The 60,948-nt window shown below is 44.9% G+C and overlaps 1 protein-coding gene across 1 annotated transcript; it reads left to right on the top strand.

Moving 5' to 3' along the window:
- The first annotated feature begins 3,259 nt into the window (after window positions 1-3,259).
- Window positions 3,260-41,466, top strand: LOC130887006 (O-acyltransferase like protein-like). The gene is made up of 15 exons (XM_057789269.1): window positions 3,260-3,407; window positions 11,789-11,928; window positions 12,679-12,757; window positions 18,213-18,354; window positions 19,574-19,782; window positions 22,342-22,521; window positions 23,257-23,359; window positions 26,700-26,801; window positions 31,739-31,904; window positions 34,044-34,123; window positions 36,130-36,243; window positions 38,057-38,189; window positions 39,348-39,534; window positions 40,800-40,942; window positions 41,231-41,466. The coding sequence occupies exons 1-15, from the start codon at window positions 3,260-3,262 to the stop codon at window positions 41,354-41,356; spliced, it is 2,052 nt and encodes a 683-aa protein (XP_057645252.1). The 3' UTR covers window positions 41,357-41,466.
- The last annotated feature ends 19,482 nt before the right edge of the window (window positions 41,467-60,948 follow it).

The raw sequence follows: 60,948 nt of genomic DNA, 5'->3' as shown, positions 1-60,948 counted from the left end.
GTTATTTTTCTCTGCAGCATCACCCTACCTGATGCTAGTTGTCTATTTGCTAACTGTCTCTCACATTCCGGATGAGCCTGCTCAGCTTTCCCACGACTCTGCTTGATTCCTAATCCCAAGTCCCATTTCGTTTCATGTCCCCACCCCAGAGCAGTAGAGACCAGCACACTTTCTCTGTCACGTTGACGTGTGCTATTGTCAGCAAAGACAGATCCTCATTTCCCCTAACCCGCTCCCAGAGGTCACGTGGCCCTTCATTTTGCACAGCCAGCTCTAGAAGGAAATGACCTTGGCATTCCGAACACGGGTCAGCTGATGGCTGCCGCTTCAGGAAATGATGAGGGCCTGTTGGCAGGAAAGGAAGGCAATATTTATTTTCCTGTCCTATTTTTGTGCCCAGTATGGTGTCTTGCATAAATCAGAGACCTAAAATATCCTTGCGAAATGACTGAGTCCCCTAAAACCTCTACTAGTCATAATTTTAACTTTTTAGGAGTTGGGAGAAACATTGGAAGGACCTTAAACCTTTAATTATCCAAAAGTGAGGTGTTGTTTGTTTGTGGAGACTGTCTCCTGTAACTAGGCTGGCCTTGAACTCCTGATCCACCTACCTTTGTCATCTCTGAGCCGGGATTCCAGGCCTGTGCCACCATGCCTGATTTATGTGATGCTGAGGATTCAGCCCAGAGCTAGGCAAGCACTCTCCCAACTCAGCGATAGCCTCAGCTTCCATCCTGATTTTGGATGAGTGTATACCAGCAACTATTTTATGAATAAATCCATAGTTCAGGGACATGCTGTTTAACCATTCATAAATATTCAAATTGGCTAAGCTTCATCTTTTGTTTGTTGTTGTTTCCTGTTCTCCACCTTTTGCTGTGGGGCACAGTACTTGACACTGAATCTAGGACATCATTTATGCATAGAAGGCAACCAGTCTACCATGACCCTAGCTCTCTGTATACTTTAAAATAAAAGAAGACAGCGGGGCGGTAGTGGTGCATGCTTTTAATCCCAGCACATGGGAGACAGAGGCAGGTGGATCTCTGTGAGTTCAAGGCCAGCCTAGTCTACAGAGAGAGTTCCAAGACAGTTTTACAGAGAAATCTTGTCTCGAAAAACCAAACAAAACCAACCAATCAACCAACCAACCAAACAAACAATGAAACAAAGTAAAAACTAGGGAGGTGGTTAGCAAGAATAAACCAGAAAACTAACTGTAATATGATGCTTATGACTGAAGAGTTTAAATGTCTGTGTGTTCTGAACTCTAACTTCATTACAAACACCTATGGGAGGCTAGTGGTTATATGACTTTTACAGATGACAAACTGAGCTAGCTTCTGATGGGCCTGGACCACAAGCTTGTGACTTGGGAGAGCGAGGAAGGTGGACAGCAATTCAAGAACTGCTTAGGCTATAGAGTGAGTTCAAGATCAGTCAGGGCAACTTGGTAAGCCCGTGTCTCAATATAAAAAGTGAAAGGAAGGCCCACTATTAGAGTGCTTTCTCAACAGGTATGCAACACTGCCAAAAAAGAATTTAAAAAATTGAGCTAGCATCTGAGAACCTTGTCAAAAAAATAACTTAAAAAAAAATTGAGCTAGCATCTGAGGGAGCTGGAAAGTAAACCTTGAACGTGCAAAGCCAGTGGGTCGTGCAGGAAGTGGCTGTTCTCGTGGGAGGGAGCCCAGGTGGGTTTCCTAGAGGAGCCAAGAGTGTCATGGAATAAGTACATACTGGACTGGGAGGGGTGATATGCTTGCCACAGTAGCATGGCAACCTGTGTCTGAGCCCTGGAGCCCATATAAGTGGAAAGGAGAGAACAGACTCCACCGAAGATGCCTGCTGATCTCCACGTGTGTTCACATGTGAGTACACACGTCTTACACATACGCGCACGCGCACACACACACACACACACAACTTTAATTTTTTTCAGGCAGGGTCTCACTATGTAGTCAGGCTGGCCTTGAACTCACAGATCCACCTGCCTCTCCCTCCCCAGTGTTGGTATTAAAAACATGGACCATGTTGTCCAGACATAAACACTATACTTTTAATTTTTTAAAAATTTTATGTACATTGGTGTTTTGCCTGCATGTATGCCTGTGAGAGGGTATCCGTCCCCTGGAACTAGAGTTACAGACAACTGTGAACCGTCATGTAGGTACTGGAAATTAAACCTGGGTTCTCAAGAAAAGCAGTCAGTTCTCCCATCTGCTGAGCCATCTCTCCAGCAATCCCCCACTTTTTTTTTTTTAAAGAATAAGTAGGAATAGATGAATACAGCTTCAGAGGAGGCTGGTGAGAAGGATTCTTTAGATAGGGTGACCCAAGAGTCCAAAGGAATCAAAAGAAGGACAGTGGAGACCATGTGTGCATGTATGTGTATACGTGTGTGTGTATCCTTCTGAGGCCAGATGTACATCTTGGAATGCTGGTACATGCTCTAAACACGTAGCTGGATGTGGAACCGAGTCTCGGCTACCCACAGATGTCCTCAGGCAGTGTAACAAGGTGTGCGGATGTGTCGTTCTTCAAGTGGGGACACAGCAGCTGCTATTTAAAGACAGCCTTCTGGAATGAGGATATTTACCTTGTGATCAACACATTTTGTTTTCTTCAGTCGCAATCAGCAACTGACATCATTTTCTTCCCCGCTGTGTGTTCTAAACCTTCGCGTGTGGTTGTGTGTGCATCTGCCTGGAGCAAGAACTCCTTCCCATGGCACTCATGTAACCCCCAGGCTGACACTGCTTTCAGGGTCCAGTAAATGCATTGAGTTGTGTGACCCTTCCCACTGACCACAGAGAAGCCCGGCTGTGCTTGACATCCAGCCAATAATTTTACAGGTGGGATTTATCATCCCTCTTGGTCAAAACCCAAATATTGCTCCTTCACGTCATCAACATGTTTTGTTTCTAAATCCAGAGAGATATACCAGGCCATCCATCCAGAGAGAAGCCGAGACTTATTCCTGTGAGCTGGATGTGTTAATCTGCATAACTAAAGGAAGCCAGGTGGCCAGCGGCGCCACTTCCACGGCACAGTATCCCTGACAATAACAAATTATATATAAACTGGTTTCCATGGTTTATCTGTCCGCTTTGCAGGTGGCTGAGGAGATGCGGTTTGTCTCTTGGCTTGTTAAGGAGCGAGGGGCATCACGTTTACCCCCCAGCACAATACAGACGAGGGCTTCATAAATATTAGGCTCTTTGTCTAAGAAAGAAGATCAGTCCTGACAGATTGAGAAATGACGGCCCTCGCTTTGCTAGCTTGCCTGCACTTTATGCTACCTTTTGTTTCTCCTGCGAGAAATATTTCTCTCAAGTGCATGCAAGACACTGACGAATTCCTTTCCGATCTGAATTCACTGAAGCCCAAAGAATACGCTCTGAGAAGTAAGTAGGTTTCCCTGTCTCTCTCCGCAGCCCAGCACAGGACAGTCTACCGAATTTGCTGGAAGCATGCTAGACTAACCCATGAGAATGTAAAAGGCACCAAGCAGGAGAGAGAAGGCAAACCTGAGAGATGGGAGGAGCTGCCACTGTAGAAGGTTGTAGAGCCAGGCTCGAGATGCTCTCTTACGGAGAGAATTGTTCCTAAATATGAGGTGCTTTGCTAATGAAATCAACAGCATTTTACTTTGCACAGCATACCTGGGTTTATTTCCTTTCTGAGACATTCGATCTGCTCCTGATAATGAGTTGCTCTCTTATTTAGTGAAACCAGCTCATCTGTTCTGTGCTGATAGAAGTAGATAGAAGGCGTGTGTTAGAAAATCACGGGCTCAGGTGAGCAGTGAGACCGCTCTTCATGTTCTTTGTCTGGCCTTCAAATCGTTGCAGCTTGGTTTCTGTGTGTTCCTCAAAATTCTATGCATACCTTTCTGCCAGAGCAGAGGATGAAGTCAAGGGTACCTTGTCTAGGAATGAGATTCATTGTTGTTGCTGATGGCAATCACGAACAAGAAAACTGTAAAAACTCCTTTTAAAGCCAGACAGGCTGACATATCTATTTCCATTTAGAATACACAGCCACTTTGTTCTGTGTTTAAAACCACTTGTATCATAATAGAGAATAAACTAGGACATTAGGATAATTCAAAATGCCATAACATTTGAAGAAATTTCTGTTTTACCTGGGGTCAGAGAGCCTGAAATTTGATGAAAGGGTGGCAAAGTATAAACCCAGTTAATTCAGTAGCTATTTTGTTTAAGTCCCGTTTTGGAATCGATGGTGTTTCATAACAATACGCAGTGATAGTGATGGGGGATGTTGCAGCCGAGCCAGGCAACTGGCCGAGGGACTTCAGAAGGTGTGAGAGCAGGCCCAGATGTCTGGTACTAAGATGGCAGGATACAGTCACCAACAGTCAGAGCCACGTGGGCACCGTGGGCCTTGCAAGTATCTCCACCCATGCGCCACCCAGGTTCTGTCTGCAGGCACCTGGAAGTTTAAAATTTTCATCTTTCTCCTTGTTAAAATAGGAGTTTCTCAGCCTAGGGAGGCAACTCAGTTATAAGGTACTTTACTTCTGATGCATCCCCAGCACCCACACAGGAAAGCTGGGTGTGGTGGTCCATGTTTGTAATTCCTGTGCTGGAGAGGCAGATGAAGGTTAGCTGGGTTGCCAGTCTACCCAGTGAGTGCTAGGCCAGTGAGAGACCTGTTCCCCAGATCAAGGTGGATGACTCTTGAGGGACAACACTAAGGTTGACCTTTGGTCGCCATCTTTATGTGCACACATCCGCCTGCATACACATGAACATACCCTCATCCCCACGCACACAAATGTGAACGGGTAGATGTCTGTCATTTTCCCGCAATGGAGAAGTGTGTCTGTCTGCAGCGGCTGTGACTTGGCACAGGTGCTTTGACGTTTGAGATTTTTGAGCGCAGAATGTGCTATTGTCTTGGTTCTCGTCACGGTTTTCCTGGTGGACATGTGGAAGGAAGAATAAAAAGAGTGAAGAGGAAGTAATAGGTGCCCTTTAGAATTTTGTAGAGGGCTTTCCCCTTTGGGGCTCTTCAAGCCCCCTTTATGGGAGGGAAGACTTACAGCTCTCTAGTTGGTGAAGGAGGAAATAGAGTCCAAAACACACAGACAGGAGTAGGCATGGGTCGTGTGGAGCCGGGTAACATGTCAGGGCCCAAGGGGATGGTCTGGCAAGAAGGCCCTTGAAATCTATGTGGCGAGGCGTGGCTATTCTAGGAAATAAGAGGAGGTGACTTAGAGAGACTCTGAGCGGGAAGGATGGGGTGAAGGGCATACTCTTTTTCTTTTTAGCAGCCTCACACACGCTAGGCAAGGGCTCACCACTCTTATCTGTGATTGCGAAGCTATCGGCTTGGCCTGTGTTGGTATAGTGGCAATCCCTGTAGCACTGCTACTCCTGTCCTTCTACCTCCACAGTCGGGTATGTCACCTTGGAGGCAGTCAGCGCGTTAGAAAGGAACCGAGCAGCTACCGCAAGTCAGGGCGTGTTTATTTTTCAATACTGAACAAACTGGAAAAAAAAAGTGACTGCTCTCTAGTGGTTGGCCTGTCACTGGATTCAGCACACAAGTTGATCAAGCCACACACAAATACATGCAGTTTTGCCATGCATTTTGTTTCAACGTTGTAGTGTTTGTTAAGGCAAATGAAACAGCCACCGATATTCATTCCGGGTTACACCTGTCGGTGAGCAGAAACCATATGGCATGGCTACAAAAGATGACAAGAAATTCATTGGAAGAAGTCTGAGAGACGTCTACATTTGGATATTATACTAAGGAGTTATGGATTTCATTTTTATTTGTAGCCTGTGGTGATTCAGATTGAATTGTGTTTCTCCAAGTTCATATATTGAAGCCCTACCCAGAACATCACAATGTCACTGCGTGTGGAGATGGGGGTCTTTAAAGAGACAACTAAGCTAAAAATGAAGCAAACAGAGCCCTAGTCCAGTGCCAGGTTAGGACATGGGCCTACTTGGAAGAAAGATGACGTGAAGATATGGAGTGTAATCTGGGCCCATCTGAACCAAGGCGATCAGCCTCAGAAGAAACCAGCTCTGCCCACGTTGCCATCCCTGATGTACCCATTTGCAGAACTAGGAGGAAAGGGACACCTGCTGGTGAAGGTGCCGTGTGGCGCCTGGCAAAGGTGTTATGTGGCATTTGTCATGGCAGCCCTTGCAAGCTCATCATGTGGCACATGTCCTTTATATCAGCATAAATTATCATATGCCTTCTCGAAAGATGTAGGCTGAATTGTGTCTTCACAAAAATATGTCTATGGTCCAAGGAGATAGCTTGGTTGGTAAAACACTTTCCTTGAAGGACCTATGTGTAGTAGTCCCTGCTTATAACCCCAGTGCTGCGGAGGCCAAGAGAGAGAGCCTTTTCGGGGGCTTCCTGCCCAGCTGGTCCTGTCTGTCTGTTGTATTCCAGGTTAATGTGAGCGCTTGTCTCAGACATGGTGAACAGTGCCTGAGGAGTGACAGCCGAGGTTGTCCTCTGGCCTTTTACCACATCCAATGCATTCCCACACACGTGTACCTGCACATACATGAACATGCATGCACACAGAGAAATACCCTTGCTCACTCCTTGACCTTTAGTTTTTGTGGCCTTATTTGAAAATGGCATCTTGGTTGTAAACAGTCAAATAACGTAACAGTCCAACGGTGAGGACCGAGCAGGTCCTGATGGAACGATCATTGTCCTTAAAAGGGGAATCTGGACACCGTAATGGCAGAGGTGCCAGCCACCGGCAGCTAACAGATGCCTGGGACAGACTCCCCAGAGCCTCTGGTGTGAGCTGCCCCTGTCCCTGCTTCAGACTTCCAGTCTCCAGGTTCAGAGAATGGATTTCTGAGCTTGAAGCTCCCCTGGGTGTGGAGACTGTCAAGACAGCTATAGAACAAGAAGACAGATGCTGAGACAGACTGCTCTGACCTCCCAAACACACTGTGCAGAATTAAATCATGTGTTTATCACCTGCAGTGGAAAAACAGAAGCCCATAGATCTCTGGAGAGGGGCCCAGGCCTATGATACAGTGGTACCATTGGCAGACATTTCTCAAAGTCCATGCCTGCCCATGTCTAATGCTGTCCACAGCGGAGGCCCTAGGTGGGAGCTGTACCACATGTATACCCCAGGACTTCTGACTTTGCTTCCATTTCAGCTCTCTAGACATAGTGGTGGGGAAAGAGGGGTAGCCAGGAGTTCCCAAGCAATCTGCAGTGCTTTTCATGCCTGGCTTCTGAGCATCTTATCCCCAAAGTATTCCCAACACAGCACTTTTTCTCTAAAGAAATTTCTGCACATCCCTGGTCCCCGCTTCAAGTATCTTAGCCCACACTGAAACAGGATACCCAGCTTCCCATTTTGACTGCATCATCTCTTTGGCTTCATCGTTTATTTCCTTGTGGCTACCGTTTTACTTTGTCTGTATGCCTCAACTCTTTCCTAGACACCAATCCCCACAGTGGACCCTTGTCAGAAGAGGCGGTTCATAGTAGACACTCCACAGGGCGACAACCAGTCTGAGTTAGGATGTGGGTATCCTTTGGGAGGAAGCCTGTTGCAATCTACCACAGTATGGGCCGTTTTGCTGTTGTGTTGTGCATGTGTGTGTGTAAGGTGTGCATGTGTGTGTGTGTAAAGTGTGGTGCTGGGGATTGAAGCTAGGGTCTTCCATCTGCTAGGCAAAAATTCTACCATTGGCTGTATGGCCCAGTCAGTCTATTTGTCTGTCCAGTGTGTGGATAGCACCCACTCAGCTGTCTGCTGGGAAAGACTTTTCTTTTGTTGCTCAGGACCAAACACTACAGAAACCAGGAAAATCGCCTGCGAGAAAGAGGATGATAAAGTCGATCCCATAGAAAGTTCTAGGTTCTGTGTCTATCAAACATCCATACAGGACTGAAGGTGTGGCTTGGTAGCAGAATGCTTATTCAGCTCACGAAAGGCTTTGGGTTCCATTTCCAGTCCTCCAAACGACCAAAAATTTGACAAGAAATAATAACACAGCATCATACTGCGGTAGGAAAGTGTGCTTCCTCTTAAGAGATATCCACATCCTAGGTGAGCGTGGAAATTCACACTGCAATCCCCACACTTGGGGACAGAGGCATGGGTCTGTAATCCCAAGTAGTTAGGGGATGGAGGCAGGAGGATGAATTCCTTAGTCGTTTAGAGAAACCTTGTTAAAAAAATAGCTCCATAGTCGAATGCATCGTCACTTGTACCAAGCCTGGGGCTTGATCCCAGAGCAGCGAGAAAACAGGAAGCTGCATTGTCATCTTCACCTGTCATCAGCACCGCAGAAGGGGACATCTGCCACTTAGCACAGCTGATTGAAACATGTTGCTTTTAATCATTTAGACACGAAAAATCAGAACAAGCCAGGCGGTGGTGCCGCACGCCTTTAATCCCAGCACTCGGGAGGCAGAGGCAGGCGGATCTCTGTGAGTTTGAGACCAGCCTGGTCTACAAGAGCTAGTTCCAGGACAGGCTCCAAAACTACAGAGAAACCCTGTCTCGAAAAACCAAAAAAAAAAAAGAAAAAGAAAAATCAGAACAAGAATAAGTGATGTACAGTATTGTGCCCTTAGTCCTGACCCATTCCTCCCTCCCTGTGATACAGCATTTTGATCTACATCGTGCCTATGTCCTGGTGTCATTTAGGTTCTTGATGGAAACTCATTAGGGTGGTGGCCAGAAAAGGGGAGTTTGTCCATGTGAACCCATAGCAAGAAAGGAACGCAATGCAATTTGGAAACCAAAGCAGCTTAACTGGAAAACCGCCAAGGCAATCAGGAGAGGAAGCAAGAACGGAAGCATCAATGAAGAACTGGGGACTCCGTGACACATGCCCTGCAGATTCTGCCCCAAGGGCATACAGCTCAAGAGTGTCCCCCATGCTGTTTCTTTCCTTACCACTCTTACACTTCCAGACCCTACACTTATGAGTAAAGAGCTTGGGGGATCCTGTGATGGGAAACATATTTTGAAAACCACTTTAGTCTATTTGTAACAAATACATCTAGTATTTTGGGTTGCAGGGAGAATCTGAAAATATTTTGTTGAAGCTGAATTTGGGCATTTTTACTAACCTTGTCAAAGTTTAATCCTATTCAGCCAACACCCACAAAGTTCTTCCTCTAAGATGCACACTGACTAACACAGGGCACAGTCTTACCCTCCTGGGAGACAGATGGGACACGGTGACGCACCTTCCGGTGTGACGCACTGAACAAGAGTCTGGATTGTTTCCTGGGAGAGATAGTCCTCTAGCTCAGACTTGAAGGATGACTCAGTTATTGCCAGCGGACTGGGAGCAGGGACAGCACAAGCTGGAAGGCCAAGAATTAGCCTGATGTATCTTTAGAATGGAGCAGAGGGAATGCTCTGGCTGTGACCGGGAGGGTGAGACCAGAGGGCAACTCAGGACATGCAGGGCCCCTTGAAGCCCTGCTCAGGAGTCTCACAGAAATCCTAGTGGCCAGAGAAGTCACACTAGGTGTACATTAGCATCTCCTGGGAGATATCCTTGTCCAAATCACCCTTGACTTCCGTTGACCTCTTCATGCCCCATTTTTCCCCCACAAATATATAAATAAAGTGTAACTAAAAAATAATCTGGAACTAGTACAAGGAAGGGGTGGGACTGTATTGCAGTGGGAAGAATGCTTCTAGCCTGCAAGAAGCTATTGAAACCTTGTTTTGTTTAAAGAGAAGGAAGGAAGGGAGAAAAGGTGAGAAGGAAGGAGGGAGCGAGGGAGGAAGGAAGGCACATTTAAGAAACTTATGTCAGCATTATGAGAAACTCCTGGGTTCTGCAGGCTATGCCTGAAGTCCTGTGGTGTGTGTGTGTGTGTATGTGTGTGTGCATATGTGCATGTGTATCTCTGTGTGTGCATGTGTTCGCTTGTCCACCCAGGAGTACAATCATCCTCCATCTTCAAAATGAAGTCAAAAGCTGCTTGCAAAATGGGGTCTCTCAGGGCAAGGCACTGCCTGGGAAAACACCATTTCCCACAGTGTGGAGTAACTTAGAATGGGGTGTAGCTTGATCTCAAGGAACAGATAAGTCACAGGGAAAGGCAAGGAAAGATGTATCAAGTGTGGCTGCACTGGGAAGAGGAACAAAGTCTTGGTCTAATTGTCTTGTTCACCATCATTGTCTCTGCTGCAGCCTCTCCAGCAAGGTGTCTGAGTTACCAGCTGTGTGAAATCTCTTTCCAGGACACCAGCTCCCTCTGGCTGCCACCGCTCCAGCTCTTTCCTCCTCCTAGCATGAGAACCCTGGGGAAAGGCTAGCTTTTTGGAGTCCCTGGTCTTAACAGTCTGGTAGCTGAAAGGAGGGGCACAGAGTCCCTTAAGATCTTAGAGGTGGGATCACTTGTCAGAAGTTTTTTTTTAAATTTAAAATTTAAAAAATTATTTTATGTGTATGGGTGTTTTGCCCGTGTGTCGCTGAACCACATGCATGCAGGGCAAGAGTAGGCCAGAAGAGGACTTCGAATGCCCTGGAGCTAGAGTTGCAGACAAGCTGCCGTGTGTGTGCAGGGAACTGAAGCTGGATGCTCTGGAACCCAGTGCTCTCAATGGTGGAGCCACCTCTCCGACTCTATGAATGTGTACCTGGTGTTTCAGCCCTTTGAGGACACTTGCAATCTTTTTGGTCGTTTATTTTTAGAGACAGAGTTTCTCTGTGTAGTCCTTGATGCCACGAAACTCCCTCTGTAGATGAGATTGGCCTCGAACTCACAGAGATCCGCCTGCCTCTGCCTTCCGAGTGCTGGGATTAAAGACAGGTGCTACCACCTCTGGGCTCAGTTACGATCTTTTGTCTTCACGGTCCTTAAAATGCTGAGGGAAGGGTCCACCTGGGGCCTGGTCACGTATCCCTCATTGTACTCCACAAAGGGAAGAGCTTTCCACTGACCACAGCACGGAAACCTCTGGGGAGTAAACACAGAGAAGAGTGCGAGTGAACTAAGCGAGTCTGTGTGCTCTATGAACTGGGACAAATGGGCTGCCAAGGAATTAAAATAAGTAGACAAACATGCCCAAAGTGATGAAAGAATATTGGCAATACAAACCTATGTGTTAAAGGTAGATGTTAAAGACAGTAAAAATACTGCCGTGGATACATAATACATGAGTAAATATTAAGATGGATAGCGGTGAAGAAAATTTGGTGAGCTAGCTCAATTTGATAGCCCTCTCAAAACAGAACAGAAAAAGATGAATAGATCTTTCTTCTGGAAAGTTTTAAAAAAATGAAAGAAAAACAAAGAGACAGGAATTCAGATGGCTACACTGGGCTGATAACAGGGACCAGACACAAAAATATAACAAAGAAAAGGAAAGAATATTTGGACAAATAAGAGCCATGCTTTTTCCAGAGCGAAAGGGGAAGAGGCTCACATAACACTGAACACGATAGGGAAAAGAAATCTGTCCCAGTGTGTCCAGACAGAGCTGAAATTAAGAACTTTAAGAGCGATAAGGAGGGGCTAAAAAGATGGTTCAGTGGTTAAGAACACTTGCTGGTCTTTCAGAGAAGCAGAATTTCTCACAACTGCCTGTAACTCCAGCTGCAGGGGCTCTGAAACCCTGGTGTGGTTTCTGCTTACACCCACACATGTAGTTATAGGTACAAGTAAGTCCCTGCTGCTGAGCTTTTCTCATGGGCTCTGGGGATTCGAACTCAAGACCTCATAATTCATTTCTTAGTGGCACAGGGAAATTAATTACGTTAACTTCTGCTTTGGAACGCAGTGTATGACTCGGTGGGGAAGCTTGGAAGCAACATTCTCAATGGCAATGTGGACAGGCTGGGATCCTACAGCGAGTGTCTTTCCACCCAGAGCCCCGAGGGGAGTTTCCGAGGCCAGTACTGCAAGCTTCACGTACTGCAGGTGAGTGGGGGAGCCCCGTGTGTTTGCTCTTGAAGGGCAAGCGTGTAAGGCACAGATCAGAATACAACTCCATCACTTGCTTTTCCTAAGTGAAAACACAAAAAGAAGACTATAAGAGGTCTCACAAGAAGCAGCAACCTTCTGCTTCTTTGAGACAAGATCTCACTATGTACAAAAGGGTGACCTGGAACTTGGAACCTAGCCCTACTTTGAAATGTTGATTCTCTAGGCCTGTGATTCGCAGTCTTCCTAATGCTGCGACCCTTTAATACAGTTCCTCCTGTTGTGGTGACCTCCCCCAACCAACCATACAATTATCTCCATTGCCTCTTCATAGCTGCCATTTTGCTACGATTATGAATTGTAACGTAAATATCTGCTGTGTGACCCCTGAGAAAGGGGTCACGACCCGACAGTTGAGAAACGCTGCTCCAGGCTACCTCCCAGAGGCTGGGGTTTTAAGCACACACATTAAATTGTTGGTTTAATGTGCCCAGCCTCTTTGGAATGAGTGACATTTGCTTGTCAGAGACAGGCAGATCCTGTGACGTCATATCTAGTCAATCTAACCGATATTGAGCTTCAGGTTCAACCCTACCTCAAAAAATAAGTTGAGAGTGATCATGGAAAGACAATCAATGCTGATATCTGACCTCCATATACACACTTGAACACACACATACACACACGAACATGCGTGTATACTGCAAGCAGTAACACTAAAGGGCATTGTGTCGTTGTGTTTCCCAGGATGGCGCAGACTACAGTGTGGGTGTGTGTGTCCCCGATTCTTGTGGTGAAGAGGATGTGACCATTCTGTCTCAGCTGGGTAAGTACAAAAAACCACCACCACCATCACCACCACCACCACCACCACCACCACCAACAACAACAACAACAAAAACAAAATAAAATACAGTCAAACTACTGTCACAGTATGAAGTTTGAACATTCTAACTGCTTAGAGTCAACAAAAGTGTCACCTTCAGGACCTTCAGAACTACACACAGAGTCTTCCTCTTGGTCAGTCAGCTTAACTAAGAATAATGGAGGGGAGAAAAGCTGGGAACAGAAGTGGTGGGGTGGAAAGGAAGGGGAAGACAGTAGCCAGCATATAATTGCTGGGTCTTGATGTGATAGAGGGAAAGTCAAATAGTCTCCCCACAGCTGCCTCAGTAGGCCTGGAGACAGGAGTGGGCGGTGTCCGGTTTCCATACTGTGAATTCTCTGCTCTGCCCGTGTGTCTGCCCACTGCTGGGTCAGGAAGGCCAGATGGAACTTGGATTGTGTGAGCTCAATAGGTTGCCGTGGATTAGCACTGAGAGCCCAGCATTTGGTCCTGGTTGTCACTTCCCAGCTGTGTGATCCCGAGCAAATCATTTAAGCTCTCAACACACCCAGCTTCAACCTCCTGTCTCTGCAGCCCGGGGCCTGACAGGCCCTGAAGTTCAGGGGCTCCAGTGCCTTACTGCCTCACAGCCACGTCTGACCTTTGGCCATGCAAAGGATTATATTTTAGCACAAGGAAATGGGTTTGATCTCTTATAAATATTTAAAAATTTTCTAAGCGAGAGCTTTAAAGCCTAAAATTTGTTTTTATCACTTTTATTAATTTTGGCCATCTAAGAAAGAACTAACGGCTCATGACAGAGTTCTCTTTCAAAGTGTCGATGGCGCAGCTATTCTTAGTAACTTCAACTTGTTCTCTAAGTTTATAATGACACTCACAGCTTTGGGTACATTATCTGTCTAGCCTAGTGTTACATGGGCTGTTTACAAGCAAACCAACAAAACCAACCAACCAACCAACCAACCAACCAACCAACCAACCAACCAACCAACATCTCATGCATCTGCAGCCCCAGCACTCTAGAAGGGAGGAGATTCATGGGTCTGAACAAGGCTACAGAGCAAGTTTGAGGATAACCTGAGTTACACAGCAAGGCATTTTTATATCAAATATAATCAAATTTGATTATATTTGATATAAAATATCAATATATATATGAGCTGGTGCCCTATCTCAGAGACCCAGTCCTTGCTCAGCATCTATGAAACCCTGGGTTCTAGCCCCAGTACTACAAATGAAATAAAACATGTTATAAATCAAAGTCAAATTTTCGTTCTTGATAGGTAAGTGATAAACATCATAAAACAAAGGCAGGTGTGTAGCTACTATGAAATTAGCATTTCAAAGGTGTAATCAAGGCCCCAAGTTTAACGAGTTGTCTCGCTTTAGGAGACTTATCAGTTACTCTCATTTTTCTTGCTAACGCTAAGCTGGCTAACCAGAGCTGACCAAAGGAAATGAAACATTGACAATCATTGCTGATGATAAAAAGATATTTTGAGACACTCATTCTTGGAGAGACATGAGGAAGATGTTTTCTGAGAAACCAGAAGAACCAGTCAGTCTGGGCTAGGGTGAGCGGAGCTGACTTGGGGTATGGGGCATGGGGCGGTGTTGGGGTAGTTAGGGTTGGCCCTCAGAGCCTCTCTCCTGCTTTGGCACAGAAGCAGGGCAGGAGATCAAGAGTGTCTTTGCCCAGGGGAACAGTTTCCCATCTGGAAAGGATGTGTATTGCTGAGATGAAACAGCAGGACCAAAAAGGCAAGCTGGGGAGAAAGGGGTTATTCAGCTTACATGTCTACATTGCTGTTCATCACTGAATGAAATCAGGACAGAAACTCAAGCAGGGCAGAGTCCCTGCTGATGCAGAGGCCATGGAGGAGTGTTGCTTACTGGCTTGCTTCCCCTGGCTTGCTGAGCCTGCTTGTTTCTTGTAGAACTCAGGGACACCAACCCAAAAGGGCCTGGGCCCTCCCCCAGAGACCGCTAGTTGAGAAGATAGCTTACAGCTGGATGCCTTGGAGGTGTTTCCTTCCCTAAGGCTTCCTCCTCTCTGATGACTCTAGCTCGTGTCAAGATGACACACAAAACCAGCCAGTACACCACCAAACTAGGCATTTGACGCAGGCAGAAATGGATCAGCGCGCACACACACAGCTGCCTGTGGAGGCCAAATAAGGATGTCAAATTCCCTGAAGCTCGACTTATAGGAAGTTGTGAACTGTCTCCTGTGATTGCTGGGAACTGAACTCCGGTCCTCTGGAAGAATAGCATTCACTTTTATTAGTGAATGTTTCTGCTCCCTTTTGACATCTTTGTTTCTTATTTCCCCTCCCACTATTCATAAAGCAGATAAATTTGGTCTTTGGCATTCATGATAGATTGGTTCCAAGACCCCCCGGAGCCTGAAATCCACAGATGCTCAAGCCTTTATATAAAATTCCAAAGTGTTTGCATAGAACTTACGCTATCCTCCTGCGCACTATTCATCATCTCTAGCTTGTCTATAACACCCAGTGTAAAGGCTGTGTTTATAGTTATCCTATATTCATACAATATGAAGGCTATGTGCAGTTATTCTACAGCCATGCTAATATAAAGGCTATGCACATAGTTATTATGTGTGATATAGTCACACTTTATCATTTAAAGGATAACGATGAAAAGCCTCTACATGTTCAGTATAGATACAATTTAAAAATACTGCCAGCCTTGGAAAGCCGATGCATGTTAAAATGCCAGCTTTGTGTTTCTTTTTCTTCATTTTTATTGAACTATATATTTTTCTCCAAAACCCTCCCTATGCCTCCCCTCCTCTTTTACCCTCTCCCAAGGTTCCAGTGCTTCCAATTTACTCGGGACATCTTGGCTTTTTCTACTTCCTATGTAGATTAGATCCATATATGTCTCTCTTAGGGTCCTCTTTGTTGTCTAGGTTCTCTGGGATTGTGAATTGTAGGCTGGTTTTCTTTGATTTATGTTTAAAAACTATTTATGAGTGAGTACATAGTAATTGTCTTTCTGGGTCTGGGTTACCTCACTCAATATGATGTTTTCTAGATCCATCCATTTGCCTACAAATTTCAAGATGTCGTTATTTTTTTCTGCTGTGTAGCACTCCATTGTATAACTGTACCACAAGTTCCTTATCCATTCTTTGGTCTAGGGGCACTTAGGTTCTGGCTATGACAAACAATGAACATAATTGAGCACATGTCCTTGTGGCACAATTGAGGATCCTTTGGATATATACTCAAAAGTGATATTGCTTGGTCTTGAGGAAGGTTGTTTCCTAATTTTCTGAGAAATCGCCACACTGACATCCAAAGGGGCTGTACCAGTTTGCACTCCCACCAGCAATGCAGAAGTGTTCCCTTTACCCCACATCCCCTCCAGCATAAGTTGTCATCAGTGTTTTTGATCTTGGCATTCTTACAGGTGTAAGATGGAATCTCATAGTTGTTTTGATTTGCATTTCTATGATTGCTAAGGATGTTGAGCATTTCCTTAAGTGTCTTGTAGCCATTTTAGACTCATTTGTTGAGAGTTCTCTGTTTAAGTCTGTACCTCATTTTTTTAAATTAGATTATTTGTTCTTTTGATGACCAATTTCTTGAGTTCTTTGTATATTTTAGAGATAAGCCCTCTGTCCGATGTGGAGTTGATGAAGATCTTTTCCCATTTTGTAGGCTGCCATTTTGTCTTGTTGACCATGTCCTTGGCTTTACAGAAGCTTTTCAGTTTCAGCTGGTCTCATTTATTAATTGTTTAAGTGTCTGTGCTACTGGGGTTATATTTAGGAAGTGGTCTCCTGTGCCAATGAGTTCAAGTGTACTTCCCACTTTCTCTTCTCTGAGGTTCAGAATGGTTCGTTATATGTTGAGGTCTTTGATCCATTTGGACTTGAGTTTTGTGCATGGTGATAGATATGGGTCTATTTTCATCCTTCTACATGTTGATATCCAGTTATACCAGCACCATTTGTTGAATATGCTTTCTTTTTTCCATTTTATATTTTTTGCTTCTTTGTCAAAAATCAGGTGTTCATAGGTGTGTGGATTAATATCCGGGTCTTTGATTTGGTTCCTGTCTGTTTTTATGCCAATACCAGGCTGTTTTTAGTACTGTACTCTGTAGTAGAGTTTAAAGTCAGGGATTGTGATGCCTCCAGAAGTTCCTTTATTGTACAGGATTGTTTTGGCTATCCTGGGTCTTTTGCTTTTCCATAAAGAAGTTGACTACCGTTTTTTGGAGGTCTGTGAAGAATTTTGTTGGGATTTTGATGGGCATCACATTGAATCTGTAGATTGCTTTTGGTAAGACTGCCATTTTTACTATGTTAATTCTGCCTACCCAAGAGCATGGGAGATCTTTCCATTTTCTGGTATCTTCTTCAATTTCTTTCTTCAAAGATTTAAATTTCTTGTCATACAGGCCTTCCACTTGTTTGGTTAAAGTTACTCCAAGAAATTTTATGTTATTTGTGGCTATTGTGAAAGATGATGCTTCTCTGATTTCTTTCTCAGCCTGTTTATCATCTGTGTACAGGAAGACTACTGATTTTTTGAGTTAATCTTGTATCCTGCTACATTACTGAAGGTGTTTATGAGTTGTAGACGTTTCTTGTTAGAATTTTTGGGATCGCTTATGTAAACTATCATATCATCAGCAAATAATGAGAGTTTGACTTCTCTTCCAATGTTTATCCCCTTGATCTCCTTTTGTTGTCTTATTGCTCTAGCTAGAACCCCGAGAACTATATTGATAGATATGGAGAGAGTGGACAACCTTGTCTTGTTCCTGATTTCAGTGGGATTGCTGTGAATTTCTCTCCATTTAGTGTGATGTTGGCTATCGACTTGCTGTATATTGCCTTTATTATGTTTAAGTTTGTTCCTTGTATCCCTGCTTTCTCCAAGACCTTTATTATGAAGCTATGTTGTATTTTGTCAAAGGCTTTTTCCGTATCTAATGAGATGATCATGTGGGGTTTTTTTCCAGTTTGTTTATATGATGGATTACATTGACAGATTTTTGTATGTTGAACCATCCCTGCATCTCTGGGATGAAGCCGACTTGATCATGGTGGATAATTCTTTTGATGTGTTCTTGGATTCGGTTTGCCAGTATTTTATTGAGTATTTTTTCATCAATGTTCGTGAGTGAGATTGGTCTGTAATCTCTTTCTTAGTAAAGTCTTTGTGTAGTTTGGTTATCAAGGTAATTGTAGATTCATAAAAAGAGTTTGGCAATGTTCCTTCTGTTTCTATTGTGTGGAACAATTTGAGGAGTATTTGTATTAGTTCTTCTTTGAAAATCTTGTAGAATTCTGCACTGAAACCATCTGGCTCTAGGCTTTTTCTGGTTGGGAGACTTTTGGTGACTATACTTGGGAAGGTCTAAAGCACTAACATGGCCTCTTCTCTCTTGATAGATATTCTAAAGTTCAGAAATACTTCATTTTTGGCACCTTCCCTCTCCCTCTTTGCAAGAAACTCTTCCTCCTCATCCTGTGAGAGCGTGGCCAGATGTGCTGCTGGGGCACTGCAGCTGGACACGTTTGCCTCTGTGTGTCTGTAAGTATGGGCATCTGGGGTACCCAGCTGGGAATGACGTCACTATCATCTCATTAACCTCTCTCACCAACTGCATTTAGTGTTGCATTTAAATCACCAAGTGATGAATGGCCAATGCTGTCTCTGCTTCCTGAGTGCTGGGATTAAAGGTGTGTGCCACCACGCTAAGTTATGTCTTTTCTTTTTTTTTTTAAGGTTTATTTATTTATTATCTATACAGTGTTCTTCCTGCATGTCTGCTGCAGGCCAGAAGAGGGCACCAGATCTCATTACAGATGGTTGTGAGCCATCATGTGGTTACTGGGAATTGAACTCAGGACCTCTGGAAGAGCAGTCAGTGCTCTTAACCTCTAAGCCATCTCTCCAGCCCCCAAGTTATGTCTTATTAAAAATCTGATGAGGAGGGTTTCTTTTCCCCCACAGATTTTCTGTTACTTCTATTTTTCTTTTGTAAGAGTTTTACCCTCTTCTCTCTCTCTCCCTCCCCTCCTCTCTCTGTATGTGTATTGCATTTTCTTGTTTTTTTAAAGTTCATCATCTTTATATGGGCTATTTATCCTTAGATATACTGCTACAAATGTTTTGCTTAGGGTTTTGTTTTTGTTTTGTCTGTTTATAATAATTTTCACTGCACCTTAGCCAAAATGCTGAGAAGTGATGCTTATGATGATTTTCAAAGTTGACAGTGAGTGAAATTCATTCATCGTTTCCTGTTATGATTTCTCCCCATTACTTTTATTCTTAGAATTTCTAAAAGATGTATTTTTTCTTAATTTTTGTGTATGTGTGTGCCTGTGTGAGATTGTGGACCATATGTGTGCAGGTGCCCATGGAAGTCTGGAGAGGGCACACAATCACCTGAAGTGGGTTACAAGAGGTTGAGAGCTACCCATTGTGTGTGTTGGGAAATCAGAATCTGGTGTTCTGTGAGAACAGTGAGCACTCTTATCCCCTAAACCACCTCTTTAGCTCCGGTTCTTAAGTATTGCCCATCTTAATTTTTATGTGTTTTTCTGTTGTTCTTCTGTTTTTGTTTTTGTTTTTGAGACAGCATGCCTCTATGTATATTAGTTAGCCGTGAACTCGGGACCCTCCTGACCCAGCCTCCAGCATGCTCGGGTTGCAGGAGTGCCTTCAAGTCCAGTTGATGAGTTTGTTTCTCCTGAGGTTGTCTTCTCTGCATCTTTGGTGTCATGTGACAGGTGTCGTCTTTCTGCAGGTTCATCACTTTGCTAGGCCTGGTCCTTCCTGTGGCTGGGACTGTTTACATGGTGGCCAGGGGCTGGGGTTTGGACCTCAGGACGTCGCCGGCCTATGGGACTTCTGCAGGTTGTGAGAGTCTGCCTTTGAGAAACATGGAGAGCAATGGGAAAAGGAGCAGGAGCCCGCAGACCAGTTGTCAAGTTGGACCCCCGAGCAGAGGAAAACGTAAGCATTTTAAACTAGGACCACCCCAGAGAAATGGCCTAGAGAAGTGTGTGGTTGGAAAATAATTCCTCCAGTTTGCATTCTAGCGAAGGCCCAGCAACTCCTAAATGTCAGCCGAGGCTGGATCACCACTGTGAACAATTCAGTCTTTGTTTACCATCAGGGTGCTAGGGCAAGGTGAAGTCACTAACAATGATGCTTTATGTCGGGTACAATTATCCAGTGTGTTTTTGTGCTGACAGAAGGCTGGGTCAGTAGAGAGTTAAGGGGTTCACTGTAAGTTATGCCCCTAGGAACCAATTCTATGACCAAGGCTATCTTTAGTACCGTAGATTCATGTGCAATTCTGAAGCAAGTGGTGCGGGTGAATGTGCAAGCAAAGCCAATCAATGTATATGAATCGGAAATAGATAACTCAACCCCAATGGAGTAAAACGATGATTTGGTTGGGGCCCACAAGGTTATGCCTTGGTGAAAAATTAATATTAGTTTCAAGGGCCATGGTAGCATATACCTTTAATCCTAAAATTTGAGAGGCAGAGGCAGAAGAATCTTCTGTGGTTTTGAAGCCAGTCAAGGGCTTCCTCCTGTGTGACTCTGAAAGAGAGAGAGAGAAAGAGAGAAAGAGAGAGAGAGAGAGAGAGAGAGAGAGAGAGAGAGAGAGAGAGAGAGAATATTAGTTTCATTTCCTTCTGTGTGTGGCTGGTAGTTCTTGAGTTTTGACCACATCAGAATCCCCTACAAGGGGTCAGATGCTAGGCACTAGTCCTGAGGACTGTGTCTCCGCAGGGTTGCTCAGAGTCTGGGGTTGAACATTTCTATCAGATTCCCTGGTGATACTGAAGCCACTGGTCCAGGCTCCCCCACACTTTGAGAGTCAATAACCACATAAACTGTTTAGCCCAGCAATGGCCTCTATCCACCCTAGTCTCTATAGTTTATAATTCTTTCTATCCCCAAATGAGCAAAACAAGACTCCAAGAGGCTGTCTCTTTTCAGAAGAGTCTATAAAGCACTGATGGTTCCATTCACTCAAAATAGAATTTAGATTGAAAAATAATACTAAAGAACACAGTGTGCTTGCTTGCCAAGGTTAGCACTGAGCCAGAGATGTTGCTTTGGAATCTTCATAAGACTCCTCAAAATTACATTTATTCTATATGTGAGGCAATGTGGCTCAGGAGGTTGGAGAATTTGGCTGAGAGCCCTGGTCCTGCCTTTCATCACAGGAATCTGGGGGAGGAGCCAGGTGACATCAGATGCTGAGCAATGCTGCTCATGGTGCTGACTGCCAAGGGATGCTTGGGGAACACAATTTCTGTGAGTGAAAAGGTGGGTGCAATGCCTGCATCAGGGAGACCATCCCAGGGAAACTGAGATTGACTGCCAGAATCTCAAGATGCCAGGAAATTCAATGTAAGACAATTGACTTAGATTGCGAACATGTGGCCGTAAGCCGTCCTTCGTCTGTGAATACATTCTAATTCAATAAGGGCATATCTGCAACGTTAGTGTTTCAGCTTTGCCCAGGAGAACATGAGTTTCTCAGGGATGGCTTGGATTTTGGAGAGTCTTGTGTCCTAATTCCATTCATTCAATTGGCTCTTGGGTTAGATTACATATAGTGTGTGTATCCATATACACACATATACATATACACTATGTATACCTAGCATCCCAGCACTTGGGAATTGGACACAGGAGGCCTGCTGTAAGTTTAAGGCCAGCTGAGCTGTATAATAAGTCTCTTGACTCAAACAACTACAACAACATCAAAAACAAAGATAACAGCCACTACCACCACAACAACCCAGGATATAAGTTAAGTAGTCAAGAGTAGCCATCCTTGTGACAAATACTGATAACTGTAAAGATGATCTTGTAAATGCTTATTACTGGGTAGTCTCTATTAAGAGTGACTTATTGGGTGGTCTCTATTCAGAGTGACTTGTAAGCATTTTCTCATCTATTATTCATGATATCTTATGATTACAAGATCTACCTCGACTCTTGGTTTCTAGCTGTGGAAGCTGGAGTGCAGAGAAGTTAATTCACTTGCCGAGGGTAACAAGGCAGACTTAGAACCAGGAGGATCTAACTTTAAGGGGCAACCTGAACTGACATACCGCCTCTTCTGTTCTAATGCTTGTACCTGACCGATGCTGGAGACAGTAGTACCAAAGCGAGAGTCCTTGGGACAGCACCAGGATGGTGTTTCAAGTGAAATGCTGGTTCTCTGGGCCCACTGCTCTTACAGATGTCTCACTTTCTCCTGACCTTGATAAAGCAGGCCTGGGGGCAGGGATTGGTCTCCCTGGTGCCTGAACTCAGGCAATACAAGGCATTCTGGAACACCACTGTCAGGTCAAGACTGGTAGGGAGAGTCAAGGTCCAAAGGACAGGCATGAGGGCCCAGAGATAGGACCGTGGAAACCTGAGTTGAGCACTCCAGGTTTTGAGCCAGAGTCAGGTCTCTGCGTAAGTTTTGGTCCACTTTAGGATGATGTGTGGATGGGTCTGGTTTTCATGAGGGCTGGTAATAACTCCATTCTTGCTCAGGGTTTCTAGGAGTCGTGGACGGAGCTCTACAGTGCTTTTCTTGGCAAAAGAACATTCCGGCCATCTGTACTCCAGAGCTGCCAGGAGGCACCTGCCAGACACTGAATGGGATCCGAGTCCTGAGTCTCCTCTGGATTGTCTCAGGACACACCAGTCAGATGACTGCTTGGCTCTCTTTGGGTATGGGGAGCTGACCGGCTTCTTCTCCAGAGCCCATGGGAAAGAGAGCCCCTTCTATGTTGGCTAGCAGTGGGCCATGGGATGGGAGCCTGATGCTGTCTCAGGAACAGTCTTCTGTTCTAGAGACACACTGAGACATGCCATGGCATGTGACCTCCTATGCCAAGTTTCCCAGGGCTGCAATCACTACCACTTCCCTAGGCAGAAATTAGGCACCCAGTGACGTTTGGTTATTGTGTGCTCCCTCTGCTTACTACGTAAGACAGGAAGTAGCTTTCCCCCATTACTGAAGACTAGGCAAGTACAACCAAATGTGGCAAATCATCGTTTCTGGACATTGCCACACTCTGATATCCCTCATCCACAATTCAATGTCCATCACTCAGTAGCAAAGGTCACCTCCTAGCAGGGGACCAAGCAGGTGGATCAGAACTAGAGGCAAGGCCATGAGGACAGTTACAGGGAGCCTTTGGGGTGATGGGCACCTGTCCTAACCCTGTGAGAGTCCCAGAGGGCTGGGGGCACCGTGGGGGCACAAAGGGAGCACACAGCCTGAGCCACAGGGCCTCAGTCACCACCGTCACTCCCGCTGTACGTTCACCGCTGACGTTGTTCTTACAGCTCTCCCAGCGCAAACAGAAGTCGCAAGTGTGCCTCCTGCTTTTTCTCACTGTGAAGTCCTCCGGTTTTCTTAGCTGAACTAAAAGACATTGTTTTTCTTCAAATTTGTTACAGATAATGTGCTGGAATGGAAAGCCACAGTGCCTGTAAACCCGCTGTACCTCTACTCTCGGAGTGGCCCCTTCTATCTCGGGGTGGATACGTTTTTCCTGATCAGGTGATGGGGTTGACATGTAGTCGCTGCTGCTGTGCTTGTTAAAGGATGTGTGGGTGTGGCGGGGAGGGATGCCAGCCTCACCTACCTGAAGAAAGGCAATTGGCATACATTAACTCACCTGGGACTTGACTGCTCTTTCTGTCTAGAGAGTGCTGTGGTCACAGCTACTCTTTGTGGTATCATCAGTTTGGTAGCTGAGTTAATGTGATGCAGAAAGTGGTCTTTTTAAAAGTCGAATTTGAAAAATATTTTTATTGCATTTTATTTATTTGTATGTGTGTGCGTGTATGTGCTTGTATGTATTATGTCAGTGTATGTGTGTCGTGACATGCTTGCTGGTCAGAGGACAGCTTGCAAGACTGAAGTTTTCGCCGGGCGGTGGTGGCGCACGCCTTTAATCCCAGAACTTGGGAGGCAGAGGCAGGCGGACCTCTGTGAGTTCGAGACCAGCCTGGTCTACAAGAGCTAGTTCCAGGACAGGCTCCAAAACCACAGAGAAACCCTGTCTCGAAAAAACCAAAAAAAACAAAAAAAAACAAAAAAAAAAACAAAAAAAAAAAGACTTAAGTTTTCTTATCACCATGTGGGTTCCGGGGTTTGAACTCGGGTCATCAGGCTTGACAGCAGGCGCATTACTCTGCTGAGATGTCTCGGTTGGCCACACAAGTCAATTTGGTTTGTTAAAATTATTCATTTTGGTGTTTCTCAAGCTCTAGAAAGTGGTGTAGATTCATACTAAAATTTCAGATTCTCACTCCAGCAAAATGTGAAGGAAAAACCATAACAAAGCAGTGTGAGGGCTCACCGAGTTACACTCTTTTAAATTATCAACCTAAAATTTCCTAATCTTTCCTAGCTTTGTAACTTTTTTTTGTTTTGTTTTTCGAGACAGAGTTTCTCTGTGGTTTTGGAGCCTGTCCTGGAACTAGCTCTTGTAGACCAGGCTGGTCTCGAACTCACAGAGATCCACCTGCCTCTGCCTCCCGAGTGCTGGGATTAAAGGCGTGCACCACCACCGCCCGGCTACTTTGTAACTTCTTTAAACTATTAAGAGTTTGGTAAATGGTACAAGAAGCCACCACACTGGTCCACACATCTTGGATTGGGGCTACTCAACCAGCAGTTTGTTCCATGGGTCTCTTGTCTTAACCTCCTGATCACTGATATTTACCCACTGATACACAGAAGGCAGGGTTCCAGTTACTCTTGAGGGGAGCTGTGGGCCACTGTTTCGAAACCCCTTCCTACCTCTTGGGCTAGCATCATACTAATCTCTGATGCGTGACTTCCCCTTCCCCAGTCCATTCAGGCCCCGGGGACTCACAGCCTGTTTCCCCTCTTTTCATCGCCTCCCCCACGCAGGCTAAGCAGTACATTCCCACACATGGAACAAGACCCAAGCTTAGCAAAGGCTGCCTGCCAGTGGGTGCCAGCCACTCTGAGAAGAAAAGATGGCCCAGATTCATCCTTTCCTGAGATTGAGAGGAGGCCAGAATCAGAATTGGCTGCCCTACTTCCAGCTCTCAATGCTTTCATTTAGATGTCTTTTACGCATTTGGTTCCTATTATAAGGAATCCAGCTTGCTGCTTTTCAAAGGAAGCCTAAGAGGCCTTACCCAACCCATCAGGATCCCTTCCAAGTAGGGCCCAATGCAGGCATCCTTGCTGTGCAACAGGAAACACATTTGCTATTCCGAGGAACTCCCATTAGGAGCAGTGGGCTAAATGCCAAAAGGTCAAGGAAGTCACAGGCCTGCTCATCACCAAACTGTAACTCAAAGTCGAACATTTGGGTGGTGAATTCACCATAAGAATATACCAGTTAAGAATTGTGTCATCTTCCTTCAATCACAGCACTTGAAAGACGGAAGCAGGAGGGTAGAGGAGAGTTCAAGGTCATGTTCGGTTATATCAGGGGTTTGAGGCCATTGGGGGCTATGTGAGACCATGTCTCAAAAATCAAAGAAACAAATCTGGAATTCTGTGCTCTTGAACAGCCTGATTGGTAATCTGAGTCTCACTTTCTCTGTTTGGGAAAATGGAATAATAATGTTTCCTTTCTCCTGGTAGGATTCAAACATCCATCAGTGTTTGTATAGAAGAAACCGGGTGTGGTTGGAGAACTGGGAGCAAGCTCATTAATGAAAGCATTTTGAAAAGGGTGCGGTGCTATAGCAGTGGGAATCCATCATAGGGCTGCAGAGACGGCTGTGTGGGAGAGTTGCTTGCTATGCAAGCCTGAGGAGCCGAGTTCAAATCCTTGTCATACACCAAAAGTCTGAGCATGACTGCATGTGCCTGTAACTCCAGCGTTGCAGGGCAGAGAAGGCAGATCCTGGGAACTCACTAATCAGCCAGTCTACCCCAAATAGTGAGTTTCTTCTCAGGGCCATGAGGGGGCTAGTGACAGAGGAAGACACTGATGTCTTCCCCTGACTTCTGGATGAGAGGCACGAGCACATGTACTTACATACTAACATGCATGAACCACACACGCAGAGAGAGGGAGAGAGATACAGAGACATAGAGAGACAGAGACAGAGAGACTCAGAGAGAGAAAGACAGACAGGAAGAGAGGAGAGAGAGCGAACACAGCATGGTAGCTATAGATATTGTTAGCCAAATATTCCTGACCTTCTATCCTCCTAGTCAGTGGTTCTGAACCTTCCTATTGCTGTGACCCTTTAATTTAGTTCCTCATGTCGTGGTGACCCCCAACCATAAAATTATTTCATTGCTACTCCATAACTATAATTTTGCTACTGTTCTGAATCGTAATGCAAATATCTGATATACAGGATATTTTATATCCTCTATCATGGGGATATGCAATCCCCATGAAAGTGTCATTCGACCCCCAAGTGGTCATAACCCACAGGTTGAGAACTCTTGCTTCAGGTGCTTGGGCCTATGGATAGGCAACATTGCTAGCTCCAATCAACAAGTTATACCTCATATTGTCACTAGCCCTTGAACCCTTATGCCAGCAGCGTTCACATGTCACTTTAGGCTAGAACATTGAGTTGTTGGGTTGAGACCCTCTACAGCTCTCTGGTTTATTGCTGTGGTCACTTGTGAGCTCTCTTTGTCCCAATAGCCCATAGTGAAGGAGGCGCCGAGTCTTGGCTGACGGGCTATGAATATGCTGTAGGAGAAAGGCAGAACCAAAGTGAAAGAAGACAAGCCAAGAAATAAAGGACCCCTGCTCTAGAACTTGGGCCACCTGGTCGCTGCAGCATCACTTAGCCTGTCCTGACTGAGACAGCAGCAACAACTCACTGATAAGCTAACTATGCCATCACCAAGTAACTCCCAAGGCTACTCTCTTTCTCTCTCTTAGTGGCTGGTTAAGTGCACGGTCGTTTCTAAAGATGCACCAAAACACAAACACGGGAATAACCCCTAAAATCATACTCAGATACTTCCTCAAACGTTTTACAAGGTAGGTTTATTTATGTAATTCTTTCAGTTCATTGTTGCTATATAATAGGTACAATGTTTAATCTTGCTTAATTTTTGAAATGAATAGTTATCTTTATTAATTATGTTTGGATTTGACTAGTTTAAAACAGTTCAGCTTCCATATGGCAAAGGTTGTGAAAAACAGGCATCTTCCACCAGCAAACATATTCTGAGATGGCTGGAAGTAGATGTCCATAGATATCCCAGCCATTTCTGTGGGAGAAGCAGTGTAGCTGCAGCCAGAGTACCTGTGTGATGCTAAAAATAGCACATGCGAGGAACAGTGTTGTGCGAGGCTTGGGTCACAGCCATGCATCTTTATTAAGCAGCGTGTGGTTGTTGAAGCAGAAGGACTTTTAATATTGGCTTAAACTACAAAGCAGTGATGGCGGTGATGTCATGAGAGAGAAAGGACACCCCTGCTCTCCAGCCCCTCCCTTTTCACACTTTCTCAGACATGGCTGTACTGAACGAGAACCCAGCTTCCTGCATTCCTATTCTAAGTCCATCTTGCTATGCTACACTGCAGGGTCAGGGTTCCCTAGAGAACCAGAACCAATAGGATGAATTGGTTTCTTTCTTTCTTTCTTTCTTTCTTTCTTTCTTTCTTTCTTTCTTTCTTTCTTTCTTCCTTTCTTCCTTCCTTTCTTTCTATCATCTATCTATCTATCTATCTATCTATCTATCTATCTATCTATCTATCTATCTATCAATCATCCATCCACCCACCCACCCACGCATCTATCTATCTATCTATCTATCTATCTATCTATCTATCTATCAATCATCTAATATATATGTATATATTATCACATTCCTAAAGAGTTTACTAAACCAGCTCTTTCTGAAATAGTAACTACAGTTATCTCACACCTAAAGAGGCTGAGAACAGGCAGTTGTTCCGTCCACAGTGGTGCCCTAATAGTCCCAAACTAGGGCCGAGAGCCTGGAGAGCCATTGCTCTTTAGTCTGTGACAGAAGTCTGGACATGTGGGTTCTGCTTTCAGTGATGGGATCTGCAGCAGCAGCAACAGGGTGAGCTAACATGGAGCAAAAGGGAAACCAACTGGGCTGAAGGCAAACACCGTTTCTTCTGGCATGTCCTTTGTGTCTGGTCTGCTGCCAGAGGGTGCCACCTACATTTGGGGTGTGCCTTCCCACATCAATTAAGGCAGTCAGGACAATTCCTGAGTTGAAGCTCCCTTACTCGAATGATTCTAGTTTGTGGCAAATTGATATTAAAACTAACCATCACCCTGTCATGAAACAGTTAAAACGATCCTCAGGGCTGGGGAAGTGGGAGTGGGCAGGAAGAGAACCTGTAATTCCACTGCTGGCCTCTGTCCTGGGTTAACCATGCACCAGCTATGTGACTGTCTTAGCCTTTCTGTACTTGGGTTTTCTTCTCTATAAAATGAAATTAGGGGCAGGGGATGTAGCTCAGCTGGTACAGTATTTGCCTCAAATGCTTGAAGACTTGGGTTCAGTGTCAAACACCACATAAATCCTATGTGATAGTTTATGAACATAGTCCCAGCACTCTGGAGAAGGAGCCCAGAGGACTGGAGGTTTAAGGTCAGCCTCATCTACATAGAGAGCTTGAGGCCAGCCTGGGCTACTTGAGACTCTAAAAACAAAAGAAAAAGAAAGAAACAAAGAAAGAAAGAAGAAACCGAGGTGGCAGCAGTGGTGAAACTCGAGTCACTTTGTAGGATTCTTGTGGCACGAGAGAACATACATGATGAACTTAGAAGGTTCATGATGAACCGGAAGCCACAGTGAGTACAAGCATCGCCACTATCCTTGCTGTTACCTGAGCGTTGTGTGCTTTTCTTTCTGTAAGTTAAGGATGAGGAGGGGCTAGGAGCAGACCAGCGCTGACTCTTTTCAGTGTGGTTTTGTGGTTTCTTCTGAGCTTTGTCAATGTAGCCCTCCTCCTGGTGAAGGGGGAAATGCAGGATTTCCGAGTCTCTCTTGGGTATGAGGTTCTGGTTAAGCTATCTGTCCTGCTTGAGGTTTTCTGGGATTATGGGGGCTTGCCACAAAGGCCAGAGGTTCAGGACATCTTAGCTTGGGGGTGAGGGAACCAGTAGTGCGGTAGGTTAACCTGGAAAGCTTGTTTTGGAACAAAACAACTTGGGAAAAGAGAGAACGTGTTTTTGTTTGTTTGTTTGTTTGTTTGTTTTTTGTTTGTTTGTTTTTCCAGGCAGAGGGAGCCAAGGATGGGGGCACAAGGGGCACTGAGTAGGAGTGGGTGATGATGATATGGCTTGTGGGCACGATGAAGTGTGGAACCCAATCTGGCCACTGGCAGTGGGAGTGGGGCCAAGGGAACGCAAAGGCAACCCGAGTGATGCCCCAGAGCAGAGGCAGTGGCCCTGTTGAGACAAAGAACTTTGGGAGAGTGGGGATTAGAGTCCGAGCGAGGAAGGGAATGACTCCAACTCGAGCCAAAGCTTTATTGAGAAATGGAGGTGGGTGGTACCAGCCACATTCTGGCCTTGACCTTTCCAAGATCCATAGGGACTGGATAGTCATGTCCTTAGCAACTGGGATGTTCTCATTTATGAGCTCAGAACTCACTGTTCCTATTCATTTAGGATTTATCCCTTCCAGAGGACAGGTGATAAGCTGGGCATGGGAGGGAACACTTGAAACCCCAGCACTCAGGAGATGAAAGTTGGCAGGTCAGGAGTTCAAGCCTTGACTATCTAGTGCATTTGAGGCCAGTCCTGGGAGCTTATCCACATGTTTGGAGGTGCTGTGGGACCCTGGGCTCTGCCTTACTTGAATGAAAACCACCCTAAATTTCTCAATGTTCTATCATCTATCTATCTATCTATCTATCTATCTATCTATCTATCTATCTATCTATCTTTGTGGTTCTGGAATCTCACCCAATATTTTGTTCATACTAAGCACTGAGCCACAATGTAGCTTAAAATATCTCTTGAAAGAGGGCTCCTGGGGCTGGGGCTGTGGTCAGTGTTACCTAAGTGACTGACTCCCCAGGGACCTAAGTAAAGTGCCTGGTAGGCATGGTAACCCATCTGTGATTCTAGCCCCAGAATTTGGAGGTAGGGGTTTCTCGGAGCAAGCTGGCTGCCTAGACTAACCATACCAGCTAGCTCTGGGGTTGATTGAGATACCTTGTCTCAATGAATAAGGTGGAAGAGTGATAAAGGATAATTCCCCTACAGTCTTGGTCTCTATATGTCCAATCACATGGATCCTGACTTGCATGTGTTCACATGCATGCGAAAACATACATATACACATGCAGGCCTCATACACACGAAAAATTGAAAACCACAAAAGAGGGCTCTGTGGGCTCATTGTGGTGCATGCCTGAAATCACAGCACAAGGAAGGCAGAGGCAGGAGGATCAAGAGTTTGAGACCATCCTGGAATACATAAAATAGAGTCTATCTGCAAAATCCAGCCAACCAAACAACAAGGGCTCTGACTTTAGCCCCACCCCCATGCCACAAGTGTGCACCCTTCCAACCATGCCTTCTCTTCCAGCTTCCCATATATGTGGCCTAAATTGCAGTCACTAGACAGTTGTCAACTGAGAAACACTACTAAAGTTCCTGATGGTTCCTAAAGAAGCAGTCAAAAAAGAAGCTAGCTTGTTAAGAAATTGCATGTTGCTAAATATTCTTGAAATGATCATATTTTGAATCTATCAGGCTAAAGAAGGAATATTAAAATTCATTGTAGTTAATTTTCCTTTTATTTTAAAAGTGTAGCATCTGGGAAATGTCCAATGAGTGTCAGATTGGCTTATTCTGTTTCTTTCGCACCCCACTGATTTGGACCGTGTATGTGATAGCTTGTAATTGGCTCTCATAAGCTCACAAGGAGTGGTACTATCAGCAGGCGTGACTGTTGGAGAGGCTATGGCCTTGTTAGAGGAAGTATGTTACTGTGGGGCCAGGCTTTGAGGTTTCCTATGCAGAGGATACTGTCCAATGTCTCAGTCAACTTTCTGTGGCCTGCATTTCAAGATGTAGCCAACACCACATCTGCCTGTGTGCCCCTGTGCTCCCTGCTGTGATGATGATGATGGGCTGAATCTCTGAAACTGTAAGCCAGCCCAATTAAAGGTTTTCCTTTTAAAGAGTTGCTGTGGTCATGGTGTCTCTTCACAGCAATAGAAACCTAACTAAGACTTTGTACATACGTATTTTTTTTTCTTTTTCTTATTTCTTTATTTGGGACAGGGTCTCATGTAGTCCAGACTGGCCTCTCTCTTACAGTATAGTTGAGGAGAATCTTGAACTTTTGATCCTGCTACCACCTCCTGACTTGTGGGATTACAAGTCATGTACTAACATAACATATCCAGTTTTTATCACCACAGGGATCAGACCTCCCCAAGGCTTTGTGCTAGAAAAGGACTCAACCAACTGAGCCACATAGCCCGTCCTGGATCCTGTTATTATTCATTAGTTTGTAGTTCTGTAAAATCCAGCTTAGAAGAATGAAAAGTTGACAGCAAAGAAGGAAGAAAGGAAGAGGAGGGAAGGAGGAAAGAGGGAAGTTTCTGTCCCATGAGGCGCATGGGAAGAAGATGAGCTGGTACCCATCTTACGGATGAGTGACTGTGAACCAGTCACCCTAACCTCTCTGGGCTATAATTTGAGATGGGGTAAAAACTATTTGACTTATCTCAAGTTTTAGGGATTCCTGGAAAGCTTCCATTTCAGTGGTGAGAGAAATGGCCTTTGCAGCCAGCAGCGGCCTTCTTGTCTTTGTACCAGCGCATGGTGGACAGTTCTGCATGTGTGGGCCTTGAGGCTGCTCACTGGTGTCAGGCGTTTCTTAAAGTATCCCTCCGGCCCTGTTGGTGCCCACGGAGGTGAGGGCAGGGCACCTTTCGGTGTCATCTTCTCTCCCATGTCTCTCCGCCAGGTTGCAGCTTCTTCATCTGTACTCAGTGTGCTTGCTGGTTGGACTCTTCTCTTTCGTCCCTTGGGGACCTGTCTGGGAAGTGCCACAGTTCCACTGGGAGAACTGTCGGCAAGTCTGGTGGACGAATCTGCTGCTGCTGAATAACTTCATGTCCGTTCAGAATGCCGTGAGTTACCAAGAGCCCATTTGCAAGGGCGTATGGGTAGACACAGGGCGTCTCAGTCACATGGTTTGGCAGGTTTCCCAAGGGTCAACCTAAGCCCTATATCCATAAGTTTGGGGGCACAGCACCAACTGATGTAGGGGTCCTTGTTATAAAGCAAGAAAGGGCTGCAGTGGTGCTAATGAGGGCGGCCTCTCTGGGTCTCAGGGCAGCTCCCCTCCCCACCAATGCTCTTGAATTGGTCCAGGTCACCAGGCCAGAAAGGACAGTTTCTTTGCCTTCACACAGAGAGCCCATGCTGGGGTGAAGCATCACAACCATGCCCCAACCCCCCTCGATCTTGGTGAACTCTAAATTTCAAACCAGTCTGGACGGAGCTGGTTCACAGCTACAAGAGCTATGCCTTCATAACCTGAATCTTCATCATTGTTCCAGTTTGCTTCCTAGTCCTGTGATAAAACACCATGACCAAAAACAACCTTGGGAAGGAACGGGTTTATTTGGCTTATAAGAGTCAGGGCACGATCTCAAGGCAGGAGCCAGAGCAGAGACGATGGAGGCTGGCTTGCTCACCATTACCTGCTCAGTCTGCTTTCTTATATAACCCAAGAACCACCTGGCTTAGGATGGCACCACCCACAGTGGGCTGGGCCCTCTCACATCAGTCACCAATCAAGAAAATGTTCTCCATGCTAGAGAGATGGCTCAGAGGTTCAGAGCACGGACTGCTCTTCCAGAGGTCCTGAGTTCAGTTCCCAATAATCACATGGTGGCTCACAACCATCTAGAATGAGATCTAGTGCCCTCTTCTGGCATGCAGGCACACATATAGGCAGAACCCTATATACATAATTTTAGAGAGAGAGAGAGAGAGAGAGCGCATGGGCTACTCTTCCAGAGGTACTGAGTTCAATTTCCAGAAACCACATGGTGGCTCACAGCCATCTATAATGGCATTTGGATACCATCTTTTAGCATGCAGGTGTGCAATATATAAAATAAATCTTAAAAAAGAGAAAATGTTCCCACAGACTTGCCTATAGGTCAATATAATGTGGGCATTTTCTCAGTTTAAATTCCTTCTTTCCTAAGATGCTGGCTTGTATCAAGTCAACAAAACAACATCAATACAATCTAACAGGACAGTAATGGACTTAGTGTGAAGGAAATTGAGGTAGCTATGACTCAGCCATGTCCTTAAGTCCTCCCATGATAGATTGGCTGGCAGGTTCCTAGTTCTTGCCCATAACAACTCATTCATGAGATGGCCAAGTCCAGCAGCTTGGACAGGGTGTCATCTGTGCTGACCTCTGGAAGATGAGGGCAAGTCTGTGATAGGGTCCCAGGAGAGAGGTGGGGCCATCTTCCTGGATGCAGACTCGCTTGGGCTATTATAGAAATCAGGGGCAAGGACAGGAGTTGCTTCTTTGAGTGGAAGCTACCGTAGATTTTTGGAAGCACAGGTGCCAAGTACCTCAAGCCTGACCATTCGTACTTCCTCCATGGCAAAGGTGTCTTTTTACCTGTAGACAAAGCTTCCCTCTATGTTGAGGAAGTTTGGGCTCCTTTGGGCCCTGGGACCCAAAGTGACAGGAAAATTTGCCTCTGGGAATTTCTTTATATGAGATAAAACATGGCAATGACTGACTTAATTTACCACAAGTGTGGAGAGTTGGTGGGTCCCTGTGGCTTTGGCCAGACATCCACGTTGGTTCTAGTGGGAACTGTTGAGTGTAAGCAAAAAAAATTGTTTTTGAAAGAACACAATTTCTCCACCTAGAGCTGGGAGTGGGAACCAGGCAAGAGAAAGAACCTCACTGGCTTTTTGGAATTCCAGTCACACCATAAGAACAGCCACCTCCTGCATTCCTGAATCATGACCCCAGTCAGTTCCCATGACTGTCCTAGGAGACAAGCTATATTGGTCTTTAGAAACAAGAGAGAAATGTGTCTGAATCTCAAGACAGTGACGAGGCTTCGTCCAAAGACCCGTGTGAGGAACAACGGAGGCTACCTAGTTCCTCTTCCCATGGCAACTGCCCCGCCCACCTGCTCAGTAGGCCAAACAACAACAGACACTCAAAGTCCTTGCTACCTGGAAAGGGAGGAGTCACGTTTACCTCTTCTTTTTCTCCCCCACAGTGCAATGGTTGGACTTGGTACCTGGCCAACGACTTCCAGTTCCACCTCATCACTCCGCTGATCTTCTTTGTCCATGGAAAGTGGGTCTGAGGTGTCCCGTCTGGGGCCCCTACGTCCCCGCATGGGTCCTTGGGCTTGGAACTCTCAGAAAGGTTCCAGTTTTGTAGAATGCAGCTTTTTCAAGTTTAGGAAATTAACTTTTCCAGAAATGGAGGCACCGTTCCCTCTCCTGCCCTCCTTCTGCATCCTCTTTCAGCCACGCATAAATCAGTGCATTTCCCCAGATTTATCACCAGTGCGTGTGAAACCCGGTGCTCAGCGTTTTCCATCCCAGCTGTTCACATAAACATACCCACATATTGACACAGCCCGCATACCTGTCAGTCTCAGGATTTATATTCCGCTTTTATGGTCGGGTATCTAGATGATGCCCGATTTTTCACGATTATAAATGACTGCCTTGGAACACTCGACTTGCTTGTAGCTATTTCCATGGGAATGTATTTCTATGTGGAGTTACCGGGTTAAAGGGTAGCAGCGATTCCTAAGTGTTTGTTACGTACTGGGAAATTACTCCCTGGGAAGAGGGAAGTAATTTACAGTGCCCTGAGCAATGTATCAATGTACTTGCTGCCCCTCAGCCGTATCTATCACCTTAATCGTGTTAGTTTTAGGAACACTTTACAGTCTCAGTAACTCACAGGGAGATTTACAGCATGCCATTTAAAAAAGAAATTTATGATTCTTTCTTGTTAAAATATGTGTTCAATTTAGGAAACATCAGGATTAAGAGAAAGGAAAATACTTACCCTGGTCCATCACTCCTGGCAAACTAGGTTCCCTGTTTAGTCTCTGGTGCTGTCTTTCTGACTTTTATCCTGCCCAGTTTTTAAAAGACAAAAGCATGCTGCTCCAATAGCTTAAAACAGTTTTACTATATTATTTTACTGATTGTAAATATTACAGTAATGTCTGCCTAACATCATTCCGTTTCCTGCATGAACTATAATTTATTTGTACCTTCTCCCATTGTTTTATACTTGGATTGTTTCCAGTTTTATGCTTTCATAAATAACTTCCCATGAATATTTTCACGACAACCATTTGTCTCCAACTCTAGTGTTCCTTCAGAATGCTTCAGAATCCTAAGTAGAATCAATGGGTCAAAGGGCATGAATGTCTAGCAGCTCTTGAGTCACAACGGGAAACTACTTTTAAAAAATGGAGATACGTGTGGTCCTCATGGTCCGCATTTCTATGCCACAGCAGATCCTGGCAGTGCCCATCTGCCCGGTTCTGTTCCGAGGAACCAGACAGAACCTCACTTAGAGCTTTTCCCTTGCTGCAGAACCCTGCAGAATGTCAGCTGTGATTCCTTTGTGTACAGCCCCAGAGTGTGCAGGAATTAATGTGGGTAGCCACCTGTGGAGCGGAACATTGGCGATAGGCTATTTTCCCTCATCCCCTCAGACAGTTCTGAGGCATATTCATAAGCTATAGAATATTCTGGAAGAACTGAGTGCTGACCTTCTCAACAGCTTACCTTGTATTGGCTCTCTCCCTGCCTTCCTGCTTCTCCCCGCCACTCCCACACTAGCCTCCCACATCCAGACATTTGTCTCAGGCTTATGCTGGCAGGGAAAGCTGGGTTCTCGTCTCTGCTCTCCCCCGCCCTTCCCCTTCCCTGGAGTGGGTGGCTGTGTCATGTCTGTGTCCCATCCTGTCTTGAACAGCTCACTTCTCTCCTAAGTCAATCACCACGAATGTCCCTATAGTGTTCTGTAGATAAGCAATGTTCCCAAGAATGGAGCCACAGTATAAGCTTCTGGGCAGGGTAGGCAAGGGTGCCATTACTATCCTTGTCTAGAAGAGAAACCCAAGTGCAAGGTCTGTCCGCAGTCTCACTGCTGGTTAGTGGTCAAGATCAGGCAGTCCAGCCGTCCAGCTTTCCCTGCTCCGTTGAAGCCCCGCCCCCGCCCCTCCTTCTCCTTTGAAAGCGTGGCCCCAGGTTTCCTGGGATCACAGCACCTCATTCACGCTGTGGTGAAGGCCCCTGAAAGACGTTTTCCCCTGCCCTCGTCTACAGAAATAAACGTGTTCTCGTCCTCCTCGGGGCCCTGCTGTTCCTGACATCTTTCTCGGCCACTGCTCTGCTCACATTGGCTTATAAACTTCCAGTGGCATCTCCGTCAGCAGCCAGGTAACACGGTTCCAGCCTGGTCGGTCCTCTCTGTCCCTTGCCTGACCTCACCAGGGCCAGACTATCCCAGGGAGGTCTGCAGAATCATCAGGTTGTTTGTCCCGTGCCCATTAACTTAGGAAAAAATGGGCTCTACACCTTTGATCTGGATGGAAGTTCCAGATTTCCCAACCTTTCAACTCAGGCTGCGTAGGTTTTCTAGAAATGTATTTGACTCAAGGAAATGCTTCTTAGAGACAGGAGCACCCCCATGTGGCTGAAATGGGGTACTCACTTAGTGTAGCAGATGTCTTGCTGGATGGAGAAACTGAACCCCATAATGAAGTTGGAGTTACCTCTTCAAGGCCATAGAGCAGCTAAGGGGTGACATAGATGTTATTTGAACCTAGGATCTAACTCCAAAAGCTCCTTTGCCTGCACAATAAACTACTTATGATCCTGCCATGTAGCTCGGTGTATTAAACACGAGCAAGAACTCTTCTCAATCCAGCAGTCAGACCGAACAAGTGAAAATCAAGTGGCCCAGGCGGCAGCTCAGATTCTTCCCAAAGCCACCTGGCTGCAACCTTTACTTGCTGGCTTCAGACCAGCCACCCTGGTCTCTCCCAAGTTTGTGCTTCTGCTGTTCTCCCAGTCTAGAACGATCTTCCATTAGCATCTGAGATCTATCAACATTGTCCCCAACACTTCTTTCAGATGTCCATGCAAATGTCACAGTTTCCAAAGCAGCCCTTCCTGACTTCCCAATAAAACCAGCCTAGAGGGGCTGGGAGGATAGCTCAGTTAGTGCTTACAGGAAAGCAACCTGAGTCACACACACACACACACACACACACACACACACATCAGAGTGTCATAGTGTATGCTTATAATCCCAATGCTGTAGGGGTGGAGAGGGGTAGATCTGGGGCTTGCTGGCCAGCCAGCCTAAACTACTTGGTGATTTCTGGGGCCAATAAGAGATCATCTCTTAAACAACCAACCACCACCACCACCAACAAAAAGCCCCAACCACCGCCACCAAAGAACATGGCATGGCTCAGAGAGAGAGAAGGTGCTATAAGCCCAACAGTGCAGATTCAATCCCGGGACCCATATGGTAGAAGGAGAGAACTGATCCCCGTTTGCAGTCGACTGACCCCCCCCTTCCCCTGGTGGCACACATACATGAGCATACACCAACAAACAAACTTAAACTAAAAGGTGGACCTGCTGCTGGTTTCAGGGACACAGTCTGGGAATCACAACATTGAATAGTGTGGTTTTCTTTCTTTCTTTCTTTCTTTCTTTCTTTCTTTCTTTCTTTCTTTCTCTTCCTTCCTGTTTTTTTTCTTTTTTTTTCTTTTTTTGAGACTGGGTCTCTCTATGCAGCACTTGCTGTCTTGGAACTGGCTATGTAGACCAGGCTGGTCCAGAACTCACAAAGATCTGCCTGTCTCTCCTTCCCAAGTGTTCACCACCATGCCCCAGCTCTCAAATGTCTCTGGTTCATTTGGAGCGTCCCTTCTCTCACAGATCCTCTGGGTGCTATGTTCATTCCTAGAGGCAGTGGATCAGCCACCACAAAGGAGCATTTAAAACAAATGAAGTCATCATGTGTCTTTGAGAACTGGGTTCGGAGCCCAAGGGAATTTAGAATGTAAACAAACCAGCTGTGATCCAAGGCCCTAGAGTTTAGGGCCTAGACAGTCGCTGTGTGTAGCTCATTATTGGGAGATCTGGCTCTAGCCGTGTGGATCACCCCAGAGGACATCCCCTTTTTCTTGTCTAGCTCCAAACTGAGCCTCTGTCTTGCTTCCTCGTTTGTTTCCAGTGAGAAGGAGGCTACGCTGTATTTCTCAGAGTATTACACCAAGCCCTACTGCCGGTGCGGCCCCTTCCTCGTGGGCCTCTTCCTGGGCATGTTCATGCATTCAGACAATGCGACAAACATTCTCAAAACCACGGTACGTTGTTCCCTTGCCTCCCTGTCAGGGCATCAGCCTGGCTGGGATTGATGCGGCCTCTCTGATCTGGCACTTCCAAGCCAAGTGCAGGCAAAGCCAGGCTGCTGGATTCGTTCCTGGGCTTCAGTGTGTTGTGCAGCCACACTAAAGCATGAGGAGTCAGCCAGAGTCCCGTCCCTCCTTCCTGAACTAAAGGACCAAGAATCCGGTTACACTATTGGGCCACACCTGTTGGTTCCCAAGGGCTCTGCTTGACTTTCATTGGCCTTGGCTTTGTCACAGTTCAGAGAAGAGACCCTGGTGCTGGGGAAATCTTATATAACTCACAGCAACATCAGGAAATAGGATTTCCTAGATGTTGTGACTCACATCTTTAACCCCAACACTTGGGAGGCAGAGGCAGGCGGATCTCTGTGAGTTAAAGGTCAGACTGGTCTACAGAGCGAGTTCTAGGACAGCCAAGGCTACACAGAGAAATCCTCTTTTGAGAAACCAGCTCTCCTCCACCCCTGAAAATCCCCCCAAACCAAAAACTAAATAAGACAAATAAACAAACAAAACCCCCAAACCAAACAAAAGAAAATCCTAAAAAACAAAAAGCAAAAAATCACCCCAACAAGAAGCAGGCAAACAAAAAGATCCATCAGGACAAGTGGCTGTATAGAAGAGGGTATCTCTGCCATGTTAGTGTTTGGGTGTTCTGGACATGCACCGTCTGGCTGTAGAATATAACACAGAGCCATCCAAGAGACTCTTGAACACAGCCAGGTGACTAGAGGCTCCAGGGAGAGCAGGGTGTTAGCAAAGGGGAGAAGGTAAGGCAAAGAGGAAGCATCGCAGAACCATGTTAAGGGCAGTTTCAGGTTGGGAGCTGGCCTTGAACTCACAGTTCTCCTGCTTTGGTCTCCTGAGCAATAGGATTATAGGGACGTGCCACCCCACACAGCTCATCTCATCCTGTATAGTCACACACACCCTCCCCCAGCACTGTTCCTAACTGCTGCCTCCCGCTAAGCTGATCTTTAATTTTAGTGAAATCTAGAGTCATTGAGGTTTACACACAGAGATCAGAAGCGGCAGAAATGGCACTGAAGAAGTGAGTGTACGCGAAAGGACGCAGCGATTCATGAGCTGTGGCCTGCCTCTTGTTCCCCTCAGGTGCAGGCCATGCTGGGCTGGGCTTTCTCTCTGCTGACCCTGTTTGCGGTTGTCGCCCTGGCATACATAGTGGATGACACCTCGCCAGCCTCCTCCGTGGCTGCTGCCATCTACCAGGCCTTGCATCGGACCCTATGGGCAGCGGCTGTGGGCTGGATCATCTTTGCCTGTCAGGAAGGCTATGGAGGTAGGAGGGGACCATTGGCTCTGCTCTTGGGCTCACACCCTGTCCCAGAGGGTGACAAAGTTGAAAGATGAGGTGTGCAGCCAGAGGTAGGGAGGAATAGTTAATCCCAACTCAGAAAGAGCGCCTTGTCTCTATCCTTGGGGTAAATAACTCTCATATATTATTTTCAGTTTTTGTGCTGGTTCTCTCCTATGGAATAAGAGGCTAGACAAGAACTCTGAAATGAAAGATAGTGAGACAGTGATGTGGTGTGGGAACAGATGTGGTGTGAACAGGCTCAGTTTCCATCTGGGAGGAAGAGGCTAAGAGGCACTAAGACCCCTTCCATAAGCGGAGAGAATATTTTTGTGCCATTGGCTTTTGATGTGCAGGGGGGCAAGAAGATGAAGGGTATATATAGAAAGAAAGGAATTGTCTCCTGATTAGCGAGCGAGCGAGAGAGAGAGAGAGAGAGAGAGAGAGAGAGAGAGAGAGAGAGAGATTGATTCAAGACTCCTGGCATTTCCTTCCCTTTCTCTCTTTGTCTGAGGTAGGGATGAGGTAAAGAGGTACCTCCAAACATCACTCAGGCACCATCCAGAAAAATCTCCATTTCCAAACTTCTTTGAATTCTTAAAGATGGAACAGAGCCTGGGGGTGGGGTGGGCAGGACATCTGTGCACTCTTAGGGACGTCACTGGATGAGTTTAGAATTAGGCTGTAGATGAAAACTCCTCAGCCTCAGCCAACGTGGTGGGAATTCGTGGCTTAAAGAGAAAACAGGTGGTCCCAACTTGCTGATTGAACACACCTCTTCCTCATGGAAACAGTTACAAAGGGACCCCGGGTTTTACCAGTGGTTCCGGGATAGACTCTTTCCAGGGTTAGTCATTTAATTGCATAAATGTGTCTGTATGTTTGTTTTGTGCCAGACAACATCCTATGTATTTGAGATCCAGCAGTAGATAAGAAGGAATTCTTCCCTTGCAAGGCATTGCAATAGAGCAGTGGCAGAGAGGAGGCTAGGAGATACCAAGAGACAGAATAGGGCCTGCAGGGACTGGAGAGATGACTCAGCAGTTAAGAGTGTGGCTGAAGTACCTAGTTTTGGTTCTAGCACCCATGTTGGGCAGCTCATAACCACCTCTAGCTCTAGTTTGAGGGTATCTAATACCGTCTCCTGGCCTCAAAGAGACAAATGCACACATGTACACCCACCCACACCCACACACACCCACACACACACACACACCCCACAGGCTTGTGACTGTCCCTCTTCCCACCAGGTCTGGTGACGCGTGTGCTTTCTTGTGGCATCTGGAGTCTCCCAGCTAGGATCAGTTATGCCTGCTACCTCGTTCATCCCATTGTGATCATTCTCTATAACGGACTGCAGGAGACCCTCATCCACTATTCTGACACCAGTATGGTGAGCAAGTACCTGGTCCTTGGCCCTATCCTAGCTCCACCTCTCGCTTTTCTTGAGCGGCAGAGCACACAGCTGGCTTTGTGCTGTTCTTTCCTAGAGTTGCTCTGCTCTCTGATTCAGCTGCGGGGGGGATGGGGGGGGGTGGGGCTTCAGTCCAGGGAAAACTGAATGTTTGGGACCATTTATTACCTGTTCTGTTTCATAGCATTGGGGCAGTATACTCTCATATCCAAACACTGGGGGGGGGGCAATGGAATAAGCTGTCCACTGTACCCTCTTTGTCCACAGTTCTATCTTTTCTCTGGACACTGTGTGCTGACCTTCCTCTGTGGGCTGGCCTTGGCACTGTTCATCGAGCGGCCATGGCAGGAGCTGAAGTGGGACCTGTGGAGGCCAGCGCCTGCTGGTCCATGAGCATTTCAGCTGAAACCCAAGAGAACCACACAGCCCATCTGTCTGTGGCCCTTGGAAGGAATGTGAATCTGACTTTGTGAACATTTATTGTATACAATATGTACAGATAACCTCTGGTCACCATAAAAAAACAATTCTATTTTAATGTTTTTTAAAATAATTGTACAAGAATCTTTCTCTCTTGGCTTAGATTTGATTTTCTGTATTGGTAACCATGGTGTTAAAATATTAAAATGGAGGCCAGGTGATGTGGGATGTCCTTCTGTATATGTGTTGCTTTTATTTGTTGATGAATAAAGCTGTTTTGGCTGATGACTTAGCAGAGTAAAGTCAGGCAGGAAATCCAAACAGAGTTATATAGAGAGAGTAGGCGGAGTCAAGAGATGCCAGTCAGTCACCGAGGGAACAAGACATTTAGAAAATGAGGCAACACCATGACCATGTGGCAATACACAGATAATAAAAATGGGTCAATTTAAGATGTAAGAGCTAGTTAGAAATATGCCTGAGCCATTGACTGAACGGTGCTATAATTAATATAGTTTCTGTGTGGTTATTTGGGTCTGCGTGACCAGGAAACGAAAGTACAATTTCTGTTTACAAATGGCACCCAAACGTTTGGCAGCAATTTCCATATAAATCCTGAGAAAGCGTTAAAAAAAGGATTCTAGATAGAAAAGAGCAGAGTCAAGTGCAGTTTCTTGGTAACTGTCTTTTCTTCAGAAGGCTGTGTTTGCTGGTGGCAAGCAGAGATGGCGCCTTAAACAAAGTCTTCCTGACTCAGCATTGGTTAAGAAAAACAAGGTTTGATTGAGGAAGACCTTCTGAAAAATCTCCAATGGGAATGGATGGCCCAGATGATCCAACATTTCAGAGTACCTCTATTGAAGTTTCTTCTGAGTTCTGTACCCAGAAAAGCTTCAAGGCTGCTGGATGAGAGGATCAAGCCTCACAGACTACTCCAGTCAGGACTTGACCATAATCTCAAATTTTCTTTGGGTTGCCGTAAGATTATCAGCAGGAAGTAGCCTAGAAAACTATGCTCACATTCCCAAAAAAGTGGATTATGGATGTTTGTCTTTGTTTAGAGTGTTGGTTACAAGTTGTTATGAATAATGGTCAGGAAAAAAAGCTAAACAAAGGAGATTAAATTCAGAGTCCTTGTTTTGAAAAGAAAAAAAAGAGGAAATGCTGTGGGATAAAGCTTTTGTACACTGTAAAGATTTGTTATTCATATTGATTTAATAAAATGCTGATTGGGCAGTAGTAAGGCAGAAAGTATAGGTGAGACAACCAGATTAAGAGAATTCTGGGAAGAGATGCAGCCATTATCCAGAAGCAGAGGAAGCAAGGTGAGAATGTCTCACTGATAAAAGGTACCAAGACATGTGGCTAAGCATAAACAAGAATTATGGGTTAATTTATGTTATAAGAGCTAATTAACAATAACCTGAGCTAATATACCAAACAGTTTATGATTAATGTAAGCATCTGTGTGTTTCTTTGGAACTGAATGACTGTGGAACCAGGCAGGACAGAAACTTAAGTCTACTGCCAGGCCCAAACCATAAAACATCATGCAATTGTAATCTTTTTCCTACATGACCTTAGCTTGTTTGATTTGAAAACATAAGTAAAATGTAAGTTGAACTACTGCATATACATTTGTATATTAAAGAAAAACAAAGCTTAAATACAACCAATCAGAAGTAGACCAAAAAACAAAACAAACAAACAAACAGATAAAACCTTACATTACCAGGAGCTCTCCAAAGGGAAGAAACCAAATAAACAGCCTGTGGAACTGTAACCAGTCCCGTTGGCTTGGCTTCCATGCCACCCTGATGAGTTCCCATGTGAAGTGCCTGGGCCACACTGGGTTAGGAGCTGCCCAGTAGCAATTAGTGTTTTCTCAAATATACTCTAAAATTTTATTGTGCCTCAGTTTACATTTTAGCATTAGACAATTGTCCAATGTAGTGCAGGTATCATAATTTGAGTCTTAAAGCTCATGTGGATTATAATGCTGTTATCCTCACCAAAGCCACTTCACTTAGCTTCCTACGTGTGCTGTTGTAGAAACAATTAGCTTTGTCTGTGTGTTGTTATACTTGATAGATTTGTAACTTTACCTCAGGTCCTCAGGGTGGATGACCCACTAACATTCATGACTCAGCAGATTTTGTCAACGTTGGTTTTTAAGAGTCAACTTTCCTAAAACATGGTTCCTGTCTTGAGTTGAATTGTATCATTCTCTTAAGAGACCTATTGAGGTTCTAGTCCCCCATACCTCACATGCCTTTTTAGAGAAAGAAATTTTCAGGGTACTTATGTTAAATGAAGTCTCTGAGACATAAGCCCCCAATTTAATGACTAGTGTCCTTATAAAAAGAAACACACATTCTCTCTCTCTCTCTCTCTCTCTCTCTCTCTCTCTCACACACACACACACACACACACACACAGAGGGGGTGGGAGAGAGAGAGAGAGAGAGAGAGAGAGAGAGAGAGGAAAGAAAGATTACTTGAAGACACTGGATGAAGATGGACATCTTCCATCTTAGGAAGGACTAAACATTTTTGGGCATAAGCACCAGAGGTAGCAAGGAAACCTGTTTTAGAGCTCTAGAGGACTGTGGTCCTACACACAGACACACTCATACACAAATACTCACATGCACACACATGTTCACTCCTCTGTACTCACACACTCACATTCATACACAGTCTCACACTTATACACGTTCACACTCACACAGTGCACTCATACACACACTCACATGCAAAAACACATACTCAAGCACACACATTCCCTCACCTGTACTCACACATTCACACACACACACACACTCACACATATATGTTCACATTCACACAGTGCACGCATACACACACATACATGCATGCAATGGACATCTGACTGTCAGCAGCATGAGACAGATGAATATTTCTGTGTTTTTTTTTTTTTATTTTTTCGAGACAGGGTTTCTCTGTGGCTTTGGAGCCTGTCCTGGAACTAGCTCTTGTAGACCAGGCTGGTCTCGAACTCACAGAGATCCACCTGCCTCTGCCTCCCAAGTGCTGGGATTAAAGGCATACGCCACCACCGCCCGGCTGTGTTTTTTTTTTAAAGATAGTTAACTATAGTATTTTGTTATAGCAGCCCTAGGAAGCTATAGTGGTCCCCTTAATCTATAGAAATTACATTTCAGGAGTTACCCAGTAGATGGTTGACGTCACAGACTATCAACCCCTGCATGTTCTGTTTCTCTGCATTCATTTGTATCTATGATAAAGTATAATTTGTAAACTAGGTGAAGAAAGAAATAATAAGTAATAGTAAGTAACTCATAGTGGATAATTATACTGCAATATACTAATTCTATAACCTTGTAAGCAATATATTGCAACAAATGTTTCCTGAATGTGGCCCCTCCTCTCTTGAAGAAAGTACTTTGTCTCTTCCGTTATCTGAAGCACCAGCATCATCACTCTTGGGCTTTGGGGCCGTTATTAATTACAGTCAGGGTTACCTAAACACAAACTCTGTGGCACTGAGATTCTGATCTGCTCCTAAGTGAAAACAGGGAAGCATTGACTGTCACACCAAGGAGTGATTCGCCTTTGGGGAGAATATGGATAGAAACTTCATCACACAATCAATCAGGAGTGATTGAAAGCAGGAAGTGCTTCTGAAAGTTTCTTCTTAGCGTGTTCAGACAGTGGATAGCTATGAGTACTGAGTGCTGGGAACACAAAACATCAGGGACAGTGGACTGTAGGCGTGTAGGTGCCGGGCGAAACGAACGAAGAATGAAGGGACCTTGTGAATGGCTTCTCTCTCATCCTGTCTGTTTCTAGCAAGGAGAGATACAGGGGATGCTTGCAAGACTACGGGAGAATCTGGGTCCCAAAGTTCCCGACTTTGAGTCTCTTTCTAGGTGTGTAACATGGTGTTAACAGATGTCTAACACTGTTTATAATGCAGCTGCCTTTGATTACTTAATAATGGAAATATGCGGTAGAATGATGGGGAAAGCAAGCCAGTAAGTAGCATTCTTCTATGGCCTCTGCATCAGTTCCTGTCTCCAGGTGCCTGTCTTAAATTCTGTCCTGACTTGTCCCTGGGATGGAGTGTGGCCTGAGAGGATTGTAAGTTGAAATAAATTGTCTCACACCTCAAAAAACCAGCCAGCAACCACCAACAAAACAAATGGTAAGAATGATAAGGCCACTCACATCTGTATATGTTCTCTCTGTTGGTCTAGCAGATGTGTAAGGAAAATTATTACCTGGTGGGAGGACTAAAATCATTGAATCCTCTGACTAGACATATGATGGCTGCTGGGCGGTGGTGGCGCACCCCTTTAATCCCAGCACCCAGGAGGCAGAGGCAGGTGGATCTCTGTGAGTCTGAGGCCAGCCTGGGCTACAGAGTGAGTTCCAGGATAGGCTCCAAAGTTACAGAGAAACCCTGTCTTAAACTCACCCCCACTCCAAAGACATATGATGGCTATTGCTGCCCTTTTCCAAGCAGCATAGGAACAAAGAGCATCTACGCTCTTCTATTGGCGGAATCTGGCCTGCACTGTGGGGGCGCGGGGGGGGGGGGTCCAGCTTCATCTGGGCATTTCATTCTCTCCTCTGATACAGCCCCAAATTGGCTTTTGGGCAACTCTGACCTTCAGCAAGTTCCTTGAGTGCCCCCTGGTGGCTTTGCAGGCATCTGAGCCCTCAAGCTTTTTCTTTTTTAAATTGTATTTAGTTTCCCTTGTTCTGGCAGGGAATAGTGGGGTTGAGGATTCGCTCTGCCAACTCCTCTCATGTCTCTTCCACTCCCTATCACTTTATGACCTCATCTTTGTTGTTACTACAAACATACATAAACACACCACACCACACTAACATACACACACACACACACACACACACACACAGTCACACAACCTTTTAAGACTATCTAATGTTGCTTGTATGTGTATATTTTTAGGGCTGACCCCTTAGGGTTGGATCGTCTATCAGGGGCCTGTCCCCGAGGAAGACTGATTTCATTCATCTAGGGATGGGGCTTTGTGAGATTTTTCCCATTCACGATGGAAGGTCATCGGGTGGTCACAGGGGAGGGCTTGTTTAGGTGACCACATTGTTGAGATTTAACGGGCACAACTTTTCTCTCATATACGGAAGGTGCTATCTTGCTGCAGCGGTTCCATGAACCTTTTAACTTAATAAGGCTGCAGAGGAGCACTTAAGGACTGGTGGGGAGAGGGCTTGGGGGGCTGGGGTATGCCCAGATGGGGTGACAACCAAGGTGGCTGGGTGCCTTTGGGAAATGACTGATCCGCCAACTTGTCCTGCCGTTCAATAGTAAATTCTTTTAGTTGTGTGAGGCTCTAGACACAGGACCCATGAAAACAGATTTCTAGTGACTAACACAGCCTCGCAAGACCTTTATAAAAATAAAATACCCTCCCTGTTATTGTAGTTCCATAAATATAAGGGAGGAATAATGAAACTTAACTTCGGATTTTGTTTCTATTTGAAAATACAAAATTTATAGAATGTTTGAAATTATTTGAATCCTGAAATAACTATGTTAAAGAATATGATATTTATGAGACAATTAGAGACTTGGTGATCAGTAGGTATTTGATGATATTGAGGCTTAGCATTTTCTGTAATAATGATACTGTGGTTATATTTATTTTAAAAGCCTTTCTTTTTAGATACATATTGAGATATTTATGGATAAAATTATATAATAAAATCTGATTTCTTCCTCCAAATACTGCTGGAAAGGACTGGAATAAAGGACAGGCCACTGTTGGGGACCCTGAATTTTCTAATGACCCTTTGCCTGCCAGAGTGAACAGCTTCTTTTCTTGTGCTTACAGCTGCTCTGGGCACGAGACCTTCATGAGTTCCTGATGACAGGGGAGTGGTTTCTGGTGGGCTTGCAGCTGAAAAATCCCAAGAGTTAGGGCATGGCCATTAGTCAAGAAGAGCCCTGTATAAGCTGCCCTGGAACACAATAAAGGGAGCATTCTTGTTTCAAGAATAACCCCCCCCCCCCCCCGCGTGCGCGTGCTTGTGTGTGTGTTTCAGTCTCCAGCCCCTTGCCCGACTTGCAAACCGTCCCATGGTGTACAGGCGGGACGCCACAGCCCACCAGCAAGATGAGTTGTGTATCTGGTTTTTGAAGCTGGTCAGTGGGTTTTTCATTATACATTTTCTCCAATTTTAGACATGTTTGAAACTCACGTAGTAACGAAAAAACAAATTTATAGGAATAGCACTTTCAAGGTCGGTGTGTGGATGCTCCCGTCAATTCTTCTAAGTGAGTTTCATCACCACCTACGCACCACCTGTGGAGAAAAACAGGCGGAAGGTGGGCAATGCTTCTCAACCTGATGATGTCCCACAGCCTCTCCACAGCCATCTGTGAGCTGGGCTCGGTTGCTGCTCAGACTCCAGGGTCCATTCAAGTGTAAATGATGTCAACCAGGTACCACCCACTGAAAAGTGTTCTCTTTCCTACGGCTCACTCTTGTTCAGCTAGGCACTAAAGCCGTCTATTAATGGCCTCTTGTCACTGTAACAAATACCAAGACCAAAAGCAATTTGAGGAGCAAATGGTTTATTTCTGTTTACACTTCCAGGTAACTGTCCGGGGGAGCTTAAGACTTGAGTGGAAGCAGGAACCGTGGAAGAAAGCTGCCCAGGGATGGTGGCCCCACACACAATGGGCTGGTCGTTCCCACGTTAATTAACAATCAAGAAAAGGCCCCACAGACGTGTCCACAGTCAACCTGATCCAGACAGCTCTTTAATCGAGTTTTTTTCTTCCTTAAATGTATCAGATAGACAATAAAACCAACAAACAGAATGCATTTAGCAAAGTCACACTTTTTGCTTATTCTGATGCAGACTCACTGCCTTTGGATGCAGCGAGGCTACAGGCGTGGCGATAGAGGTCACTTTTCTACTGCTGTGATAAGACACCGTGACCAAGGGATACAAGAGGCTGTTTAGTTAGGCTGGTAGCTTCAGAGGGTTTGAGTCCCTGATGGTGGAATGAAGAAACAAAAGAATCCACGGGACCCCTGAGGTCAACAACTCGATAGCTGTAACCATTCCCAGTACTGGGAACGTCATTTGGTGATGTCCAGTTGGGGCTCTGTGCCCCCCATTATTTGGCTATTTCATTTAGGTTGTATTCATATATGTATATATTTTAGGAAGCTTCTACTGTATTAGGTTTCCATACTACCCCTCCAATGGGCCTTAATTCTATTTTGTTTTGTTTTGGTTTTTGAGACAGGGTTTTTCTGTGGCTTTGGAACCTGTCCTGGAACTAGCTCTTGTAGACCAGGCTGGTCTCGAACTCACAGAGATCCACCTACCTCTGCCTCCCGAGTGCTGGGATTAAAGGCAGGCGCCACCACCACCCGGCTTAATTTTAGATGTCTCTTCTATGTTCTCTCCCTGGACCTCCTCCTCTCTCTTCCTCCATACTTGATCCTCCCAGGGGGTCCAGCCCACCCATAACTATCTATCCAATTTTCTTTTCCTATGGAGATGAAGCTTTATCTCCTGGTCCCTTCTTCTTTCCCTTATCCTCTGTGATTGTACTGATTGTAGCTTGGTTATCATTGACTTAACAGCTAATATCCACATATAAGCAAATACATACCATATTTGTGTTTTTAGGTCTGGGTTACCTCACTCAGGATGATTTTTTTTCTAGTTCCATTCTTTTACCAGTAGATATCATTTTTTAACAGCCGAGTAATACTCCATTGTGTAAATGTACTACATTTCCTTTATCCAGTCATCTATGCAGCAATTAACCTGGTTGAACAAGCGTACTTTGGCTATTATGACTAAGAGTCGTTTAGCTGGCTCCTGAAGGAGATCATTCCCATCTTCCTGAGGAACCGCCACACTGGTTTCCAGAGAAGCTGCACAAGTTTGCAGCCCCAGCAGGAATGGGACTGTAGTGAGTGTTCCTCCTACTTTACATCCTCTCCGGTAAGGGTTGCAAATATTTTACTGATCTTGGCCATTCTGAAGGTGTAAGACTTGCTTTTTTTTCTGCTGACTAAGGATGTTTCTTTAAGTGTTTCTTTGCCATTTGTCTTTCCTCCTTTGAAAATCCTTGGTTTAGATTTTCATTCCATTTTTAATTGCGTTATCTGTTTTCTTGATATCTAGTTTTTTAAAAATCTATTTTGGATATTATTCCTCTGTTAGATGTGTAGTTGGTAACATCTTTTCCCATTCTGTAGACTGCTGCTCTGTCTGAATGACGATGTCCTTTGCCATGCGGAAGCTTTTCAGTTTCATGAGGTCTTATTTATTAATTGTTGATCTTCGTGCCTGTGCTAAACAGTGTTCTGTTCAGGAAATTGTCTCCTGTGCCAATAAATTAAAGGCTATTCCTCATTTTCTCTGTCAGGTTCAGTGTGTCTGGTTTTATGTCGAGATTTTTGATCCATTTGAAGATGAGTTTTGTAGAGAGTGTTAAGTATGGATCTATCTGGATTCTTCTACATGTAGCCATTCAGTTTGACCAGAACCATTTATTGAAGATGCTGTCTTCTTTCCACTGTGTGCTTCTGACTTCTTTATCAAAAACCAGGTGTCCATAGGTAGGTGTGTAGATTTATGTCTGGGTCTTCATTTCAATTCTATTATCAACTGTGTCTGTTTTTGTGCCAATACCATGCTGTGTTTATTACTATAGCTCTGTAGTACAACTTGAAATCGGGGATAGTGAGACCTCCAACAGTTCCTTTATCATTCAGGCTTGTTTTAGCTATCCTGGGTTTTTTGATTTCTGTTTGAAGCTGAAATTTGTCCTTTCAGGATCTTGAAGAATGTGTTGAACTACTAATGGGGATCACATTGAATCTGTTAGATTGTTTTTATATGATAGCCATTTTCACTATGCTAATTCACGATCGTGGGAGATCTTTCCATGTTCTGATGTCTTCTCCAGTGTCTTAACGTTGGTATCACACAAATTTTTCACTTGCTTGGTTAGAGTTACCCCGAGATATTTTAGTTTTTGAGATTATTTGTTGGTGGCCATTTTGGAGGAGCTGCAGTCAGCAATGAAGTTTATGGAACACGACCCACCGGCTAGCAAAGCTTGTGAAGGTTACATCCTGGAGAGGCAAACCCCCGGGGCGGGAACTGTCTACAGAAAGTCCCTGGCTTCTGTGCTTTCTCCTGCCTGCTGCTGTCGTGTTCCTGCTGTATTTGGCCTGGTGCTGGTGTGATTACTGTTTGAAAGGATCCCATTGCATCCCAATGCATAGTGTGATTCTTTCATGAGAAAATCTCACTCACTTCTCACTGGGCAATTTACTTGCAAATCATAATGAAGATGATTTTTATAAGAGCAATGATTTAATCGAACGTTTTGAGTCAATCTAAACGATACAGGTGGCTAAGACAGTTAGTGAAGATGATTAGGGAAATGGTTTAGGTTGCTCCGATAAGAGATACAGAAAAAAGGCAAAAATAAACTAGAAGTCACCTTCCCCTTTGTTAGATGTGAGACTTGCTGAGGATGGAAAATAAGAACAAGGAAGTTTCATGCATCATAGACCTGTGAATTCCACCTGTGGAAAGACAGGCTGATGAGCAAAGAAAGCAATCCTGCCCCCACACTCAAGGGTAGTCCCGAGGAATGGTCATGTAGCCCACAGAAGTAATCACAAATTCTGGTATGCACCTTGATAAAACAAAGTTGTGAAGGGAAATTAAATGACCCTATTGTGTGTTTAAAAAAATAGCTGGTTACTCGACCACTGGAGGGAAGTTTCTGGAGAGGAGAGATAGGACAGGATCTGCTCTCCTAAAGCTGCAAAGGGCCTTCTGCTGGGACGAAGGAAGTGGCTGAAATATACTTGGCTTGCTTAAAACTCCGTTCATCAATTACAAAAGAATCATTTCTTTGGGGTGAAGATGTTACGGTGGGAAAATTAATATAAAGAAAATGTTTAGCTACTCGTGGGCGTCCAAGAAAAATGTGTAACCTGTGGTCAAATGTGATTTCTCCTGTGTAAAGATTTTAATTTGTTTTTGGAAAATATGTGGTTGCGAGGTAATCTTCTCTTGCATAGAAACTTTTGTCGTAGGTGGTATAAAAGGGATAGGAGAAAAAGGGACAAAAGAAGAAGGAGAAAGAGAGAAATGAAATGAGGATTTAAGCTTTGCCCTCTCAGAGAAAGTCCCCTGTGTGTCTGTGTAGTTCCTGCTAACTCCACATTTTCTCTCCAGGTTTTCTAACCTGCTGGAGTTGGTGTCTTCACAGTTATCGTGTGAAGTATTGTTTCCTCCAATATCTTTCTTTTTTCTTTTCTTTTTTTTTTTTTTTTTTTTTGGTTTTTTGAGACAGGGTTTCTCTGTAGTTTTGGAACCTCTCCTGGAACTCCCTCTGTAGACCAGGCTGGCCTTGAACTCACAGAGATCCGCCTGCCTCTGCCTCCTGAGTGCTGGGATTAAAGGCGTGCGCCACCACCGCCCCGCCTCCTCCAATATCTTTCTAAGCCTGTTTGTCATTTATAAGAAAGGCTACGGACTTTTGTGTGCTAATTTGGTAACTTGCTACTTTGCTGAAAGTGTGTATCAGCTGTAAAAGCTTCCTGACGGAGTTTTTCGGATCATTTATATATACAAGCTTATCATCTGTAAATAAAAGTATTTTGACTTCATCCCTTCCTGTTTGTGTCCCCTTGATCTCCTTTAGTTGTCTCATTGCCGTAGCCTAGACCTCAAGTACTGTATTGAATAAGTATGGAGAGGGCAGACAACCTGTCTTGTTCCTGATTTTGTGGGATTGCTTTGAGTTTCTCTCCATTATGTTGATGTTGACAAGGGGCTTGCTGTAAACTGCCTTTGTTATGTTGAGCTATGTCCCTTGTATTCACGCTTTCTCTAGAACATTTATCATGAAGGGGTGTTGGATTTTGCCAAAGGCCTTTTCTGCATCGAGTGAGATGATCACATGGTTTTTGTCTTTCAGTCTTTTTACATGATGACTTATTGATTTACATTTATTGATTTATGTATTTTGTATTACACTTATTGACTTACGTATTTTGTATTACATTTATTGATTTATGTATGTTGAACCAACCCTGCTTCTCTGGAATGAAGCCTACTTGATCATGGTGGATGATCTTTTTTGATGTGCTCTTAGATTCAGTTTGCATCTTTCTTATTGCATCTACATTCATGTGGGGAATTGGTCTGTAGTTGTCTTTCTTTGTTGGGTCTTCATGTGGTTTGGGTATCAGGGAAACTGACCTCATTAAATGAATTGGTCATTTCTGTTTCTATTTTGTGAAATAATTTGAGAACTTTCGGCATTAACTCTTTTTTGAAAGTCTAGTAGACTTCTGGGGTGTTACTGTCTATCCCTGGGTGTTTTTTGGTTGGTAAACTTTTAATTATTTGCTTCTATTTCACTAGGAGTTATAGGTCTATTTAAATTACTTATCTGATCTTGATATAACTTTAGAAGGTGGTATATATTGAGAAAATTATTTATTTCTTTTAGATTTTCCAGTTTGGGGGAGTACAGGGATTCCCTGTCTTGCATGTTCCCAGGGAATTCCTGCTGGAGTTGGGGCTGGGATAAGGGGGTGGGTGGCGGAAGGAAGGTTGGAGGAGAAGGTCTACATTGCAAAACTAGTTCTTTCTCAATCATTTGTGCTGCGCATGCTTTTTCCTAGTCTATGGCAACTTAGTATGCGATGTTTTTCACAGGCAAGTTTTATATCTCAGACATTGTGGTTCATGTCTGAAGTCCTGTTTTGGAGGTTGAAGCAGAAAGATTGTTTCAGGTTTGAGGCCATCTTAGTCTACATAGTGAGTTTCAGGTTAGCCTTTGCTATAGTCTCAAGAAGCAAATAAATACTTCAAATGTTCTATATTTTAAAGGGTTTTATTATTATTATTTTTAATTCTCTCTCTCCTCTTTTTCTCTTTCTCTGTCTCTCTCTGTATTGTATGTGCATGCAGGTGTCTGTAGAGGCCAGGGGCTGCAGGGATTGGATCCCTGGGAACTGGAGTTACAGGCGGTTGTGATCTGCCCCGGGTGGGTTCTGGAAACTAAGAACTCTTTGCAAGAGCAGTTTATGTTCTTAACTACTGAGCCATTTCTCCTGTTCCCAATTTTACATTTTAACTTAGTCAAAATGATCAATTGTTTGCTTTTGGTTTATACATTTAAGGATCTTGTTCATGCGATCTACAGGAATACCCTTCCAGATGTCCTCAGAGAACAAAGGCTCCAGCGACGGTTGCTATGTCATGCTCCCGTTCTTGGAGCTCTTGAGTGTGTCTGTACCACTTCCGATAGGGAGGATAGAGACAGACTTGGTAAGGCCTCAAGGTTTTTTTGGATATTTTTAACATGATGGTGTCATGCTATGTACAGGCACACTCACGACCCCATCCTCAAAGCACGAATTAGCCAGTGCAAATGCCGGGGTGCCCAGGCTGGGAGGTTTGTGTTAAGGCGACATGCTAACGATCTCTGTGGCCACCAGATTGGGAACACTCGGTACGGAGCCTTAAAGAAGGGGGACTTGGCAGTGCCTGTGGGGCTGTCAGCACCGAGACAGGCATATCCCTTCTGTGTTGAACTCGACAAATGTCCCCCAGGCAAGTGTGACCAGTCTGTCAGGAAAAGCCGGAGCCTGCCAAACATGCTCTGTCTGTCCTGCTCATGACAGAAGGAAGAGAACGGCCTGGCAGGGCAGAGCTTGATAATTAGACCCCATTTCCGTGCTGATGAAGCTGCCTTGCTACATTATGGGGTTTTTTAAAGGTTAGGCTGTGTTTCCTGGTCCCAAGCAAATTATCAGTTATCTTCCATGTTCATGAAAAATTCCATGCTCTCTTTATGGCTAGAGATGAAGTATACCCATTGTCTCCTCTAGAGCTTGGGGCCAAGGCATCTCCAAAAAAGTTTTTAGGAATCAGGTTCTCAGGAGAGACCTCTAGCACTTAGCAGTTTGTGCTAGGCCTTATATACTTCCTCTTTTTTTTTTTTTTTTTTAACTTTTCAAGGAATTCCCTGACTAATTGTGTTTATGAACTACTGAACTCTGAGTGATCCAATTTGCTTAGATCATATCTGAATTTTGACTCTCACATAAAGATAGCAGTAGCGTCAAGACAAGGGCCACCACTGACTCAAAGTGAGTATTCTCCTGCCCCACTGCCCCACCAATTTGGGGGGCCGCAGTCAGTCTTTGAAGCTACCAGATATCCTTGTAGCTGGCTATTTCTCCAAGAACGACTTCATCCAGGACCTTGAGGCATCAGTTCTCTGGAAGTTTCTATTCGTTTGTGGACACAGGCGATTGCTGGCTCATTTTCTCTTCCGTGTGTCCCATAATTATTGCTCTCATAGTGCGTCAGGTCCTGTGCACAAGAGTGTTGTAAAGTCAGGATGAGAGTACCCAGGTGTGGTAGCTTGAATGTAATTTGTTCCCAGAAATTCATAGGGAGAGGCGCTATTAGAAGGCGTGGCCTTGTTGTAGTGGGTGTGGCCTTGTTGTAGTGGGTGTGGCCTTGTTAGAGAAGTCAGCAGACTGCCGTTCCCAATTCCTGTAACTTGACAGACCAGGTGTACAAACTGAAATTTCAGAGCAGACTCCATTCCTGTGGGTCTTCTATATCAGAGGGTCCCAAAGTTTTTGTTCTTGGGATCGTGAAAGCCAGAGCCATTTTAAACTCTGTGGTTATCGAAATTGATGTTGGCTGTATTAGAAATTAAAATACACTCGGGAGGCAGAGGCAGGTGGATCTTTGTGAGTTCGAGGCCAGCCTGGTCTACAAAGGGAGTTCCAGGACAGGCTCCAAAGCTACAGAGAAACCCTGTCTCGAAAAACCAAAAAAAAAAAAAAAAAAAAGAAAGAAATTAAAATACAAAATTTAAAAACAATCATAAATTCATTTATGTATACACACATATATAATGCTAAATTAAAATTTTTATTTTTATTTGGCCTGCATGTATATCTATACACCATATGTGTGCAGGGCCTGAAGAGACCAAAGAGGGTGTTAGATCTCCTGGAACTGAAATGACAGATGATTGTGAGCTGCCATGTAGGTGCTTGAAACTTTATGCAGGTCATCTAGGAGAGCCTCCAGTGCTCTTAACCACTAAGTCATCTCTCCAGCCCCACATGCTAATTTTTTTTTATGAAAAATGCTTTTATTTTCATTAAAAATTTCATATACAATATAATTTTATTTACTTACTTACTTATAGTTTTTCAAGACAGGGTTTCTCTGTGTAGCCCTGGCTGTCCTGGAACTTGCTTTGCTGTCCTGGAACTTGCTGGCCTTGAACTCACAGAGATCCACCTGCCTCTGCCTCCTAAGTGCTGGGATTAAAGACGTGCACAATATAATTTTTTAAAAAAATATTTTTATTTTATGTGCACTGGTGTTTTGCCTGCGTGTGTATATCTGTATGAGGATGTGCATCTGTGTGAGGATGTTGGATCTCCTGGAACTGGAGTTGTTCCTTCCATAACATTTGTGCCACAATTGCACTATGGTAGTCAGGCCACTGTTATAGGTCACAGTGTTTGTAGCTGGGTGATAGTGACAATCCCCTTTCTCTTCTGGTAGTACGCGGAGTACCTTCCATTACCAGGAATGTTGAGCAGGAGGTGTGCACCAACTCAGCTTCTCCATGTCTTAGGACACAAGTGTCATCTTCGGCAATAGGGCCTTACCATCAGGTTGTGGAAAGCAACTGATACCTTGGCAACAGCCTGTGATGTTTGTGGGGTAGGGAAATCCTTGGGGCGTTTTCGGCCAATAACTCAACCAGATGTAACCCATCCCTGACACTTTGTGGCTTACGATGTCTAATTGGGGCACTGCCTCTCCTATTATACAGTGACTCTGTTTAAACGCCTTTCAGAAATGTGTATGTGTGCAGGGGTAGCTTTCCCAAAAGACCCTTAGTGTCTGTTGTTCCTTCCTTTACCCGGCCCTCCCATCGCCTTCCCCAGTTGATTCTCCTAGTCTAGTTCCCTATATCTTTCCATAATACTACACTCTAGTTCCCTTTCCTTGGAATATCTTTCTCTCCTCCTGATTCCTCACGAGGTTCCTGATCTCTGTGGCTATTTAGATTGTAGCACACACATCAAAAGTTTAAAAGTGAACGAACATCCACCTGGAAGAGAAAACGTGCAATATTGTTTGCTTGGGCCTGGGTTATCTCACTCAGGACCGTTGTTTCTAGCTCCACCTACTTACCTGCAGATTTCATTTCTCCTTACAGCTGAGCAGCACTCCACTGTGTAAATGCACCACACCTTCATTGTCTGTCCGTCAGCTCATGGACATCTAGGTTGCTCCCACTTTCTGGCTTTTATGAATGGGGCAGCAATGAAGATGGATGAACAAGTATCTTAGCAGTAAGATATAGAATCCTTAGGGTATATGCCCAAGAGTGATAGAACTGGATCTTGAGGTAGATCAATTCTCAGTTCTTGAGGAACTGCCACACGGATTTCCACAATGACAGTACAGGTTTGCACTCCCCCCAGCAATGAATAAATGTTCCCTATCTTTATTTTCAAAACAAGAAGCACTAGTAAGAAATGAGTGTAAAATCTCTTTAATATCAGCTTCATGGGAAACAATTCTTAAACCTGCTACTCATTCCCCTCTGTTGCAATGCCTCACATAAGAGTTTCTAGAAAACACTACAGTATACTTTGGAGTGACGGAGAAAACAAAACGCAAGTGTCCTTATTATATTGCACAAAGAATGTCTTTGTCTTATTATGAAAATAGTTTTGACTCTGTAGGTCCCCTGGAAGGCTCTCAGAGGCCCCTGGGGGGTCCTCAGACCACACTTTGGGAATCCCTGCTCCAAGTCGATATGCAAATTAACAGAACAATGTTGCCTGTGTACTGAAAACAGGCGCTCTGGATGGGGATGCTCCGACGGCGTTGCAGCAGGAACCTGCATTTCACAACACTGAGGGGCAAGACAGAGAGCACGGGGACAAGACCATGGGAGCACCTCTGAGAGCTAAAAAGCAAACAGAAATTTTCACTGGATAACACTGAGAGTCTCCATGGCTGCAAAAGCAGGCTGTGCATAAGGAGCCACAGTGACAGTCCAGAGAAGATAAAGACAAGCCAGAAGGCAGGCAGCGACTGGCCATAGCAGTCTGTGCTGTGTGGTGTGAACACCAGGAAAGGTGTTCTCTTGTTCTAAGTCCCCCTTAGAATAGGAAAGGCCTTGATTAGTTGTATCAGTTTACAGAGAGACACTGAAGCCCCGAAAGCCTGTCGCCTGTTTAAGTTCTCTTACTGGCTTTCCTGCTAGTCTTGAGCAGAACAGTGGAACAAAGCAAAGTTCTCTCTTTTCGCACTCTCTTTCCATCCACCTACTTCCCCTGCCCCCGTAGTATTTTCTTACTCTCCAGATTCCCTCTTAGCTATAAAAATCAGTGGTACTCATTGATTTTTCTTATCTCCTCTGTGCCAAAAACATGGACAAAGCATCACTGGCTGAAACAGCCGGGGACACAAAAACCATCACCTTCCCTCTGTTTCCGGGTTCTGAGTATGTTGGTTTGAATAAACAAAGTAGCAATACATCCCTAGGCGCCGCAGAAATCTGCTCAGGCAACCACAAGGGGGCAGCACCTGAGAGGGCTTGGAGGGCTGCTGGAACGTGCCGGCAGTTTTCTAGGGTAGCTTGTAGAGACAAAGGATATGGTAGTTTCCTTTCAGAAGACAAGCCTGCCTGGACATAAAGAGTGCCTGAGGGAGGTCTGTGCTCAAGCCTTTCGGAAATGTATCTATGATTTCTAATTGGTTATGTTCAGTAGAAACCCCCCCCCCTTTAGTGATTCTTACTGTCTGCCGTTCTTTGTTGGACTTTATTTAGTTATTAGTTAAGTTAGTTTATTTATTTATTTATTAGTTTTTGATTGCTTGTTTGCTTAGGGCACAATTTCACACTGTAGCCCAGGCTGACTTTAAACTCCAGGCAATCCTCCTGCATCATAATTTTGAATGCTGTAATTACAAGTGTGAGCCACTATTCCTAGCCTATTTTGTGTGTAGGTATGTGTGCATGGATGTGTGTGGGTATGTATGCGTGTGTGTGTCAGGGGGAGGTCAGAGGACTGTCTTGGATGTCATTCCTTAGGTACTGTCTTCCTTGCTTTTTAATTTTTTGTGTCTATGCGCATTAGCTGTTTGGGGATCATCGGCTAAGTGAGAGTCCAGGGAGAGGTTGAACAAAGAGTGGTCTAAGCAGGTTATTATTGCGGTGTGGGCCCAGCCCCGGCAGGACATCGCCTGAGACCTCATTAGAAATCCACTTTCTTTATCCCTCTACTCTGGCGTCTGAATGCTAGGCTAGAGATGAACAGTCTCGGGTAATTTTTAACTCTGGGATCCAGTAAAGTTGTCCTTGAGTGGAGATGTGAAGGGTTGCTGAGCCAGCAAAGTCTGGGGAGTAGGGAGATGCTAAAATGTAGAAAAAAGCAGCCACAGGGAGAGGAGAAAATTGATAAGCGGACACAGAAAGCTCTTCCGGCCCAGCCCAAGGCTGTAATATGACAGCTGCTGCCCCACGGTATTATTGGCGTCTATGAAGCGTTTCCATTCTGCTGTGTCAAATTTATTTGGCTAACAACAACGCTTGTGGTTGTGACCTTTGATTCAGCTAATATTATTCCCCTCAATGCCTCCAAAGCATACAGAAGAAACCAGAGGACTGATGAAAATCCTCATCTGCTCCAAACCGAAGCCTTCCCAAACACTGTGTACCTTTTGGAGGGTTTCTTTTTATTGGGATTGTAGATTAGTGAAAGGTTAACCATATCCTGTTCCTACAGGGACCGCAGTAAAACAGAAGGAGAACAGGTTGCTTGGTGTGTACTTTCCTCCCTTCACAGGCCACGCCCCTGCCTCCCCACCCCTGCCTCCCCACCCACCCCAGTGACTACAGCCTGCAAGGGGAGGTCCGAGTGGTCCAAGTCCTTCCTTACCAGTAGCTGGAGAGGCTCATGTGGGGGGCAGCACAGCCGCTTCTACCAGAGAGAGAGAGAGATGATGCTCTGGCTTCATTCAAAATGTTTGGGTGGCTTGGCTGCCGGAACTGCAGGGGACTCAGTTTCCTTTTCTCGGAAATGATAACCACTGGGCCTTAAACGTGACAGTTATAGTGACCACTCTACAAGTCTGCCCTGGGCTGCTCTGGCCCTTCTGGGTGCATGCTCAGAGACAAAGCTGTCCTCACGGGTCTCACTGGTTCTTAACACGCAGAGCTGGGATCGAAGAGGACAAAAGCCTGCAAAGTTTTCAAGCCACAGACACTCTGGTTCCCTTGTGATTGCTCTGCTGAAGATGGATCATGGGTAAATGTGGGGTGAGGACAGAGAGTGACAGGCTGTGCATTGCTTGGCTCTTTAAGGGAACCGCTTGAACTGAGCCTCGGTTTCCTGATCTATGAAGTGTTCATCGTGTACCAGACAGTATTATCTAGTTTAATCCCCGCAGCAGCACTTAGAAATAGGTAATAAACACTCGTGCCTCATAGTTGATAGTTTCTTCCTCATACTTCAGAGTTGAGAGAAATTGTAACGGACCTGGAAAAATGAAGATATTCCCAAGAGGCGCAGTTGCCACTCAGATTATTCAAACAATGGGAACTTCCCCAGGAATCTCATGCTGGGAGAAGGGAAAGTGGCAAAGAGAGGAGAACTTGGCTCCCTGAAAGGAATTTCAAACAGTTCCAACAACTCTTCAGATGCTCTTCGGGATGAAGGAGAAACCAGGGAACTATGGGTCAGTGGTGGGCGGGACCACATCTCCACTGCCATTGCTTAGATGCACATATCCCTGGCCCTCTATTTAAACTTGGATGTTATCTCAGGATCCTGAACAGTGGTTCTCAATTGTGAAAAGGCCGAATGACCCTTTCACAGGGGTCGTGATTCATAACAGTACCAAAAATTACAGTTATGAAGTAGCAACGAAATAATTTTGTGGTTGGGGGTCACCACAACATGAGGAACCGTATTAAAAGGTCACGGCATTAGGAAGGCCGAGCCACTGATCCAGAAGACAGACCTGCAGGGTTTGCTGGTTCCCTTTGTCTGTCTTTCCAATGTGGCTCCATTGAATAAATCTCTTTTGTCCCCCTGGTTCCTTTTGATTTGACTCTTTTAGTTGACTTATTGAGGTCAGATCCCCATAACCCACACAAAGCCTGACGTCTAGCTGGCGTTTGTAACCTCAGTGTGTCTATACTGTGATGAGAAGGGGACAGGGGACTCCTCCCTCAACACCCTGGAATCTTGAAGGCCTGCTGACTTGCCCTGATGTGTGTAGCTGTGAACAAGAGACCCTGCTTCAAACAAGGAGTAAATGAGGGCTGACATGCGGGTTGTCCTGTGACTTCTGCGCATGAACCGTGGCACTCGGAGAGTATGCTGGAAGCAAAGGGGAAAAAAATCCAACATGAACAAACAGAAAATGAAATCGTTACTCATCTTGGGGAAAAGATGGTGT

The sequence above is a fragment of the Chionomys nivalis genome, chromosome 14, assembly GCF_950005125.1.
Source record: "Chionomys nivalis chromosome 14, mChiNiv1.1, whole genome shotgun sequence".
Lineage (NCBI taxonomy): Eukaryota > Metazoa > Chordata > Mammalia > Rodentia > Cricetidae > Chionomys > Chionomys nivalis.
Note: the sequence above shows the minus strand (reverse complement) of the source record. Positions and strands in the feature narration are given on the sequence as shown.

Coding starts and splice junctions, on each gene's coding strand:
- LOC130887006 (XM_057789269.1), top strand. CDS start 3,260: ATGACGGCCCTCGCTTTGCTAGCTTGCCTGCACTTTATGCTACCTTTT. Junction 3,408..11,788: donor CAAAGAATACGCTCTGAGAA/GTAAGTAGGTTT, acceptor TTTGGAACGCAG/TGTATGACTCGGTGGGGAAG. Junction 40,943..41,230: donor ACTATTCTGACACCAGTATG/GTGAGCAAGTAC, acceptor CTTTGTCCACAG/TTCTATCTTTTCTCTGGACA.